The sequence below is a fragment of the Prionailurus viverrinus genome, chromosome B4 (assembly GCF_022837055.1).
Source record: "Prionailurus viverrinus isolate Anna chromosome B4, UM_Priviv_1.0, whole genome shotgun sequence".
Classification (NCBI taxonomy): domain Eukaryota; kingdom Metazoa; phylum Chordata; class Mammalia; order Carnivora; family Felidae; genus Prionailurus; species Prionailurus viverrinus.
In genome coordinates this window covers 36,258,230-36,330,318 of record NC_062567.1, presented here as the reverse complement: position 1 = coordinate 36,330,318, position 72,089 = coordinate 36,258,230, and the positions used below count along the sequence as shown (strand labels likewise).

The 72,089-nt window shown below is 42.4% G+C and overlaps 2 protein-coding genes across 2 annotated transcripts; one reads left to right on the top strand and one right to left on the bottom strand.

The window, feature by feature from the left end:
* Window positions 1–10,994: 10,994 nt before the first annotated feature.
* Window positions 10,995–18,718, top strand: FGF23 (fibroblast growth factor 23). Its single transcript, XM_047864895.1, has 3 exons — window positions 10,995–11,190; window positions 16,972–17,075; window positions 18,281–18,718. The coding sequence occupies exons 1-3, from the start codon at window positions 10,995–10,997 to the stop codon at window positions 18,716–18,718; spliced, it is 738 nt and encodes a 245-aa protein (XP_047720851.1).
* A 15,134-nt stretch (window positions 18,719–33,852) lies between these two features.
* TIGAR (TP53 induced glycolysis regulatory phosphatase) lies at window positions 33,853–58,678 on the bottom strand. The gene is made up of 6 exons (XM_047868088.1): window positions 58,429–58,678; window positions 50,755–50,792; window positions 46,262–46,383; window positions 38,878–38,955; window positions 35,637–35,747; window positions 33,853–34,782 (listed from the first exon to the last, which is right to left on the bottom strand). The coding sequence occupies exons 1-6, from the start codon at window positions 58,458–58,460 to the stop codon at window positions 34,351–34,353; spliced, it is 813 nt and encodes a 270-aa protein (XP_047724044.1). The 5' UTR covers window positions 58,461–58,678; the 3' UTR covers window positions 33,853–34,350.
* Between the last annotated feature and the right edge of the window lie 13,411 nt (window positions 58,679–72,089).

Below are 72,089 nucleotides of genomic sequence, written 5' to 3'. Positions count from 1 at the left end.
TCGTCCCAGCTGCAGCACACAGACTGGCCTGACAGGCTGGGGCTGAATTACAGCCCCTCGGCTAGAAATAGCCCTCTGAGAAGTGCGTGGTGGCTACGTGTCCACAGGGAGGGAAGGAGGCAGGGCAGGGGAGCCAAGGAGTCCCAGGATCCTGAGATAACACAGGTCCGGATGTGCAAAGTCCCAAACACGGTGGGCTGGCCTGGGTCACAGGCTCAAAAGAGGTGAGTGGGAACCAGGATGTCTGCTCCCCAACGTGGGCTGCGTGACAAGCCCCAGGCATCCTGCGAGGGTGGGCTGGGTTCCACCGGGCAGCCTTTGAGCACCAATCAAATCAGGCAGACTCTGTGTGTCTATGTGTGTGTGTGTGTGTGCATGTGGGTGCATGCAACAAATGTGCACACATGCACACACAGACACACACACACACGCACAGCTCCTCTGCAGTCCAAAGTTTCTATTGTCCCTTCCCTGGACAGAATCCTCACTTTAGAAGCATCACTGTCTTCTCTCTGGTTTTGATCAAAGGTACAAAGTGGGATGACAGAAGACAGCTACCTGGCAAAGCCCTGCAGGCAGAGTAACCAGGGGCTCTAGACATTGTCCCTTCTTCCCTCATCTAGATAAGAACAACTGTCTTCTGGTTGAATCCCTTTATTCAACGAGGAACAGAAATGAGGTCCCTAAAAGTTAAGATGAGCTTGCCAGAGGCACATTTCCCCGACGCCTGCCTCCAAGGTCCACTCTTCCCACCACATGACATGAGTCAGTAAGGATAACACCAGGGCTGGAGACAAAATAGTTGTGCAAGGAATGATTCCAAAGCCTTCACTGTTAACACTAAGAAGAATTAATGTCCCTGAGCTGGAGGAAAGTGAAACTATGGGAAACCACACTCTCCCACCACTGGGCCAGCACCAGCACTATGGAAGGAAGCGTGGATCCGTTTGCAAATGGCTCATCCAGCGACCAAATGCAATTTCCTCTATTTCCGCAGCATCCCCCGCTCTGAGGGCACACACAGCCACCACACCTTTCTCCACAGCTCCCTGTGTGGCAAGTGGCATGGACAGGGCATGAGATACCTGTGCAAAGGAGATGAAAAGAATCACCAGCTACTCATAAGGCAGCCTTGGAATCTAGATGGCCTAATCCCCTTCCAATGAATTTATTCCAATGAATAAATGTAGATGTGCTGTGGTGGAAGAGAGTCTTGCTGAGAGGGTCAGAAGCCTGATCTTAACCCTGAGCTCAGACACTAATGCAGCCATGTGACCTTGGGCAAGTCATCTCCAGGCCTCAGTTTTCCTCATTGTAGAAAAAGGCTACAGTAAGGATCTCCAAGGCTCCCAACATCCATTATGAAGTCCTATGTTTCTATGACCCACATAAAGAGGAAAGTGGGGGAAACTAGTAAGGGAGGGAGGGGAAGAAAATGATGTGGAAAAAGAATAGATTGAGAATTCACAAAACTCTTAGGCTCAGAAAACTCCAGGTGAGCTTCTGATTCAGAAAGACATGAAGAGGAAACATGTGGGGGTCCCTGGGTGGGGAGAGCTCATGGGGAGAGCTCAGTCACTAGGGCAAGAACTTCACTCCGTGACATCTGGCCAGCCAAAGAGAGACCTGCTTTCCTACTCACTTGTAGCAATAGACAAAGTAGATGTTTCTAAAAGGGACAAGTCAGATACCCATTATGAAAGTAGTTTTGAAAAGGTTTAAAGTTCTATTTAAACATGAAGCAAAAAAAAAAAAAAAAGAAAAAGAAAAAGAAAAAAGATTTTCTTGGAGGGTAAGGAGTGATAAAGAGAAAGAGAGTCGAGAAGGCCCCTGGAAGTGTGAATATATGCAGGATTTGGCAAGGGGGGGGGGTACAAATGGACAGACTTTATGCCGAGAATCCTTATTTCAAAAGCTGTGTCTCCCACGCTTCCCAGCTCCTCTGTCTGACCTAAGTCTTTGGCTTTGCCCTGAGTGGAACAAACATAACCCTGTGCTTATCACTCAAAGTGAACCTTTTTTGAAATCATTTCACACAGTCTGGGCCTCTCCCAACCCAGGACACATGATGTCTTATCTCCCACAGTGGAGGTGGAGGCCAGGAGAGGGTTTCCAGTAAGAAGAAGGGCGGTAGCGGAAAGGAGGAGGGGTGAGGAGTGGGGAGGGAAGGAAAAGGGTCTGGAAGCTGCAGCTACTGCCCCTCTGTTCCCTGGTCTCAAGCTGTTCTCCGACCTCCCGGTCACTGGGGCTCCCCGGGGAAGGCACTTTCACCTCCTCTGACCTGCCGCCTAAGCTTCTCGTTCGGGCACCAGTGGTGAGGTGGCACAGCATGGATTCAGGTCATCTTACAGAAGGCATCTGTATTTCTTTCTGGATGGAGCGTATAATGATGATTCTATTTATATATTGAGATTTACATTTGGGCACATCTGTTGCGCTGAGACTGCTGTAATAGTGACCCATGCTATAAATTATAAAATATGTATCATATTATGATATTAAATATTAGATTAAAGGCATTTGCCTCCCCTGAGTTTATACCTAATCTTTCCACCGACAGAGAATTTAAACCCCTCCCATCCCCATCCGCAGGTAGATGGTCAAGTGTAGCAGGTGACAAAGCAGACAATTTGGGGAGGGCTAGGGGCTGGAAGACAAGACCCTGTCCTTCCCCCCAGAGAAACCCCCAGACATCCCACATCCCACCTCCCCAGTTTACAGCTAGAGAAACTTAGGTGCAGAGAGAGGAAGTGATGCCCCTAAGGTCATACAGATTTAAAAAGAAATGAGTTCTAGTTTTGATAGGGAAGCTTGCTCCATGTGACAGGGATGGCTGAGAGATTTGCTTGTGTCTTATTTAAATAAATTAAAGTTAACTAGCTGGGCACAGTGAAATACTTGTTGTTTTAGCGAATTTTGTGGATCTGATCCTGGAATGAATTTTTAGTGCATTTCACCGATCTGATCCTGGAATGACTTGTTCCAGGTAGTGACTAAATTTTATCACCTGTGGAGACAAACACCATTGCTGGCCATTTTGAAATTTTTTTTTTAATTTTTTTTTAAATTTTTTTTTCAACGTTTATTTATTTTTGGGACAGAGAGAGACAGAGCATGAACGGGGGAGGGGCAGAGAGAGAGGGAGACACAGAATCGGAAACAGGCTCCAGGCTCTGAGCCATCAGCCCAGAGCCCGACGCAGGGCTCGAACTCACGGACCACGAGATCGTGACCTGGCTGAAGTCGGACGCTTAACCGACTGCGCCACCCAGGCACCCCCATTTTGAAATTTTTTAACGTTTATTTATTTTGAGGGACAGGGAGAGCAGAGCGAGAGAATCCCAAGCAGGCCTTGTGCTGTCAACGCAGAACCTGAGGCCGGGCTCCATCGCACGAACTATGAGATCATGACCTGAACTGAAATCAGGAGTCAGAGGCTTAACAAACTGAGCCACACAGGCACCCTGGTCATTTTTTAAAATATACTTTATTTTTTAGAGCAGTTATAGGTTAACAAAAAAACTGAGCAAGAAGTACAGGATTCCCCTATACTTTCTTCTCCTCTCCCCCATCTTGCACACAATTTTCCCTATCATCCTCATCTGTCATTAGGGTGCTACATCTGTTACAGTTGATGAACCAATACTGACACATGATTATAAACCCAAGTCTGTAGTTTACATTAGGGTTCCTGCTCTTTATGTTGCACATTCTATCGGTCTTGGCAAATGGTCATATCCTATGTCCACCATTATGGCATCATACAGAGGATTTTCACTACCCTAAAGATACTCTGTGCTCCAGTTCTTTGTTTTGTGTGCCCTCCCAGTGCCCAGCTCCCCTGACCGTGTAGTGGCTCACACAGGGCACCATGTGACTCCTACCCACACAACAGCACAGAGGCCCCGTTGTATGTGGTCAGCTCTGGGCCCTCGCAGCCTATGGAGCCCCATTCACCATGAAAAGCCTTGGCTCTTGAGGGATGCTCCTGGCTGTAATGGTCCTGAGGCTTTCTTGCTTCTTCTCATCCTCAGTGTATCTTCTGTCAACTGTCACTGAGCTCTGTCTTCCAATTCTTCTCTCTTTAGAATTCTGATACTCAGTATGGTTGTCGTATACTCTTGAAAAGCTTCAAACTTCTAAGTAAACAAGTGCCCATATATGCTTAATGGGAGCATATTTTTAATTAGATATATGCTTATGTTTTCATTCAATACTCTCAAGCATTTGCTATTCTTATAAAAGATTTTCATACTGGGGCACCCGTGTGAGTCAGTCGGTTGAGTGTCCAACTTTCGCTCGGGATGTGATCTCATGGTTCATGAGTTCAAGCCCCACATCAGACTCTCTGCTGTTAGTGCAGAGCCCACTTCAGGTCCTCTGTCTCCCTCTCTGTGCCCATCCCCCACTCTTGCTCCCTTTCTCAAAAATAAATAAAAACATTTAAAAACTACTTTAGGTGTAATAAGTTCAAAACAGGTGGTGAAATTTAATGTCATGCATTTGAAAATCGAGGCTTATTCTCAAAAAGGTCAAGTAAATAGCACTCAGGTGCCTATACTTCTCATCAACAGTCGCTACTGAGCCATCAATGTCAATATTTATAAATTTACAAGGTCACTGGAAGCTTGGGGGTTTCTTTGGCAAGAGTGGCAGGAGAGGAGGCCATTGCCAGCTGAAACTTCTAGAAAAGCACAACATTTTCTATGGATTTGAACTCTTTTCCAGGCCTTGATGTTTCACTCTTGAGCTCTAGGCGCCCTTGGAAAAGGGCCTGCCCTGAAGACATATCCTTCCAGGGGCCTTTGTTCTAGAGATGCTACCATGACAAAAATAAGCTGGAAATTTTGTCTTGGGGAGGAGAAACTGAAACAAGTCATCTGGAAGGGAAGAAGGGAAGGGGAGGAGATTGGCCCCATGTGGCAAACCAGTTCTGGACTCTCCTGCGGTGACCAGCTGGTCCACCTCACAGGACTGTCGTGAGTATCAAATGAGACATTAGATGTGAATGTGCAGGTTGTAGGTTGTCAAGTGCTGGAAAAATACAAACTATATTCTGCTCAGTGCGTTGTAAGCTCCTTGAAGATCAGGACTATACTTTTTCCATTCTTAGGCTCCCCTAAAGATTTTCTACATAGCACTAGCCATAAAATTGGCTTTCAAACATTTATGTGTTGACTGAATGGATACATTAGAACAAGAGAGAATCTGCACCCTCTAGATGCAAAGACTTATGCAAGGCTCTTTCTTCACCCTCTCAGGCTCCTAAGGAAGCTTCTAAGGAAGAACAAGATGCGAGAATGGTACTTTTATGAAGACTTTTATGTGGCTCCTCCCCACACAACTTTGAGAAGAAACAACCATTTGTCCAGGATGACTTGGATATCCATCTGTCCGAACCCACGGAGTGAACAAGAAGAAGATGGTGAAACCATTCCTGCAATGATGGAGACGAAGTCGTGAAGAGGGAGGAATGGTGAGGGAGCAGCAGCCTATGGTCCTACCATCTATAGATGGAGTCTTTAGACAGAGTATCAAAAAAAAAAAAAGGGAAAACACTGAGCCACCCTGAGATTACTCCTCAGCTCCTGCTCTTCCTTCACCTTGATTCCTCCAACATTTTTTCTTCATAGCCTAGTAAACAGGATAATGTTTTCTGAAAATTTTTGCCAAGTCTTCCCATTGAGAGAGATATGACCTTGGCAAGATACTCCTCTTTAGTGCCTTCTCAGAGGGCTCTGAGAAAAAGAAGTCAGAAGATACGGAATAGAATGAACTTGTGGGAGTAGAGTCCCCAATTCATATTTAAGCCTTTTCTTTTAAAGTTTATTATTTATTTTGAGAAGGGAGTCGGGGAGGGACAGAGAGAGAGGGAGACAGAGAATCCCAAGCAGGCTTCACCCTGTCAGTGCATAGCCCAATGCAGGGCAGGGTTTATGATCCCATAAACCACAAAATCATAACCAGAGCCAAAATCAAAAGTTGGACACTTAACTGACTGAGCCACCCAGGCACCCCTGTACTTAGAGCCTAGATCCTATGATTGTGAATGCAGGGACTGGGACAAAAGGCCCCCAGAAAGTTCCCAGGGCAAGTTCTACTGAAGCCAGAGCAGGGGCTTCTAGAGCGAGCCGGAGAAGAGCAGGTGTGTCCCTACCTGCTTCTTTCCAGGCAGCTACCTGGGAACCAAGGACAGTGATACTCAAAACCATAAAGCGCTGGCCTCCTCCCTGATCTCCCTGCTCCCATCTGGTATCAGTGTTTCACATTTGGCTCCCAAGGTCACAGTAGCTCTCAGATTCTCTGACCTGAGCTGTGACAGCTGAGTCCCCCTTAGGTGGAAAGAACAGGAATCAACTTACTCTGGACTCACACTTCACCCTCTGAAACTTCTAAGGAGATGTCACACATACCAGGCTCAGGAAAAAGGCTGCTCAGGGTCACAGTGTGCTAATGTGGTGTTCATTACTAAAATTTCCTAGAGAGACCCATTTACATCTCAAACTGCGCAGTTAGGCTGGAAATCCTGAAAGGAAATAAAAACTGAGCAAGCCACTGAAGGGGGCTTGGTCTCTGTGCACTAATTCCAGCGTATGGCTGGGACTCAAAGCAATGCTTTGGATGTATCAAGTATATCCAGATTTAGTACAGACCTGCCATTATTGGACTCAAACTTGGCTTCCCAAATGTTGATTCCTGAATCCTACTACATATCTTTGAGTTCTGGAACCTGCTTGCTATTTGGAGAGAACTTTGGTCCCTCGTTTCAACTCCTGCCACCATCCACTGAACACCTGAAGAGTTGTGCATGACTGGGTTTGCATGTGTATACTTGCTACAGCTTTCAAGACTTTTGATTCCACAAAGCAAGGCCACAGCAAAATTATCAATGAATTCATTACAACAATAGGGCAAATAATTATTCCTATAAGAAGTTTCCTTTCGTTGAACAGAAACTGTGATTACTCTGCACTGAATCTGCTTGCATTTTCCTGAATCCTGAGCGTAATTTCCCCATGTTCTCCTAAAATAGACCTTGTCTTTTTCAGTATGCATCCCCCCTCCCAGCCCAGCATCCCCTATACAGGTGCACGCAAAGGGACCCTCATTTGAATCATAACTAATTGATCAACTGTTTGTGGATTGTGATCCACCTTGTCACAAACCTAACCTTTAAAATCATCCCAGTAGCCTCATGTTGCCAAGAAGTTCCCAACTAGCTTGATTGCTACTGAGCAGACCTTTCAGCTCCACAGAGAGGAGTCACCAACTGATACCAAACTGGGTACCTCTGAAGCCCCTAGTAAATATGTTTGGTGCATGGGTGCATGGATGGATGGATGGTTCATGCACTTGGTCAAACCCATCAAGACAACATACCTGGGCAGTCTGTCTTTTTTTTTTTTTAAACGTTTATTTATTTTTGAGACAGAGAGAGACAGACAGAGCATGAACGGGGGAGGGTCAGAGAGAGAGGGAGACGCAGAATCTGAAACAGGCTCAGGCTCTGAGCGGTCAGCACAGAACCCAACTCGGGGCTCGAACTCACGGACCGCGAGATCGTGACCTGAGCCGAAGTCGGACGCTTAACCGACTGAGCCACCCAGGCGCCCCTGGGCAGTCTGTCTTTAATACATTTTTCTGAGAAGTTTTATAAGGCAGAATATTAGAAGCTCAGAGTTTGAAAGAGTCTCTGAGTTCATCTATTCCAATCCTCTGTCTGATATAGGAATCTTCTTGACAACCTCTTATTTCTTGAAAAGTCCTTCAGTATCATTAACATCAAGGAGGGTGGCAGGATCTCCCAGGTAGCTTTGGGGAAAAGTTCAATAGTTGGGCTTCACGTTCAGTATGTCTAAGGTTAGTGTTGGGGTAGTTATGGTGATTCTAATGGGCAAGCAGTTTTGAAACACACTGGTAGGGAATTCAGCCAGAAGCTGCCATGTGTGCACACAAATGAATAAATCCTCTCCTCCACTCTCAATGTTTCCATATCTCAATGGAAAGGATTATTATAAGATTCTTGTACCCCCCTTTGCTTTTGCCAAGTGGAGAATGCTTCTTATTCCTGCACCCCACACCCCATTCCCATCAGAAATAAACTTATCATCCTGGGCTGTCTTCTACGTTCAGATCCAGTTGGTAGGCATTCAAGGCTTCTTCTTGGAGGGAAGTATGGAAATGGATTAAGTTGGCCCATCAATTCTCTTTCCTAATAAGACAAATTGAATCAGCCAGGGAGGTGCCCCCTCTGATCACTGCAGGAGCAGAGTGAATAACCACGTACTCTTCCTGAGACACCTGCAATTGTCTTCCCACCGTGCTCTGGCAGATGTTGGCAAGTGGCCCTTCCCTGTCATCCTATCAGGCCCCCTCAAGTCTCATTTCCCTCAAAGCCCTCCTTGGCCACAGCATCCACCCACTGTGCTCTCACCGTTTTCTGAAAGTCATTAGCATTTCCTTCACATCCTGGTAATTTAGCTCTTCTCCCACAGTGCTTTGTATTGAGCAAGGTTTTCCTCTACTCGGTTATATTGTAAGCTCTTCGAGGATGTTTGTTCTGTTTTTTATTCCTGGAACTCCTTCCTTTCTTCTCTCTTGCACAGAGAAGATTCCCAGTATCTGCTGATTGTTTCACAGGTACTTTCCTTCTCTACATCTTGCAACCAGGAAAGGAAATATGGGGTTATCAATTAGCAAGTGTTCCTGAATGATCTGTATTTCAATTCTGAAACTTTACTATTTCTTCAATTCGCTAAGATGTGGTACTCTAGTTATGAATCATTCTGTCACTGTTATTAAAGAAAGCTGTCTTATATGGCCTAGATCATCTACCTAACCTGGGGAGATAGCACGCCATATCCTGGAGATACATTCTGGGTAAAGGCCTGTATTTACTAGAGAAATTGCTATTTGCACTTTCTTACCCAGTCCTGGTTCCTGTCACCTTTGCTCTAACATGTTGTGTGGGTTTGTACATCTAGCAAAGTCCTTAGGATGTCTGGGTCTGGGGACAGACTTCCCAGATTCAAATCCAATCCCTTCCACACTGGCTGTACATCTTTGGGCACGTTACTCAAACCACATGCATGAGTTTCCTCATGTGTGTAAAGGAGGTAACAGCATCTCCTCAAAGGGTTATTATGAAGACGGAATGAGTTGTTACAAGTAAAGCCCTTAGTAAGCTCTCAAGAAGTGTTGGTCATTGCTGGAGAAGCAGTCTAGGGAAACACATGGGCTTATCCTAGCTCTCCCATTTATCTGCTTTGTGACTTTGATTTTTAATTTTTTTTAAATGTTTGTTTATTTCTGAGAAAAATAGAGAAGGAGAGAGACAGAGCACAAGCAGGGGAGGGGCAGAGAGAGAGAGAGAGGGAGACACAGAATCTGAAGCAGGCTCCAGGCTCTGAGCTGTCAGCACAGAGCCCACTGCAAGGCTCAAACTCATGGACCATGAGATCATGACCTGAGCTGAAGTCAGAGACTTAACCAACTGAGCCACCCAGGCTCTCCCTTATCTGCTTTGTGACTTTGGACATATGAACCCATGATTGCCATTTCTCCATCTATACAATCAAAATATCGATAATGCCTGGTGGAACTATCTCATAGGGTTGCAGTGAGATTCAAATGAGCTAATACCTATCAAAATATCTTATAAACTATCAAAACTTACACAAACGTAGGATAACAAATGGCATCTCTTTTGCCTGCACCTGTATGATTGTACATCCTATTATGCTTTGTGTGATACCTTCTTGTTTCTGCCTCCTCCATTAGCTTGTGAGCTCCCTGAGGCAGAGACCACACCTTGCTCTCTCATCTATCAACCATGAAGTCCAGCCTGACACCAACAAACAGTGAATGGAAAATTAGAAGAAGACCAGTCTCCTTGTGGGTTTATTTTTCTGATATGTGTTCCAGAGGTTTGCTCCCCATTGGACCGCAGGTGCTGCCACTATCGCCTCACATCAAATGTAGCTTCCCAGAGGGCACACCTGTGAGCAGGGTCTGCAGGGAAGTGCCCAGTGTCCAGTGTCCAGGAGCCAGGCACCCAGGAGACACTAAGTGCAAGGACACCCTGTCCACTCTGCTCCTGATACCTTTCTGGGTTCCAATCCCCTGTGCTCAGTCCCCAGTCTTCCCAGCTTCATGAGGTCTCTGATTTAGTCTGTGTACTGTCGGAGGGAACATAATACCAGTTTAGTTGCCCTTAGGCAGTCCAAACCAGGAAAACTGAGAAATCAAACCTCAGAATTTCATAGAGTAGTGGTGACCTCAAGGCTTGGTTTCCTTTCTTCCTATTTTGAAATCTTCCCAAGGTGGCAAGTTTGGTTTTTGTACCTCTGTTCCCAGCTCCCATATCTTCATGAGGAGGGGTCTCAGAGGGTGCCCTCTGCCTGCTGGTGTCCTGTATTATTTCTGCAACTTCAAAACACCCACCTGGTGCTGTGCAGGGAGAAAGCCCAGGATACATAGCTGCTGATTGGAATTAAAAGGACGGAGAAAACCAAAATGAGTAGACTCAATGGGAGATTAATTGCATAGGAGTCTGTTGACTGCATGACTGAAGCTGGATTTTTTTCAGAACCGCTGACTGCCTTCACATTTCCTGGTGGAAGTGGGGCAGGTCAACAGACAATCCAGAGTCATAGATAACTTTTGCCCACACATCATTCACTTTTTGGAGCGTTGGCTTGAAATTGAGGGGTGTGTGTGTGTGTGTGTGTGTGGAACGACGTGCCTTCCGTGAGCCTCCAAGGTCTCTGCCTTCTCTTCCAATGGGCTGGTTACAACACAGAGGATGTGGACAGTGGAGTTTTTCCTGTTTGATGTCACACATCTACCCTTTAAAAATCCGAGGGAAAAAAGGAGGGAATCCAGCCTAGGATCCTCACGCCAGATACCCACAAAGGAGAAGAGGAGAAAAAGACCAGGGAGTCAGGGAGGCAGTGTCAGGTTTCAAACTCTAGTCAGCCATTCAGAGCTCCGTGATGTCAGGGACCCGCCTTGGGCTCCTGGTCTCTGTCCTGTGCTGGGTAGTCAGAGCCTATCCTAACACCTCCCCGCTGCTGGGCTCCAGCTGGGGTGGCCTGACCCACCTGTACACGGCCACAGCCAGGAACAGCTACCACCTGCAGATACACAAGGACGGCCATGTGGATGGCACACCCCATCAGACCATCTACAGTGAGTAGGGGCTTCATCTCTGCTGGAAAGAAGGGGGAGCTCCTCTGTCCACCCACCTCCAAGGGGCCTGGGGAGGTCTTGGGCTAGAACAGAGGACTAATCCAGCCTCCTAGCTTCTTGCCTAGAATCTACTTGTGTGTGTGTGTGTGTGTGTGTGTGTGTGTGTGTGTGTTTAAACCTGGGGAGACGATTCTGCCACCTCCCCAATTAGTGTTTACTTGTTTCTCCCAATAATTTACCTTTTTTTTTGAGAAAGAGAGAGGGTGCAAGTGAGCAAGGGGCAAGGGGGGTGGGGGGAGAGAAAATCCCATAAGGCACAAAGAGAGAGAGAGAGAGAGAGAGAGAGAGAGAGAAGAGGGGCTCATGCTCACCCAAAGTGGGACTCGAACTCACAAAACCGTGAGATCATGACCTGAGCCGAAGTCAGATGCATAACCAACTGAGGCACCCAGGCACCCATAAATAATGTCTTAACTATAATCCCTCTTCCCACAAGGGCAGCTACTCTCGCTTTGTCCTACCCAAAGAGTCCAAAAATGTACAGAAAGAAAGGCAACAAAGTGGAGAGGGAAAAAGCCAGACAGGCCATTGACATCGAGTTTGGGTCATAAACTTTGGACAGGGCTAACAACAGAGGTTGTCAAGAAGATTCTTGTATCAGACCAAGGATTGGAATAGAGGAACCCAGGGGTTCTTTCCAATTCTGAGCTTCTAATAGTCAGGCCTTATAAAACTTCTCAGAAAAATGTATTAAAGACAGACTGCCCAGGTATGTTGTCTTGGTGGGTCTGACCAAGTGCATGAACCATCCATCCATCCATGCACCCATGCACCCATGCACCAAACATATTTACTAGGGGCTTCAGAGGTACCCAGTTTGGTATCAGTTGGTGACTCCTCTCTGTGGAGCTGAAAGGTCTGCTCAGTAGCAATCAAGCTAGTTGGGAACTTCTTGGCAACATGAGGCTACTGGGATGATTTTAAAGGTTAGGTTTGTGACAAGGTGGATCACAATTCACAAACAGTTGATCAATTAGTTATGAATCAAATGAGGGTCCCTTTGCGTGCACCTATATAGGTGATGCTGGGCTGGGAAGGGGGATGCATATTGAAAAAGACAAGGTCTATTTTAGGAGAACATGGGGAAATTACGCTCAGGATTCAGGAAAATGCAAGCAGATTCAGTGCAGAGTAATCACAGTTTCTGTTCAATGAAAGGAAACTTTAAAAAAAATTTTTTAACGTTTATTTATTATTGAGAGACAGAGAGAGACAGAGCATGAGCATGGGAGAGGCAGAGAGAGGAGGAGACACAGAATCCGAAGCAGGCTCCAGGCTCTGAGCTGTCAGCACAGAGCCCAACACGGGGCTCGAACTCACAAACCGCGAGATCATGACCTGAGCCGAAGTTGGACGCTCAACCAACCAACTGAGCCACCCAGGTGCCCCAAGTGAAAGGAAACTTCTTATAGGAATAATCATTTGCCCTATTGTTGTAATGAATTCATCAATAATTTTGCTCTGACCTTGCTTTGTGGAATCAAAGGTCTTGAAAGCTGTAGCAAGATACATACACATGCAAAGCCAGCTGGGCACACCTCTTCAGGTGCTCAGTGGAGATGAAAGGAGGGACCAAAGTTCTACCAAAGTAGGATTCAGGAGTCAACATTTGGGAAGCCAAGTTTGAGTCCAATAATGGCAGAAATCTGAATAAATCTGGATACACTTGATGCATCATTTTTTTTGCTCGTTTTTTTTTCAATGGATATTTAACAGAATCTTTCACTGAAGGGAACCCCAAAAACATGTCCTTTGGAGCATGACATGGAGTAGACAGTGTTCACCGGCTGTGGTGAGCCATGTGAGGTACAGTGTGTGTTGCTCAGCCTATGTCATGAAGCAGACAGTCTGAGTTGTAGAACTCAGGCCCAGAGAAGGCACTGATACTAGTTGGGAATGAATTAAAATGACTGGGAAGAAGCAAAATGAATGGAACTGATTTCAGATTTTTTTAAAAAATAGAAATGGGTTTTTGTTCTGCTAGATGTAGATGGCGTCTAAGCATGTGTCTCTAGAAATTGACACAAAGCTGCGTGGGGGCGGGGGGTCAGGGGGGTGGGAGGGAGACTTACTTTTCCCAGTTTATATAACCCTCTGTACTATTCAAATCAGTTACTGTGTGTATTATAAAAATAAATGTAGACACTAAGATCAAAAGTAACTTAAAAAGTTAAGGGGAAACACTGAGACATGCAGATAGGTAGCACAGGTAATTCACAGACTGGTGAAGGATTTGCTTTCACCCTGCTAAGGTGTGTGGTGTTTCCCCCCTCCTAATTATTACATATTTCTGGTGAAATCTGATTCATTTGATTATTGTGCTTTGGTAAATTCCCGATTAATAGTTGAGTGTCCAACCCATCTTTGAGTTGCTGGTCATCATGAAATTACCTGCCCTATACAATTCTATAACTTCCCTTGGGACTCACAGCACTGATGTCAGGGAGACTCTCTGACCTCTATGTCTCCTGTTCCACTAAGAAGAGCGCCACCTTCTCACTCCTCACCAGGCTTGCTTCATAGAAACAGCAGAAGAGATGCTTAGTACCCCTGGTTAATATCACTCCAGAACTCCTGGTATATTTCCTTCTTCCGTCTTCCCTACTGGCACTTTTCTTTACCCAAAGCTGAATTATCCTCGGGCTCTTTAAACTTGCAAACTCTTCTCTTTCTTTTGGGGAGCTTGAAGCACTTTACATCTATCATCTCATTTATCATTTACTGGCTATGAGAATAGAACAGAGCCAATAATTTTCTACTTATAGAGCAGAGTGGAGGCAAGTGGCAGTAGTAAAATTACTAGCATTTAGAAATGTTTTTATTGTGGATAAGAATATTATCTCATGACATCCTCAAGATGACCAAATGAGATAAATGAATTCCCTACATATGAAAAACAAAGGTTAAAGAACTACATTGGCTTAAGGTCACCTTGAGGACACCTTGACCCCAACCCCATGCTTCTTCCACATGCCAGCCATTGAGCCCACCTGGCTGCAACAGGTAATGGTTCCAGTAGCCAGTGATTTGTGCCTTCCTTCTGCCAAATTCTGCTATAGAATCTGTGCAGCCTGTGAAAACCTGCTTTCTGAATGGGCAAAGGGAAGGCAATCTGTCTCTGACATTTTCTGCACTTTCTCGCTAGCTCATGTTGGTTAGATTCAAGTCTGTGCATCCTTTGTGGTGGCTGCTTGCTGTTCCCCTGCAGGCGGTTTCCTACTAGGACCAGCCCTGGAGCTCAGGAGCACAAGGGCATGCACACTGCCCCCACTGCCCCCAGCATGAGGCCCTCGTGGCTGCCAGAGCTCCCAAGTGTCATAAATGGCAGACCAGCACATGCCACGTAATGCCTGCCATTTCCTAACACTTTTTGAAGAAAGTCCCTTTTCCAACCATGATAGCATTTGATTCTGACCGGAACCCCACAAAGTAGGCAGAACCACTACTATTATTCTCTTTACCCAACTGAGCAACCCAAGGCTAGAGCAATGACTTGTCCAAGACTACAAAGTCAGTAAGTAGCATAGGTGGGACCAGAATCCAGGTACCCCCGTTCCTGGGTCAGCGACCCTGCCCGGACCCACTTAGGGGCAGCGTGACTTGGGGTTCCCATGGGTCACAGCATGTGTCTGGCACTTGGTTTCGTCTTCTCAGGCTTGTGATGATTCCTATTGGAGGCAAGCTGCAGGGTCATGGAAAGAGGATGTTAGAGTCACCATCCTGCGTTTGAATCCTGCCCTTAGTTCCCTTTTCACATAAATTGGAATGCTGCTACAACCCATGTTAATGCTAACATTAACAACATCATAGTTGTTCTGAGAATTTAAAATATGTAGAGTACCTAAAAAGTGCAACACTAAGTCTATTTTTCTCCCAAAGTGGGTGGGGCAAAAGCTTATATTTTACACATTCCTTTTGTTTCCCTCAGGGCTTGCCATAGAGTTAGCCATATATTTGAGACACATAGACAGTCCTTGTTATGGAGCAATTTAAATACCCCCGGCACTTCCCATACCCCACCCTGCTTCCAGAAACTTCCCTCAAGGCTAACCCTTAGCAAAGGTTGAAAACAAATTAACATTTCTCCTCACCCATCTTGCTTTCTCTTCTTTCTGGGCTTGCTCCTGCCCTCTTTCCTTCTGTCCCACATCATTCTAATTTCCGTCCACATGAGGCTCTATACTCAGCTAGTGTCTAAGTATTGTCTGCTACTCTCCTCAAAGGTCTCTGTATTGAGCCGACACAGGGTAAGAGGGGGAGACATAGGTGTAAGTCATCCCATGAGGCTCCACCACTTACTGGGCACAGGTGCTGGACATTTACTATCTCTCCACATGACATTTCTGAAAAAGAAACTTGAATACCTGCCTGGGGGCTGTGAGGCCAAAGGAGAACCACATGGGAATTCTGCAGTAGGCAAATGCAAGTGACCCCAAAGACTTAAAGAAATGATTTCTAAGCAGAAGATGTCAGGTAATTAAAAAGCATTTGGGGTGGAAGTCTTGTTGAATTGTACTCTTGCCACAAAACAGAAAGCTTTAGATCATACTTAACCAGTCCTTGCTACAATGCATTGCAAATGGTTAAAAGTGCAAGTCCCAATGAGGGCAGGGCGTCATCAGTTATTTAAAACATAGGTAGTACATGTGGATGTCAGGCTCTTGTTGGAGCCTGGTTGTTGAGTGGGGACATGGAAAGACCATGAGGGACAGCACTGGAGGGGACACCACCAAACAAGAAAAGGACACAGAACAGCAATGAAGATCCAAGAAGAAATCACATTCATCCGTGGTATCTATTCGACATAGAAAGATAAACCCTCGGCTCCTAAACAGCTCACTCATAGGGAGGCACTTAGTAAACGTGGCTAAGGCAAGGTGAATGAAATGCATGCTGTAATAAAGGTGTGGGCATTAGTCCTGATTAGGGAGATTAGGAAAGTCTTCATAGAAAGTGACATCTGAGCCTGGCCTTGAAGGATGAATGACTTCAATAAGCAGAGAAGGGAGGGACAGATCGGTTCTAATACAGTTCTTGACCCATAATGGGTGCTGGGTGATGTGTCACTGACTATTGTATACTTTCCTGGGTGGAGCTCAGGCTCTACATGCAAGCCAGATCCTTGAAAGACATCGCAGCATAGACTTAACAATTACAAAAGCCCAGAAGGCATGGGAGAATGTGATGACCACCACAAACATTAAGAGGTATTAGCCAGGCAATGGGGAAAATAAAGAAACATGTGTCCAGCACAGGAGTTTGGAGTGCTCCGTACAGACAAGAGGAGAAAGTAGGAGGCAAAGAGTGGGGGCGGGTAGTTTGGAGGGGAGAATCCAAAGAAATGAAGCTGAACAAGTAAGTGCAAGAGGAGTGAAGTGAAAGGAAATCATCACCACCCTTAAAATCAATCAAGGGAGGGGTCCCTGGGTGGTTCAGTTGGTTGAGCATCTGGCTGTTGGTTTTGACTCAGATCATGACCTCATGGTTCATGGGTTTGAGCTGCATTGAGCTCTATGCTGACAGTGTACAGCCTGCTTGGGATTCTCTCTCACTCGCTTCCTCTCACACACATGTGCATGTCTGCTCTCTCTCTCTCAAAATAAATTTTTAAAAAATTAAAGTCAATCAAGGGAGGTTTCATGGAGGTGGGTTTTCAAGAAGTGCCTGGAGATAGGAATTGGATGTGCAGCCAGGTTTCGACCTGGATGGTTTTCTCCACAGGTGCCCTGATGATCAGATCGGAGGATGCCGGCTTTGTGGTGATAACAGGTGTGATGAGTCAGAGGTACCTCTGTATGGACTTCAGAGGCAATATCTTCGGATCGGTGAGTTTCTTTTTGTGCTGGTCGCCATTTAGAGATAATTCATTTCTTCACCAGAACATAAAATCTTACAGCTTAAAGATTCCATTTGCAGTGCTTGGTGATAGTGCCACCGAGTGATGTAGTCAATCTAAGTAGGAGATGCTCAGGGTTTATACACGGGGGTTTGAACCCAGATAGTCTGGTTCTGGAGCCCGGGCTCTTGGCCTCTAGAGTGACTGCCTGTTGGCACCCCTTTTTGTACCTTCACAGCACCTTGTGCGTAGTGAGAAGCCTACTCTAGTGAGAAGCCATTGGCATCTTCCCGATTCTTTCACTAGACCTTCTTGACCTTAGGCTGGTCCCCTCTCTTCTCTGAATGTCAGTTTCCTCACCTGGAAAAAGTGAAGTGGGATCTCCCTGCAGTTAAAGATCTCTCATGAAGGATCTCTGTCTGCCCCAACTGTGGTTGCTGGTGGGTCAGACCGGCAAGCAAAGGATTTCCCAAACTACTGGTTGCAGGCACATTCCAAAGGGTTTTGATATCATACAATGGTAGGACCGCTCATCTCCGGAGCCTCTTACCACCAGACAGACCCGCCAGAAATACCATGATGGCAATGACTTTCTGTTGTGCTCGCTGCTATATCCCAGCACCTACAACACTATCTGACCCGGAGTAGACAACTCTCTGTGGGACAAATAGAGGCACCGACTTAAAATATCTGCTGACCACATTTAGACCTACTGATAGTCCTCATCTGGTAAAACACTCCATGGAGTTAGAGGATTCAGTGAAATCGTGTGTGAACGCCCTAGCAGGCATTCGGTGAAGGCCTGTACTAAGTTAGTGGCAGAGCCGGGGCTCAAACCTAGGTCATCGGTGGCCAGAGTTCACCCAATCTCGGATAGGAGTGCCCTCCCTTATGTTTGGCCCTACAAACTCCAGCCCCCTCCTTTCTCCAGGTAAGGAGGCAGACCCAAGCCAACTTTCAGCCGAAAGAGGGTTGAGAGGCAGAGGCCCAGGTGGCCCCCAAGTTGGCCCTGCCTCCAGAAACGGGCCCAAAGTGCTGCCCGCTGTGGCCAGCCCAGCCCCAGGGACCCCGTGCAGGCCCTGCAGACCAGGGCCACCGCTTCCCCCGCCCAAGGGAATGAGGGGTTCAAGACGCCTCCCCGACCGAGCCCCCGGGGGCCGGGCGGGCCTCACCGTTCTCGCTTTGCCCCTCCAGCACCTCTTCAGCCCCGAGAGCTGCAGGTTCCGACAGCGGACGCTGGAAAACGGCTACGACGTGTACCACTCCCCGCAGCACCGCTTCCTAGTCAGCCTGGGCCCGGCCAAGAGGGCCTTCCTGCCGGGCACCAACCCGCCGCCTTACTCCCAGTTCTTGTCGCGGAGGAACGAGATCCCCCTCGTCCACTTCAACACCCCGCGGCCGCGGCGCCACACCCGCAGCGCCGAGGACGCCGAGCGCGACCCGCTGAACGTGCTGAAGCCCAGGCCCCGCATGACCCCCGCGCCGGCCTCCTGCTCCCAGGAGCTCCCAAGCGCCGAGGACAGCGGCGTGGTGGCCAGCGACCCGTTAGGGGTGCTCAGGGGCAACAGGGTTAACGCGCACGCCGGGGGGATGGGCGTGGAGAGGTGCCGCCCCTTCCCCAAGTTCAACTAGGGAGACCAGGAGCGGAAGCCGTGGCCGAGCCGTCCTTGCGAAAGCCGCACGGCCTCCGGTGGGACCTGGGCCCTCTGCGGTCCCGGAGCGGGAGGGTGGGGGTGAGGTGTGCGGGAGCCTGTTTCTCTCTCCGTCCACCAGGAGGGCCCCGGGAATGCGCCTTTCAGGCCCGAGTGGTGGCGGTTTCACTGCCTTCCCCACCCCACCCACACCACCTTTCTGAACTTAGAAGCCCAGAAAGATAAACTAGAAGTTTCGCCCTCATGAAGGAGGGAGGGATTCATTCATTCCCACCACCCTGCCCCAACCAGGCTGGGCAGTTTCTCTCCCCTGTGCCTCTCTTCCTCGTCAGTCTAGCATTAAAAACCAAGCAATGGCTTCGTGAGCTCACTGCCGCCAAGGTGACGGGAAGAGCGAGTACCAGTAGCTTCTCCACTGCTCCTTACATTTAGGTTACCTGCCTGGGCCCTGTTGGCATTTGAGTTTGCAACGCTGACCTAGGGCATTAACGGAGGAACTGGGCAAACGACTAACAATCCTAATTTCAGGCCTTCGCCCTTCCTTAGAGCATCTCTGGAAAAGAGCTGTCAAAAAGGTTGGTAGCAGGCTGGTGAAAACGGAACTAGAATGCTCGGAGAACTGAGGCAAGAAATCCGGCTAGGAAATTCAACCTCCCTATGGGGCAGGGACCCCTTGCCACATTCTTTCCCCTTCTATGCAGCCAGAGCCTGGGGGCCCTGCCTGTCCCCAAGCGGTCTGTGATACAGCCCTATGGACCCCATCTTTGGCATTAGTGAATGTGGCCTGAGGAAGCACTTTGGCATGGGTTCCTGAAAATCTCCCCTGCTAGGAAATGAAAATAAATATTTTAAATGGAAATAAACTGAAACTCCCCTAAGAGGCATGCAATGAAGCCTACTTCCAGGTCGAGTAGTACCACATTTGGGATGACTTACAAAACTGTAACACGAGGGGGCCTTGGGATAACGGGACTGCTCTGGGTTGGGCTTTCTGTGGACTGGCAGGCTGTGTCCTTATGTCTAAGGGAAGGGGTATCAAGGGCTCAGGGGGAAAGAAGTCCAATAATCAGGGGACCCATGTGCAGGCATTCCACAAAGACCAGGCTGCCAGCTCTTCACTATACTCTCTTCACGGCTCTGCAGCAGTGGCTAGAATTAGCTAAAACTCCCGGGCTGGCAGGAGTCCACTCTGAGTCTTTGTCCACTTGCAAATCCTGGGGGCATTACCTGAAGACAGTTCTCAGTCCCGGGAAAACCAAACCTCACTTACCAAACAGCCGAGGCGCCAGACAGGTGGCCCTGACGGCTCAGCCTCCCCCTACACGGCCTTACCACCTGCTTCCGAGTCTTTCTACAAGGGGGCCCCATGTTCCTACCTCTGTTCCTCTCAACCTACAGAGCAGGATGCTAACAAGCAGAGGAGATTTAAACAAGTTTCTTCCCACTTTTTCTTTCCACTGCCATCATGCACCCAGCCTTAGAAATTGATCCGTTCTTTTACTTATGAAACATTGGACCACTGTTTTCACCTGAACTTGAAGGACTAGTGCCCATTCTAAAACACTAAAACTATATATACTACTATATAGCAGTGCATGGCAAATATTTTCTCGATAGTTTTCATTTCCTTTCATTCATATTATACTATATAAAAGCTATTGGAAGCTCCCCAATACTGACTAGATGTAAAATCCCAAAAGGACTTTGGTAGAAAATTGGTTGTGATCTTATAAACCCAATATCATTTATTAGGGGTTTTTCCTTTGGCAGGAGCCAAGGCAGTCCCCATAAATTTCTATGTTCCTTAGCATGTGGCAATATTTATTTATTTATTTGGAAAATTTGCCTATCGCTCGATATTTATAGATATTTATAAAAGTGTAACCCCACCTCTTTTCTTTCTTCTGTTTAAAAGAAAAATAAAATTTATCTCAGCTTCTCTTAGCTTTTCCTTTCTGTATTACTACATGAAAGCATGTCGGAATATGATAATGAAAGGGATTATGGGAGGGCAGCATTGTGAAAATCCAGATATAGCAATATTGAATTGGAAAAGAGTATCAGAGTTTTAAAATATTCAGTCCTTGCTACTCATAAATGGACTCGGCAGTTTTGGTTAATTCAGACAGAATTACTGAAAACAAGGAAACTTTCCTATCAATATTGAATTTCTGATCACTCTAGCTCTAAAGTGTTTTCTTTAAGGAGAGAATTTTTCATTTGGAAAATACCAACAGACGTAACCACATCAATATCCCAGTGAACCAGCTACTATGTACTTGACACAGACACAGTGTTCCTGCCCTGAGAGTCCAAGCCATGGACTCTATGTCTTCTCTTTCTGACACTGGTGCCCCCAGAATTTTCTTCTTTAGTCTCTATCTGACCAACTACCAAAACAGGAAGCAAAGATGACAATTACACATTTATATCACAATTATATACAAACACACATTTGCATTCTAATTTACCTTAGCTCAAAACTAGTTTTTCCACTGCCTGATGTTAGCCTCTCCCTTGTAACAATTAACATAGAACTTGGTATTTCTGAAATAAAAGGCAGAAGGGGTAAGAGATTCTGTTTCATTTCTGGCCTGAAGGGCTTTAAAATCTGATAACCCAATAAAATGGAACAGTACCAATATAACCATTTTGGAATAAATAGGCCTTCATTCCATTATAGGAGAATTGAACACTGTAGAGAAAAGTTAACATGTGGACATATCCCCTGCACAAGCTTGGAAGAGTTCTTTTCTGTGTCCATGAAAGCTCTCCCTAAGGAAAAGGAAATTTAAAGCTTTTAACACAACATAATTAGTGGAGTAAGGATGGGAGAAGGCAAGTGAAGAAATCTGTACATATCACTTTCGTGATACATTATATAATCTGGCTGCTAGAAGCTTCAGAGATCTAAACATAGGCAGGATGCCCAGTATTTAAAGCCCAATCTTTATCTTGTCCACAGAATTATAAATCCTTGCAGGATAAAGATAGCATCATAACCCTCATACGTATTTGTACAGATACTGTTTATACAGAACTTGTATACATCTTAACTAATTAAGATGTAACCACATCTTAACTAATTTAACATGTAACCACATAGCTGCCACTTCCAGCCATCACAGGGTAACTGGTAATGGATGTGCTGTCATGCCAAAACAACTATAAAACAAAATATATGGGGCAATTGTTTCCACATATGGAGTGGCACAAGACTCTGCTCTTTGGGAGAAAAGAAACAAGTCCCATGATCATCCCCCTTTTCTGTCCTCGGAACACATGACAGGGAGATGGAACCCAGGCAGGGTGGCACCCGCACTGATCTGAAAAAGCAGCTGGACGCTGGGGGGGGCAGGGTAGCTGACAAGAGAGAGGTCTGCATGAGCGCTCACTGCAGGTCTCTGGCCAAGGACGGGGCTGCACCTGCGGCAGGGCCAAATTCAGCAAGACCCTACAAAGACCACCTGCCACAGAACTGGGAGATAAGCAGTGAATGATACCAAAGGCCATAAAATGCTGAGAAGTATCAGAAATCCAGCTAGGCCAGGGCACAGGGGCTCACTGAGCACATCACCATTTAACTGAGATGTAGAAAGGCCATATCTTAGAAGGAGTGAGCCCCAGAGAAAAGAACGCACCCTAAAACTAAATTTAAAATGGAATGAAATAGGCCTGCTGTAACAGAGATTACACCATGCCTGACAAGGCCACAATGGTCTGCTGCTAATTTAAGTGTCTTCCTGTACAAATGAGATGCCATTTAAAGGAAGATGACATAAACCAGACTCCATGCATGGTCTCATCCACACTCTATGAGAAATAAGGGAAAATGGCCCACAGTCAAGAGAAAATGCAATCACTAGAAAGCACCCCAGATCTTGGAATTAGCAGGCAAGAGCTTTAAATAGCTATTATATATATGTTTAAGGGTTTTCAAGGAAAGTATATCAAGGAATACACAGATCAGGAATCTCAGGAAATTTTTTAAAAATCTAGAATTGAGGGTGTCTGGGTGGCTCAGTCACTCAAGGCATCCGACTCTTGATTTGGGCTCAGGTCATGATCTCATGGTTCATGAGTTTAAGCCCTGCATTGGGCTCGGTGCTGACAGCATAAAGTCTGCTTAGAATTCTTTCTCTCTCTCAAAATAAATAAACATTAAAAAGATTTTAATATCTAGAATTGAAAAATAATAACAGAAGAGAAAAATGTATTAAATGGGCTTAATAGATTGGAGATCTAAGAATAAATATCCATTTAATATAAACAATTAATATAAATTATCTAATCTGAACAAGAGAAAAAAAGTTTTAACAAATGTCCAGAGTCTCAGCAATCTGTGGGATAGTATCAAACTGTCCAAAACATGTGTAAGTGGAGTCCCAGAAGGACAGTAGCAGAAAAAGTTTAAGAAATATTTGAAGATATAATAGCCGAAATTTCCCCAAACCGGTGAAAAATGAATGTACTAATACAAGCTCAGAAAACCTCAAGCAAAATAAACACAAAACCACACTTCCGTATATCAGTCAGACTGCTGAAAAACAAAGATAAAATCTTGAAAGCTGTTGCAGATTTTACATATAGGTAAACAGCTAGAAGTATGTATATGTAAATGTATATATGGTATACTTCTTTCCCTTGGTTTCTTTACCACTTAAAGCAAAAATTACAATGTGGTGCTATGGGGTTTATGATATAGGAAGGTGGGTACATATGGCAAAATTATCACAAAATGGGAAGGGTAAACAAAATGGTTGCAGGATGATAGCACTCTATGTGAAATCATCACACAGTATGACCTGTATGGGGTAAGTTATGAATATTGCATACTGTAATTCCTAAAGTAACCACAATAATAATAACGCAAACAAGTATTGGCAAAAAGCCAACGGATATACTAAAAGCGATTACTAAAAAAATATTCAATAATTTCAAAAGGCAGAAAAGGAAGTAGGACAAAAATCATATGGAACCAAAAGAAAAATGACAGTATAAATAAATCCACTCATATCAATAATTATAGCATGTAAATAAATAAAAATACCCAACTATGTGTTGTCTATAAAGATGGATGGAAAGGTACTGTATTAGTTTGCTAGGGCCAACATAACAAAATACCACAGATTGGGTGGCTTTAAACAACAGAAATTTATGTTCTCAGAGTTCTGGAGGCCAGAAGTCTGAAATCAAGTCTGGCAGGGCCTCTCACTTTGGCTTAGAAATGGCGGTCTTCTTGCTTGTTGTCCTCACACGGTCCTCTCTCCGTGCACAGCCAACGCTTAGTGTCTCTCATTGTCCTCTTCATTTAAGGACACAAGTCAGACTGGCTTAGGGCCCACTCTAAACCAGTTGGCCTCATTTTAACTTAATCACCTCTTTCACAGGCCCTATGTCTAAATACAGTCACATTCTGAATTATGTGGGACTAGGACTTCAACTTATGAACTTGGTGGGGAGGGAAAGGGGCACAATTCTCTCAGTGAGTAAGCAAGGAGGCAAAGAAATCAGTAAGGATAGAAATATCTGAGCAACACTATTGATGAATCTCATATAATTTACATTCAAAGGCACTAAACCCAACAACTACAGAATACATACTCTTTCCAAGTACATATGAAATGTCCATCAAGATATACGCATGAAATGTCCATCAAGATATATACGCTGAGTCAATAAACAAGTCTCAACTCAAAAATTCAAAATCTTACAGAAAAAGTAAAATGATTGAATAAATTAAAAAATGAGGAAAAGTCCAGTCTCTCAGGCAAAATTCCAAAAAATTTATGTAAATACTCTGTCCTCAAGGAGGGGGGCATAAACCCCCACTGTGCACACTGACTTTCTCCCAAAGGGTACAGTATGGAAAAGGGGAAAAAAAGCACAACTTCACCATGGAGAAACCTCACAAGCACTATCTCAGCCAGGTGATAAAGGTCAACATCAAAATCAACATCAATAATCAAATGAAGTTAAGTAATGTTCATAGTATGTACTCTTGATAAGTGATAAAAATAATACCTTGCCTCTTGTGTTCCTCTCTCAAAAAACTATAACGCAACTCTAATCATGAGAAAAAAATCAAATTCCTATAGAGCTCTGACAAAACATCCAACTAGTGCTCCTCAAAACTTCCAAGGTGATCAAAAAACAAAGAAAGTCTGGGCACCTGAGTGGCTCAGTGGGTAAAGCATCCGACTCTTGGTTTTGGCTCAGGTCACAATCTCGTGGCTTCATGGGTTCAAGCTCCACATTTGGTTTTGCGCTGGAAGCTTGGGATTCTCTCCCCCTCTCTCTGCCCTTCCCCCACTCATGCTGTCTCTCTCTCAAAATGAATAAACTTAAAAAAAAAATCACTATTTAAAACAAACAAAAAAAGTTTAATAAACTGTCACAGCTAAGAGGGGCCCCTAAGGAGACATGACAACTAAATGTAACATGGTATGAAATGGGATTGGGAATTCTGGAACAGAAAAAGATACCAGGTAAAAACTAAGGAAATCGATAATGCATCAATAGTGATTCATTAATCGCAACAAGTGTACTATATTAATGTATGATATCAATAATAGAGGAAACTGGGGCGCCTGGGTGGCTTGGTCGGTTAAGCGTCCGACTTCGGCTCAGGTCCTGATCTCACGGTCTGTGAGTTCGAGCCCCGCATCGGGCTCTGTGCTGACAGCTCAGAGTCTGGAGCCTGTTTCAGATTCTGTCTCCCTCTCTCTGCGCCCCTCCCCTGTTCATGCTCTGTCTCTGTCTCAAAAATAAATAAACATTAAAAAAAAATTAAAAAAAATAATAGAGGAAACTGAGCATAACATACATGGAAACTCTTGATATTACCTTTAAATTCTTCTGTAAATCTAGGGGCACCTGGGTGGCTCAGTCGTTTAAGCATCTGACTTTGGCTCAGGTCATGATCCCACAGTTCATGTGTTCGAGCCTGTGTCGGGCTTTATGTTGACAGCTCAGAGCCTGGAGCCTACTTCGGATTCTGTGTGTGTCTCTCTCTCTGTCCCTCCCCTGCTTGTGCTCTGTCTCTCTCTCCCAAAAATAAACATTAAAAAAATGAAAATAAAAAATAAACTTTTCTGTAAATCTAAAAGTTATTTTAAAAACAAAGTCTATTCACGGGCACCTGGGTGGCTCAGTAGGTTAAGCATCTGACTTCAGCTCAGGTCATGATCTTGCAGTCAGTGAGTTCCAGCCCTGCATTGGGCTCTGTGCTGACAGCTCGGAGCCTGGAGCCTGCTTCAGATTCTGTGTCGCCCATTCTCTCTGCCCCTCCCCTGCTCCCCTTCTGTCAAAAATGAATAAACACTAAAAAAAAATTTTTTTTAAAGTCTATTCAAAACATAAGAGACCCTTAAATATGGAGAACAAACAGAGGGTTAGTGGAGGGGTTGTGGGAGGGGGGATGGTCTAAATGGGTAAAGGGCATTAAGAAATCTACTCCTGAAATCACTGTTGCACTATATGCTAACTTGGATGTAAATTTAAAAAAAATAATAAATTAAATGAATACTTCAAAAAAACAAAAAAAAAAACCCAAAGTCTGTTTAAAAATGTGTATGGAAATACAAAGGACATGAAACAGCAAAAGAAAAGGAAAATAAAGAATCCAAAAATAGACCCACATTTACACGGTCAACTGATTTTTTGACAAATGAGAGCCAAAGCGATTCAGGGAGAAAGGAAAGTCTCCAATGCTGATGGAATAACTGAATATTCGTGTCAAAAACCATCAACCTTAACCCCTTATACAAAAACTAATTCCAGAAACATAAAACAATCTCCACAAGCCAGGGTTAGGCAGAGATTTCTTAGAAAATAGGAAGCCATAACCATAAAACAAACACAATGGTAAATCAGTCTTATGAAAATTAATAATTTCTCATTAAAAATACTACTTAGGAAAAAAATATTATGTGACAAATATAAAAAAGAGTATTATGGATACACAAAAGTATATGCTCACACATGCACACATATAGCTGACAAAGAACTTGTATCTCTACAATATATAAAGAGCTCAATATCAAAAACACAATTTTAAAAAAACATTTTGCAAAGGAAGCTAGCTATACAGATGGGTAATGAGTATGTGACAAAATGCTCCATATCATTAGTGAACAAGAAAATGAAAAATTACCACCTCTGCAAGGTATTACTACATATCCACCATCATGGCTAAAATTGAAGACTGAGGATATCAATGTTGGTGATAATGTAAAGCACCCAGAACTCTCACACTTCACTGGTGAGCATTAAATAATACAACCACCCTGGAGAAAGGTCAAATTTTTTGTATATTAAGCATACACCCACAACTACCCTCCTAAATGGTTACCCAAAAGGAACGAAGTCATATGTTCACAAAAGACATGGTAAAAAAAAAAAAAAAAAAAAAAAAGTATTCTTAGCAGCTTTCTCATAATGGCCCACAAAGTAGAAGTAATCCAAGTGCTCAACAACAGAATAGACTGTGTATATTCGCTGGAATTTAATGCAACAATAACAAGGAAGACAAGATTAGCAATGAGCACACCTGGCATCCAGATTTTGGTTTCTAAATGCCATTTCCACTAAAAGGAACGAGGCTCTTTGGAGAAGTGGATTCCCAGGACAGGGGCTGGGAAAGAATAATCTGAGTAGAGAGCACCTTGTTATGCCGGAAAGTAAAGACGTGCTTAAAGAATGATGGGAACAGATTAACAGAACACAAGAAGCATCCTGAAAGGATTCCCACAGGACACCTCTGGGACAATCCTGAGCACAAAATAACAACAGGGCTGGATTCTGAGTCACTGAATATCCCTGAGTTTATAGTGATATAAATAAATAGGTAGGGAAGATGGGAAAGTTCTTTCTTTACTTAAAATACCAACTAGTAAATACAGAATCAAAAATGGAGTTAGAAAATAATCAGGTGGAGGGGCGCCTGGGTGACTCAGTCAGTTAAGCATCCGACTCTTGATTTCAGCTCAGATCATGATCTCACAGTTTGTAAACTGAGCCCCATATCCAGCTCTGTGCTGACAGCACAGAGCCTCCTTAGGATTCTCTCTCCCTCTCCCTCTCTCTGCCCCTCCCCTGCTGGTATATGTGTGTACACATTTTCTCTCTGTCTCTCAAAATAAATAAATAAAGATTTAAAAAAATAACCAGTGGAGACTAACAGAGAGGGCAGAAACTCACGAGGAATCACATAAATAGCAACTTTATGGTGGACAGACTTGGTGATACATCACATATGTCCTGATGAGACTCATCAAGGACACTTCCTCTCTAGGGTAATTCCAACAAAAAGCACAACCTGAATCTAATAATGAGAAGTATCAGGAAAAAAACATTTTTTTGTGTACACACACACACACTTTTTTTTTTTTAATAACAAAGTCAAGAAAGACAAAGAAAGACAAAGAAATGGCTCCAGACCAGAGAGGAATGAAGAGACCTGACAGCTAAATGCAGTACATGGTCCTGGACTGGATGCTGAACTGGGGAAAAATTAGCCATAAGGAACATCAATGGAATAATTAGAAAACTTTAGATATGGTCTGTGGACTAGATAAGACTGTATCCACATCAAATCTCTGTGACTTTATATGAGAACATCCTTGACCCAGGGAAACACAAGAGCCTGAGGTCTCCACCTTACTCTCAGGTGTCAGGGGGGAAACACACACACACACACACACACACACACACACACACACACACAGAATGACAAAGCAAATGTGGCAAAATGTAAGCAAGTGGGGAATCTTGGTAAAGGGTATACAGGAATTCCCTGTATTATTCTTGTTACTTTTCTGTAGGTTTGACATATCAAAACCAAAAGGCTACCAAAGCAGATACACATGTACATACATTACTACAATTATTCTCCATTTAGTATAAGGAAACAGCAGCTCAGGCTATTAAGAGACTTGTTCATCCACAAAACTACTATGAGCCAGGACTAGAACTTGCACACAGGTCTTCTGACCACATACCTTTCCTGTGTCACTGACTGCTCCCATCAGATATTAATCAATCAACAAATGCTCTCCATAATCCTGAGCATAGGCCACAGGGTCACACCACCTCCCCATCCCATTAGTCCTCCCCTGCCACCACTCTCCCAACTCCCCCTGCAGGTCAAACACGCAAAGCAAGATCCCTCCTCAGGGTCTCTGCATTCTCAACTCCCTGCCTAGGGTGCTCTTCTCCTGGAGACCAGCAGAGCTCACTCACGCCCTTCACAACTCTTGAAAACACCTTAGAAAGCCCCCTCGCACTTACCCTTAATAAAGCAGCATCCTCCCTCCCATCTTGATCCCCTTACCTTGCTCCATTTCTCTCTCCCATTGACCACACTCTGACATGTTACGTATTTATCTGTCTTCCCTGAAAGACTATACACTCCTCAAGGATGGAGTCTACTTTTTGTCCATTTCTAGATATTTGCAGCTCTTGTAACAGTTCTAATAGTTCTTATAACACCTGGCACGTGTGTGCCATGCTTGAAAAATATGTATTGAGGGACCAGATAAATGAACAAATGCATGGGATTCCAAATAAATGTGCAACTGAATTTTTCTGGAAATTGATTCTTAAGTGTATATGGAAGAATACAGGTGCACAAATAGCTAGGACAACTATAAAAATGAAACAAGAAAAATGGCACAAAAATAGCCACATATAGCAACACAACAGGAAAGAGTCCAGAAATCAACCCATACATATATGGTCAATTAACCTATGACAAAGGAGTCAAGAACACGAATGGGGAAAAGATGGTCTCTTCGGCAAACAGTGACGGGAAAACTGCACAGGTATGTGCAAAAGAATGAAACTGGACCAGTTTCTTACACCATACACAAAAATAAACCCCAAATGGATTGAAGTACTCAAAGTGAGACCTGAAGCCATAGAATTCCTACAAGAAAATACAGGCAGTAGTTTCTTTGACATAAGCCATAGAAACATTTTTCTATGTGTTTCCTCAAGCGAGAGAAACAAAAGCAAAACATAGTATCTTGCTGGACTACAGCAAAATAAAAGGTTTTTGCACAGCAAAGAAACCACCAACAAAATGACAAGGCATCCTCTCCCGAGTGGGAGAGGATATCTGCAAAAGATAATCTGATTGGAGGTTAATATCCAAAATATATAAAGAATATATACGACCCAACACTAAAATAATGAATAATCCAATTAAAAATTGGGCAGAAAACCTGAAGAGACATTTTTCCAAGAAGACATACAAATGGCCAACGGATACATGAAAAGATGTCCAACATCACTCATCATCAGGTAAATACAAATCAAAACTACAATGATGGGAAATGCAAGCTGGTGCAGCCACTCTGGAAAAAAGTATGTAGGTTCCTCAAGAAACCAAAAATAGAACTAGCCTACGACCCAGCAATTGCACTACTAGGCATTTATCCACGGGATACAGGTGTGCTGTTTCAAAGGGACACGTGCACCCCCATGTTTATAGCAGCACTATCAACAATAGCCAAAGTATGGAAAGAGCCCAAATGTCCATTGATGGATGAATGGATAAAGAAGATGTGATATGTATACACACACACACACTGGAGTATTACTCGGCAATCAAAAAGAATGAAATCTTGCCATTTGCAACTACACAGATGGAACTGGAGGGTATTATGCTAAGTGAAATTACTCAGTCACTGCAAGACAAATATCATATGATTTCACTCATATGAGGACTTTAAGAGACAAAATGTGACAATAAGGGAAGGGAAACAAAAATAATATAAAAACAGGGAGGGGGACAAAACAGAAGAGACCCATAAATATGGAGAACAAACTGAGGGTTACGGGAGGGGTTGTGGGAGGGGGGATGGGCTAAATGGGTAAGGGGCACTAAGGAATCTACTCCTGAAATCATTGTTGCACTATATGCTAATTTGGATGTAAACTTAAAAAAATTAAAATTAAAATTAAAAAAAAAAAACACATGGCTGGGATAAAAAAACAACAAAAAAAACCCAGGTCCTTCTAAATATTTAAGAAATGCTGAATACATGAATTATATAGTAAGCTCTTTTATAAAGAGAACTGCTTTTTTTGTTCATATTAAATTCTCAAGATGTAAAAAAAAAAAATTACAATGAGATACCACCTCACACCTATCAGAATGGTTAAAATAAAAAGCACAAGAAACAACAAGTGTTGGCAAGGATGTGGAGGAACAGGAATGCACTGCTGGTGGGACTGCAAACTGGCACAGCCACTGTGGAAGACATTATGGAGGTTCCTCAAAAAATTAAAAATGTAATTACCATGTGATCCAGTAATTCCACTACTGGGTATTTACTCAAAGAATATGAAAACACTAATTCAAAAAGATATCTGCACCCCCATGTTCATTGCAGCATTATTTACACTAGCCAAGACATGGAAGCAACCCAAGTGTCCATCAACAGATGACTGGATGAAGATGTGGTGTACATATGCAATGGAATATTACTCAGCCATAAAAAAAGAGATCTGGTCATTTGCAACAACATGGACGGAACTAGAGTGTATTATGCTAAGTGAAATAAGTCAGAGAAAGACAAATACCATATGATTTCACTCATGTAAAAATTAAGAAACAAATGAACGAAGGGAAAAAGAGACAAAAAAGCCAATACTTAAATACAGAGAACTGGTGGTTACCAGAGTGGGGGGAGGGGATAGGTGAAACAGGTGAAGGGGATTAAGGGTACACTTATCATGATGAGCACTGAGTAATGTAATAGCATTGTTGAGTCACTATATGGTACATCTGAAACTAATAAAACACTGTATTACACTTTAATTAAAAAAAAAAAAAAAAAAAAAGGAAAAAGAAACCAGAGGAGTTATTCACCCTACAAGAGATCCAGTTGCAAAGCTACAGTAACTATGATACTGTTATGGGAATACATAGCTCACTAAGAACCAAGTCCACAGACTCCAGCAAATATGGGCCCATGGGGGTATGAACAGAGTAGAATCACAAATCATTTGGAAAGTAGAGACACCTAATAATGATGATGGGGTAACTTTTTCACCACCCGGAAAAATAATACAAAACTGAATTCTTACCTTATGCCATACAAAAATAACCTCCAGATAATCTAAAGATTTAGCATTCAAATAATCATCTAAAGCTGTAAGAAAGCAGGAGGCCTACCTTTAAGAAGTAGGAAAGGCTTCTTAAAGACGAACCATAACGAAACAGGATACAGGGATCTGACTTAATAACGAAAAAACACTGACATGAAAAAAAGCTTGACAAACATATGTAAAAGGCAAGTAAATTGTAAGATGTTACAATGTTACCTCTGCAGCTCACTAAGAAAAAGCCAAATTGTCCAACAAAGAAACCAAGCAAAGAACATATATACACCAGTGATTCATTAGTGTGGGGATCCTGTCAATACACACAAGAAAAAACACCCAGAGTCATCAGCAATCACACAAAAGCTCATTAAAACAGTGACATTATACTCTTCACTCATCAGAGTCACAGGATTTCACTAGACAATATCAAGTGCTAACAGAAATGAGGAAAATAGGAACTTTCGAGTATTGCCAGTAAGACTGAAAATCAGGACAGCTAGTGTGAAAACCCATTTGACTCTTGTCAAATTGGAGACGCACCATTTTTTATGACAGTGCAAAGAGAGATGCAGAAGGCTGTTTCTAGAAGGACATAGTGAACACACCCAAATGTCCACTCGTAGGAGGCAAAATGAGCATGTGCCACATTTATTTAATAGAATACAGTGATAATAAGTGGATCCACACATACCAACATAGATAGAACCCCATGATATAGTAAGTGAAAATACAGAATACAGACTGGTGACATTTATGTACATTTTAAAAAACTCTGAGGCAACACCATTTCCTTACAATCGTGGGTAAAAACGTAAAGAATGGATGCACATACACAGTCGCATTGCGGTGGTGGCCTCTGCAAGGTACAAGGGGGCACTGAGGCAACTGGTTAAAGAATTTCACTTACATCTCAGTGCGTTACTTCTTTAAAAAAAACGGAAGAGGGTAGTTACTACTTCTGGATGGTGAGAATGTGGACATTTACTATTGCTCGTCCTTTTTAATTCCCTTCCCATGTTTTCCCTTGTGGAGTACTCCCTCTAGTGCTCAACCACATGCTCTCTTGCAGGCAAGGGGCAGGGGTGGGCATGCTGAGAACACTCTAACACTGGATCCTGACGAGAGACTTAAGTGCTGTCCAAGGTGAATTTTGACTATATGTGATTTTAGCCTTAACTGACAAACTTGACTATTAATACTCTTGTAAGTTTAGAATCACAGCATTCATGAGCATGATAACTTAAAAAAAAAAAGTGTAAAACACTTCAATTTAGGTAAGGACTTTTGAGGGGCCAATCTTATGTACAAAATTCAGTTAAATAAACTCCCGCTTCTCCAGTGCCCTCTGGTGGAAAAAAGAGGCAACTGTACCTTACACAAAAACCCACAATTGTGGTTATCAGAGCAAGAGCAACATTCTTTCCAAGGAAGAGTCTTTTCCTTCTGAGGTTACTGTGTACGACACTAGTAACCATGTACGTTCTTCAGAGCCTTCCTCAAACTAAATTCTTCAGCCTGTAAGTTAGATAAGAAAAGGCTGTTCTTCTATCTTCTTTTGCTCAGATTCCTTCTTTAATGTGTCTTAGTCAAATGATGTTTTAAATTCTTCCTCACCAGACCAATCTGCAATCATAATCTTTATTCATCCGCGTTTCATACCCTCCAGGGTAAAAAATTCCAACAGCTGATTTCTAGATTAAAAATTTTAGTGTCATTCTGCTTTATATAAACTGAGGGTGGTTAAGAATTTTTTTTTTTTTTTTTTTTTTTTAAATTTTTTTTTTTTTTTTTTCAACGTTTATTTATTTTTGGGACAGAGAGAGACAGAGCATGAATGGGGGAAGGGCAGAGAGAGACGGAGACACAGAATCGGAAACAGGCTCCAGGCTCTGAGCCATCAGCCCAGAGCCCGACGCGGGGCTCGAACTCACGGACCGCGAGATCGTGACCTGGCTGAAGTCGGACGCTTAACCGACTGCGCCACCCAGGCGCCCCAAGAATTTTTAATTTAAAGACTTAAAATACAGTGTGTTCTCACTATAAATATGCAGTGGGAATTATAAATAGTTCCTTCTTTCAAGCAGTGAACGAGATAGTAAAAAACATACAGTATCTTACCAAGAGCCAACAAAACAGGCTAGATTTTTTCAGATATCAAAAAAATCAACATAAAACAAAAACAAAAAACCATAGTAACAAGGTCATTAATACCTCAATTTGCAATACCGAATTGGTTGATCCATAAACAATCCAGAGACGTAACTGAACAGGGTGGTAAAATTACTTTGGAAAATGACGACTGTACTCAAGACAAAATAAGTCAGTCCTAAATGGTTTCTTCCCTTAGTGTTCTCTGTGGCCACGATTCCAGTCAAACTTCATAACCTGCGGTCATAGCTTTTTAACGGTTTCCAAATCAGCACTAGCAGAGGATGGAAATAAAGCCAAAGGCACTCCCTCAGAGGTTCAAAACTGCTCGATTTTGATGTAGACTTAAATTTAGCAAGTTTCAGTCATTCCACTGAGATGATCCTGTAGGTACATGCAAACACACTGAACTGTTGGCTTCCCTTCTTGTCCCTTCTCAAAGTTTATGATAAAGAGACTAATCCCTGTATTGGGACTGACTGACATAAATTCGGATTTGTTCAGACTTGTGGGTAAGGAACACTTAAGGTCAGTCAGAAAATAATTAAACAGGCTTTTCATGTAAGCACCATGACTCACAACTAAGACACTGGCGACTAATCCTGGAGCACTGCTGTCTGAATTAGATTCAGAGGGACAGTTTTTTCCTAAGGGAAATATCTCTGCCAGAGAAGTTTCCAGACAGTTGCTTGGAGCTCCTCGGGAAAACTGTTCATTTTCACCTGCCTCCTGCAGAATCAGCTGACAAAGAATATCAAAAAAGTCTTTTCCACGCATTTTTACCTACAAGAAAAGAAAATACAAATTAAAATAAAGTGCCACTAATGATAGTCTAAAACATACACATAAAACATAACTGACTGGATTTTCTAATATGTCAATGTAAGTACTACATAAGCAGATGAAATTCTGTTTCTATGCATTCAATCAGTAGTAAATGCCCAGGTATGTCTGGAACTATGGAAGCACATCTAGGGGCAAAGATGAGTAAAATACCATTTCTAATTCTTTCCTTCAGAGAGAGCACTTACAATCTAATTAGGGAAATTTACAAGTAAAAAGAAGCCCATAAAAGAGCGTGTCTAGGAAAGGGCACCTAGAGCAACCAAAACAAGGACAAAAGCTCTTCTTGCCTTTACTAAACAGAAAGTCTTTAGGAGAAAATTATGAAAATAAAAAATGGTGGTGGGGGGGTGGGGATCACCAATATTGCAGTTTAAAAGCAGGACACTTCAAAGAAATTCAAGCACAGTGATGATGTCACTTAGGGAGCACTGAAGATTTTGAGACCGCAATTACTTTGCCTGCCGCTCTCATTGAACGGCACTGCACTCACCTCCTTCCTGCTAGTACCACTGCGGGAGTTACTGCTTCATATTCAAAGAGTTTTCTTCAAGTATCACCTTAACACACATCCTTTAAATCCATTATTGGCAATGACTGCCAACTTAATAAATAAGAAAGACAGCTTAAAAAGGAAAAATAAACACACCATATAGAACTGGTTTATGAACCAAACAACTTTCAAACCACTCAGCTGAGATTTAGAAACATCTCATTTATAGAACAAACTCAGTATTAGGTACTCTGACCTTGGGAGGTTCATGCACGTGACAACCTGCACCAGGGCTACGTACCTGGTCTAATGTCTCTCCTCCAGGTGGTGTAAACACAGGGCATTCTTCCCCAGCTGCTTTGGCCATCGCCCTTAGCTCACTTAGTGCCCTGCCTTCTGCAACCCCGTATTTCTGCAATGGTCCAACAGACAAAAGTGCCTCAAATCAATTTGCAATACAACAAGTAAATACATGCTTATGACAAACTTGGAATAATCATTCTGGCAAGAAGCCTGGCTTCCTTTCACTGACTTCATTCTATCTTTTAAACCAATAATGAGAATATACTCAGTAGAGGGCCGTGAACCCTAGAAAATACAGTTGACACCTTGAACTAGACACTGTGTCTAGATGCGTTATAGGGAACAACACACTCAACTAGACAGTGTGGCTTTATTGGACAAATAGATCTGCAAATTCCAGGACCAGAGACTAATGTATGCAGCAACCAAGTCAGCCACCTCACATGCCGTCTCATCTGGTCCTAATAATAGCACTCTGAGATGGGCATTTTCATCACCATATTTATGAATGGGAGAGCAGAATTTCAGAGAACTTAAGCAACTAGCCTATATTCCTATATCTAATAATCAGCAAATTTGAAATTCAAACCCCGATCTGTGTGATTTCAAAGGTCATTAACTTTTTAGATTCATAAAGAATGAGCCATAGCAAAGGACACAGAAGTCACAAACGAAATACAAACGGCCAAGAAACTCCTCAGGAATCCATAACGTGAAAATTAAAATGGCACCTTTCGGAAGCTATTAAATTGGAAGACCAAACAGACTACCAATAGCTACTGTTTATGTGAGGAAAAACTCTCCCTTATCATTCGTGGAAGTACAAACTGGCACAGCTTTTCTGGAAGGAAATTCAGCAGTGTGTGTAACAGGCTTTTCAAAAAGTACACCCTCAACAATTTCATCTGTAGGAAATCTATTAGGCATGTGTATAAAGAATCAACTACAAAAAGATGTTTATTTTAACATTATTTACACCAGTGGAAAATCGAGTCACAACCTAGGTGTGCACCAGTAGTGGCAGCCACGCAACATCCATTTACGGGAATAATACAGTCACTAATCAGGCGGTCGTATCCATATGCGTGTTTGGGCACTGATAAACACAGGGAGAAAATCCAGTTAAAAACCAACATATAGAAGGGGTACACTTAGAAAAATACATACACAACCAGACAGATAGACAGACTGACAAACATGAAAAAAGCCAAGAGCACACATACCAAAATGTTCACCATATTTGGCATGGTAGAAATTTTAGCTGTATTTTTTCCCAAACTATTCTTTTAGTTTGTTTACAGAATACACAATGATAACAGATTGATAACAGATTGCTTACAGAATAAAATATTTAAAGATAAATCATTATTTATGGTTTATACTGATGATGCCTCAAAATTCTACCGCCACCAGACAGAAGTTCAACAATTAATTAAATGTTATTTATAGGAGCATATGCACATTTGTCAGGTGCTCTTCCAATTCTTAAGTTCAAATTCTTTTTCTTTAAGTGTATTTATTTATTTTGAGAGAGAGAGAGAGTACAAGCAGGGGAGGGGCAGAGAGAGAGGGAGAGAGAATCCCAAGCAGGCTCTGCACTGCCAGTACAGAGCCCAATGCGGGGCTTGAACTCATGAACCATGAGATCATGAACCGAGCCAAAATCAACAGTCAGATGCTTAACTGACTGAGCCACCCAGGTGCCACTCAAGTTCAATTCTTATATCTTTAATTATAACTGGAACAACCTCTTTTATAAAGGAGAACATTAAAAATCATTAGCTCTATGACCATGGACTTGACCTCTGTGTGCCTTGGTTTCTGCAACTGTAAAAATGAGGTTTTAAATCTTAGGGGTATTGTGAAGATTAACAAACCTGCAGTTCTGAGACCCTTGCCAGAGTGTGGTGGGCACTGTGCAGATGCTCACTAATACTACTAAGGCTGGGCAGTAAGCACAAGGAAGGAGAAGGCAGATGGAGAAAACAGATCATATCCTACACTATGCTGACAGCCAGGCTGGAGCTTGGATGGGCTCCGAAGGTAAAAGAGAAACAGTGAATTGTTTTATACAGGAATGCAGCAACCAAGTTTTCCAAAGATTACTCTGGCTGCAGTGTGGAGATTAGATCAGAAAGCGAGAGCAAGGCAGAAGACAGGAGAACCACTGTTCCAGGTGATCCAGGTGACAGGGGACACTGAATACAGTAGGATGGCAGCAGTGGGTTTGCAGAGGGATGAACGATTCAAGAACTATTACACAGTGGCCAAATTGACAAGATGATGGTAGGACGTGCAAGTAGGAAGCAAGGAAGTCAAGAATGCGTAGTTTGAGTGACTGGGTAAAGCAGGAGCTACGTGGAGAAAAGATGGTGTGCTCCACTGAGCTAGAAGTAGATGTGGGGCACACACACAGACATCAAAAGTAGGCAGTTTGATATGTGAGCTCAGGCAAGAGATCTAAGCTAAAAATATATATTTGGAAATCAACTGAAATCACAGGAAAGGATGCAGTGATTCAGGGAGAGAGCACACAGAAGAATGGCCCGGAGAAGGAGACCGTCTCCTTGTGCGATCGCAGGCCTCGTCCAGTGTTCCACTGAACTTGTAATGCTTGTATTAACACTGGAGCACTAGTTCTCAGGCACAGAGTGAGCCTTTCCAAGCAGCACCTCTGCGGGAACTCTGGTATGTATTTTGGACAAAAACAGAGAACACAGGAAAATTATGAAGAGCAATTCTCAAAGATGCCCTAGCCATCGACACATCTAACCAGGTACAAAAGAAATCACAGGGCTGATGGGGACATTAGCCAGCTCATGGGCCCATAGTGAAGAGCAAAATTACTGCTCTGGGAGGACAAGCTCAAATCTGAAATTGAGATGTGGCTTTAGCTAAGTCACTGTCTCAGCAAGTTTCATTTCTGGTATATAAAATGGACATAAGACAGTCTATTCAAGCTTAAAATTGGGAAGTAGGATGGGGAGGCCAAGAAGAGAATTTTGCACTTTACCTCACACTCTTCTGTACTAGTTCTTATGAGGAGACCTTGCTTTTATAATTTGGGAATTTAATAATTAAATATGATACTATCAGTGAGAGTCTGTAACAGCCACTGACACATAGCAGGTTCTTAACATGTTAGCTGATTCCACATCCCTATCAGGAACGCGTCTGATAAACTGAGCTGGTTTACTGATGACTTATTGTGAAGAACAATATGTAAGTACGTTACTTACTCTTTCTCGAAGCCTTGAATCATACTTTACTGTCATATCTTTGCAAACTTTGCTCTTCTCCAATATCCCATGCACAGTCTGAAAATGGAAAGACAATGGTTTCTTTTCTCACAAAAAGAGTCATTCTAGCCAAAATGTCAAAATACATCATAGTATATAAAAAAAGAACTAGAAATAATTTTCCTTTGTGAAAGTTGCCTCTCTTCACACAGCTCTGGGTACTTCCTTGTGACCGATCTTTTAGTTTGCAGGTCAGCAAATTAGAGCCCAAATCTAGACCACGGCTTGTTGTCATAAATGAAGATTTATTAGAACACAGCTATTTATGTATTGTTTGTGGCTGCTTTCACAGTACAACAGCAGAGTTGAACAGTTGTGACAGAGACCATACAGCCCATAAAACTTAAAAAAACTTACTATTTGGCCCTTTACAGAAAAGGTTCCGGTTCATTAATTCTCCATTCAGGTATTGCTACACTGCTGTGAAACCCATCTATTGAGTCTTAATTTCAGTTATATTTTCAGTTCTAGAATTCACACTTAGCTCTTGTGCATAATTTCCAGTTCTCTGTTGTAATTCCATATGTCATTATTTAATCTGTGCATTCAATAGTTATTTTAAAGTCCGTGTCTGGTAACCAGCTATCAAATAAGTCCTGAGGCTTGTTTCTGTCATCTTTTGTTTGGGCTCACTTTTGTTCATGTTTCCTTCTCTCCTGGTGTGCCTGGTTATTTTTGATTAACAAGAAACACTGTATTTGCAAAACTAGAAATAATTTAAGCCCACAATCTGACTTGTTTTTTAACCCTCTCCCCACAAATTAAACATCATCATCATTATGGTTCTATATTGTCACTATATGTTTACATTTACCCTTACTTTTACCAATATCTTTGCTCACCCATCTTTTCTGAAACTCAGACTTCCCTTCTGGAATTATTTTCCTTCTTCAATTATCCTTTGAAAGTTCCTTTACAGCCTGTTTGTCTGAAATGTGTTCATTTCACCTACTCCCTAGAAAATGTTTTCCTGGGTATAAAACTCTAGGTTAGTCTTTATTATCTCTTCAGTGCATTAAAAAAAATTATTACTGACACTGACAAATTTGTTGATAGTCTAATACTGGACATTAGTGGATGACGTTTGTCCTTAATCTTTGGACTTTGCAATTTTGTTATTGTAAGTGTAGATATGGCTTTCTTTTTATTTATCTCCACTGGGATTTGTCACACTTTTTAGATCTGATAATGTGTTATCTTTCAAAAGTTCTGTAAAATTATCAACTGTGACTTCTTTGACCCCTTTCTCATTCTAACATCTCCTTCTGAAAGACACCAGACCTCATATCATGTTCATTTTTTTTAAACTCTCAAATGTTTAATCTATTTATCACATTGTGCTACATTTCAGTTATTATTTTACATTTACCTATGAGCTAATGATCATTTCAACTATGTTTAATCTGTAATTTAGTAAATCCACTGAGGTTTTCATTTTTGGTTCATCAACTTGTTCTGTGTTTTTAAATCAATTTCATTGAGGTATAATTTACAACAAAAAAAACATACCTATTGCTAAGTGTACAGTTCATGGAGTTTGGAAAAATGTATACGACTATCTACGTACCACCAAAATCAAGACATGGAAGAATTCTATCACTCTAAAAGATTCCTTTGTGTCCTTTCTAGTCAATCCCTCTCACTCCTGGCCCCTGACAACCATGGACCTGCTCTACATAACTGAAGATTAAATTTATCCCTTCTGGAGTCTCATATAAACGGAACCATACAATATGTACTCTTTGTGCCCGGCTTCTTTTGTTCAGCATGTTTTTGAGACTCCTCCACTCCTCCTCACGTTGTTGCTGAGCTGTATTCCACACCATGAATGTATCACAGCTCATTTATCCATTCACCTACTGATGAACACGGGTGATTCTGCTCTTTGAACAGAAGCTGTTCAAATGAACAAAGCTATTATGAACAAAGCTGTTAATTATGTGTACAAGTCTTTGTGTAAACATATGTTATTTTTCTTGGATAAATTCTTAGGACCGAGATTGCTGGATCATATGATTAGTGTATACTAAAGTTTCACTGTTTTCCAAAGTAGTTGTTCCACTTTACATTCTCACGAGCAAAGTAGGAGTCCTAGTTGTTCCACATTCTTGTGCATTTTCAAATGTTCATGTAATACAATCTCACTATGGTTTTAATTTGCATTTCTGTCAAGATCAATTATGCTACACATCTTTCAATCTGCTTATTGACCTTCCATATTCTCTTCTTTGTGAAGTGCCTGGTCAAATTCAAATCTTTTGCTCATTTTAAAGTGTTATCACTAAGCTGAAAAAAATTTATAAATATGGCTATATACGTATTTATCTAGATAGATAGATTTGTCAGATACATATATGTTATATATAAAATAAGATCCTTGCACTAAGAACCTTTATAAAGATTTTTCTCTTGTGTTTTCTTATAGAAGATATATAGATTTAGCTTTTAGATTTGTGCTGAGATCAAGTGTAAGTTAATTTTTGTGTGTTATATGCAGTAAAGGTCAAAGTTCATGTTTTTCTATATGGATAGTCCATTGTTTCAACAGCTTTTATTGAAAAGAATCCCTGTCAAGTGCTGTATTACCTTGGCACCTCTGTCAAAACCCAATTGACAAAAAAAGATTCTGACTTCCAGGGAAGATGATGGAGTAGGAGGACCCTAAATTCACTTCCTCCCAGGAGTACTACTAGATAACATTCACATCAGTATAAATAACCCAGAAAATGACCCAAAGACTGGCAGAACAAATGCCACAAGTAAAGGTAGATAAGAGGCCACAATGAAGAGGGTAGGAAGGGCAAAGACACAATGGGGAATTAAACAGACCCATGGGCCAGCCATGCGCAGGAGGGAGGGAGCGGAAGGACTGGAAAAGGAAGAGAAACACACAACAGTAAGCCCATGTGGGGAAGACAAATCCCCATTACTTTTGGCTTTGAAAACTAGAGGGGTTGAATTTTCTGAGTTCTTAGAATCAGCGGGACTTAAAACTTGGAATTTTAAAAACCAGGGGGTGTGGCTCTGGGAGAGCCTGGAGGACAGAGGACGTAGAGCCCAAACTCTTAAAGAGACAGCACAACCAACAGCCCAAGATACAGCATAGAAGCAGCAGTTTGAAAACTGCCTGGGGTATACAGGAGAGAAAGTTATTTACTAATCTCAGAACATGTCCAGAGGCGCAGCAGTCACAGGGACACTCCCTCAGGAAGAAAGAAGCTGGCATGCAACATTTCCCTCCCCTGCCCCACAGAGTACACACATGGCCAGCTGTGAGAACCAGTGTGGCAGACATTCACTATCTAACTTGCTAACACTGCCACCCACCCCCCAGCACCTTGCAGATTCACCTCCAATACACTCCTGGCCCGAGCCCATCCAGGGCACTGCCACAAGCCTGGCAGTGTGCAAGTAGCTCCTACAGTGGCCAGCACCACTCCGAAGTGACCCTGGCCCTAGGGAGAGAGAAAATACCACCAGCACCACCACCCCCACGCCCCCCCACCCCCCCACCAGACTGTGGCCCTAGCAGTGGGCTGGAGGCAGACAACTAGTCTGACCGCAGGTCCTGTCCACCAATAAAAGCTTCTCAGGGGACAACACAGGGAAAGTGCCCTGCAGTTTGGTGCTACCACACCTCTGGAAAATGCCTGGTCTGACTCAACTCAGGCCCAAGGCAGCCCCAAACTGGCCCACTAGCAATAAAGGGACCGACCAAACCCTGCCCACAACAGACAAAGAGAACCTCTGCAGATGACTGGACCGGCTCAGCCATAACAGCCAGGTGCACATAGCACACATAGTAGACACCCCTGCAGTGTCAGGTTCTAGTAAACAGGGGACACTGCACTGCAGGGCACTACAAGACCTCTTCTTCACAAGGCCACTACCTTCGAGAGCAGGAGACACAGCTGACTTTCCTAATACACAGAAACAGACACGAGTTACACACAAATGAAGAGTCAGAGAAATATGTCCCAAATGAAAGAACAAGACATAATCACAGCAAGAGATCAAAACAAAATGGAGATAAGTAATATGCCTGGTAGAGAATTTAAAATAATGCTCATAAAGATACTCACTGAACTTGAGAAAAGAGTGGAGGACATCAATGAAACCCTTAATAGAGATAAAAAAGAACCAATCCAAGATGAAGAACGCAAGAAATGAAATTTAAAATACACTAGATGGAATAAATAGGCTAGAGAAAGCAGAACGAAATCAGTGGCCTGAAGACAGAGTAATGGAAAATAATCAACCTGAGTAGGTGAAAGATAAAAAAAATTATGCAAAATGAGAATAGATTTAGGGAACTCAGGGACACCATCAAGCATAATGGTCTCATTAATGGTCATCAAGCATAATGGAGGTCTGACTCCTTTAGACCTAAAGACACATGCACACTGAAAGTGAGGCAATAGAGAAACATTTATCATGCAAATGCATGTCAAAAGAAAGCTGGGGTTTCAATACTTATATTGGACAAAACAGACTTTGAAACAAAAACTGTAACAAGAGACAAAGAAGGACACTACATAATAAAGGGGATAATCCAACAAGAAGATACAACTATTATAAATATTTATGCACCCCACATGGGAGTAGCCAAATACATAAAGCAGTTTATAACAAACATGAAGTAATCGATAGTAATACAATAATAGTAGGGTACTTCAACACCCCACTTACATCAATGGACAGATCATCTGAAAAAAAAATTAACAAGGAAACAGTGGCTTTGAATGACACACTGGACCAGGTGGGTGTACCAATACAGAAACAACATTTCATCCTAAAAGAACAGAACACACATCCTTTTCAAGTGCACATGGAACATTCTCCAGAACAGATCACATATTACATCACTAAACAAGTCTCAAAAATTCAAAAAGATCAAAGTCCTACCAAGCATCTTTTCTGACCACAACAGTATGAAACTAAAAATCAACCACGAGAAAAAATCTGAGAACACAAATATATGGAAGTTGAATTACATGCTATTAAATAATGAATGAGTCAACAACAACAACAACAAAAAATCAAAGAGGAAACTAAAAAATACATGGAGACAAATTAAAATGAAACACAATGGTCCAACATCTTTGGGATGCAGCAAAAGCTGTTCTAAGAGGGAAGTTTATAGCAATACAAACCTACCTCAAGCAAGAAAAATCTCAAATAAACCACTAAACTTACACCTAAAGGAGCCAGAAAAAGAACCACCAGGAGCTTAAAAACAGCAGAAGGAAGAAAGTTATAATAAAGAGGGGAAATAAATAAAACAGAAACTGAAAAAAAATGAGAGAATAAAACAGATCAATAAAACCAAGAGCTGATTCTTTAAAAAATCAACAAAACTGATAAACCTTTAGCCAAACTCATTTTTAAAAAATAATAATAAAATAAAGAGAGGACTTAGTAAGACCAACTGACAAAAAACAATTGAGAGGAAAAAAACCCAAAACCCACAACAACAAAAACAACCTGGCCATGTAGGTGCGGGTCAATTTTAGACCCCTCAATTGAGACTCCTTTTTTCCTTTTTTTAGTCTTCTTTCTTCCTTAATTTTGGAATGTTCTGTTTCTATAACTTCATGTTCACTGCTCTTCTACAGTGTCTAACCTGCTAATAATCCCCTACTATGTAATTTTCATTTCAGAATACTGTTATTTTTTATCTCTAGAAGATGAATTTGATTTTTTATTTCTTCTATTTCTTTCCTCATTATGTTCCTTGAGCACAGATGAGCTTCACTGTTTTATTTTTAATGTTTATTAATTTATTTTGAGAGAGACACAGAGAGCGTGAACCAGAGAGGGCCAGAGAGAGAATTCTAAGCAGGCCCCACACTCAGCACGGAACCCAATCAGGGTTCAATCCCATGACTATGAGATCATGACCTGAGCCAAAGTCAAGAGTCAGATGTTTAACTGACTGAGCCTCCCAGGCACCCCATTAATTAATTAATTCATTTTTTAAGAAGGCTCAATGCCCAACATGGGGCTTGAACTCACAACCTGGAAATCAAGAGTTGCATGCTCTACTGACTGAGCCAGCCAGGCATCCCAGCTTCACTATTAAGGTGTGATCTTTCTGAAGTGTCCACTGTATGCTTGATGTACTTAACAAAGTCTCTCCACTTTGGGTGGAAGGAACACAAATGATTCCCAACCTGTGTGAACACTTGAAATTGTCGGGCTTCTGGTTCCCCAGGGATTGTTCTCTCCTGGCCTCATGAGGTTTCACCTACGCATGTGCAGACTGTAATCTACCAAGAATTTAAAGGGCTTCCTATACATACTTCTAGAGTTCTTTCTCTGTGTTGCTCCCTCTTCCAGCACTCTGCCCCATGATCTTTATTTAACCTCCCCAAATTCCAAGCTTTGTCTCCTCAACTCCCTGAGACCACTAGCTCTATCTGGCCTTTCCTGCCAGCATTGGGAAATTACTTCAGGTGGAACACCAGGACAATCCAAGGGTTGATGTTACTTGTCTCACTTCATTTGGGGACCACAGGCCCACACTATCTGAAGTCCAATGTCTATAAACAGTTGTTTCACAAATTTTGCCCTGTTTCTCTAGTTGCTTTTGCAGGAAGACTATATCCTAACCCTGTTATTCCCTCATGGTTGACACAAAGTCCCCTTCCATTGAGTTTTTAGATATTTATTTGGTTCCTTTTTAATTCCCCGGGGTCATTTTTATAGTACTCTGATCCCTAAAGATATTTCAAACGTGTCATTTATTTCTCTACAGTAACATAGTTCTTTTTTAACCATGTCTGGATTCTACTATTTGATGTCTTTGTGAGTTAAATTCTCCTACCTGGTGTTCCTGCTGGCTCTCTCATAAACCTTCTTTGTCTTTTTAAAGATATTTCATTAGGTATTTTTCCCACGCTACTCTAATTTAAAAATTACCAAGGGGCACCTGGGTGCTCAGTCGGTTAAGCATCCAACTTCAGCTGAGGTCATGATCTCACGGTTCGTGAGCTCGAGCCCTGACAGCTGACAGCTCAGGGCCTGGAGCCTGCTTTAGATTCTGTGTCTCCCCCTCTCTCTTCCCCTCCCCCACTCAGGCTCTGTCTCTCTCTCTCTCTCAAAAATAAATAAAAACATTTAAAAAAATAAAAATAAAATTACTAAATCAAAATAAAGTACAAAAGTAAAATGAAAAGAAAGAAGTTCTGTTGGTGGGGGAAGGAGAGGATTGGGGGTGTTATCTGCATGTGATTTAATTTCCTACGATTCTGGTAGCAGTTTTCAAGGTTATGACTGTTGATACTCTTGACTCATCAGTCTAAACCTTGACTGTAGAACTTACCTGCCTTGTCCTTGTGAGGTCACTGGAGAAAACATGAGTAAATTTCACATTATTAAGAAATATGCCAGCAGCAGCTGCTTGTTTAAATCCAGTTTCCGAAAGAGGCTCGTCTACTCCTTGTCCTGTAATAGTAAGAGAAGGAACAATAACATTCAACTATATATACATAAGGGATGCAAATAAAATCACATGTAAGAGAATATAATTTATCTACACTTTATTTAAAATATTTCTTTGGAGGGGCAAGTGCATGGCTCAGTCAGTTAGGCCTCAGACACTTGATTTCGGTTCCGGTCATGATCTCATGGTTCATGACACTGAGCCCTGTGCTGAGATTCTCTCTCTCCCTTTCTCTCTGCCCCTCCCCTGCTTGCACTTGCTCTCTCCCTCTCAAAATAAATAAATAAACATTAAAAAAATATATTTCCTTGGTTATTTTTCTACATAACTTTTCAGAGAACTGGAAACAAGTAAATTTAAGCTATAATCCTATAAAGACTCAGGTATTCAAATGTTTCCCAAAAGAATGTCTGCCTAATGGGAATAAGATGATGAGAATTCAGTTGTCTCCAGCTCTCCCCTCTCTTGTGTGTGTCTGCCCACCCCTTCGTTACCTGTATCTTATTAATGCTGGCTCTAATCTTATGTTCTCTCCATGCAGGTGCTTCATTTGAATGGTAGGATCATAACCTAAAAAGTTTCCTTTCTTAATCTCCATTGCCCAAATGTCCAATATTGTATTATTCCCTCTCTTCCTTCTTCCCTTTAAAAAAAAGGTTGGAACCTCCATTTCCAGGAGAAAGGCTGATTAAACACTCTGAAGGGTCCTCCCATAACAAAAGAACCAAATAGGTGCGCTGTGTGTGCACGCGTGCGTGCGCCCCGCCCCCCCTCAGGATATAAGGAAACTCTCCAAGAGGAGATGCAAAGCAACCAAAATACTCTGAGTTGAAAGCTAAATATAAACATTAGAAAACAGAGATGACTTGGTAATCAGCACAAGCAAGGGAGTGTTTGGGGGAGGGAGACTGCTACATGGAACAGCGAGGTAGGAGAACTGAAACTCCACATTCCTGGATGCCAGAGATCCTATAAGGAAGCTAGTATAGTTTCAGGTCCGTAGTAAAATCAAATGCAAATTCTCTTCAGAGCAAATCTGACTTAACAAAGGCTAAGAAGTTTTCTACTAATTTATACTTAATAATAATTCAGCCAATGGAGGTGCCTGGGTTAAGCATCTGACTTTGGCTCAAGTCATGATCTCCAGGTCCATGAGTTCAAGTCTCTCATTGGGCTCTGTGCTGACAGTTCTGAGCCTGAATCCTGCTTCGGATTCTGTGTCCCCCCTCTCTCTCTGCCCCTCCCCCACTCGTGATCTGTCTCTCTCAAAAATAAATAAATAAATGTTAAAAAAAATTTTAATAATTCAGCCAATGACTTAACATACAAGGAAACAATCCTCCATGAACAAAAGTCACCAGAAACAACAAATAACAGATTCAGAATAATTAATACTTTAGACATTGAAATCAGCATATAAAGACTATAAACTGTGACTAAAACATAAAGACAGAGTAACAAAAATAAGCAAGTAACAAGAAGCCATATAAAACAACCAGACCGCTTTCTCAAAGAATCAGACAGATCTTCCAATAACGAAAAATAGAATTGCTGAGGAGGGAAACAATCCTTCAGTGGATGAAAGGAGATTCAGTAACAGAAAGGCTTAATGAACTCAAAGACAGGGCTCAGGTTTTTACTCCAGATGCAGCACAGATAAAGGAGATGAAACACATCTCAGATATATTAGAGACACGAAGGAGAGAATGATATTCCTTAACATATTTCTGACTGGAACTCCAGAAAGAAGAAAATGAAGGAGAAAAAATATGATGAGATAATGGCTGAGAATTTCCCAGAAATGACAGAAGATATAAATCTACAGATGAAGAAAACACCAAGCAGGATAAATTAAAAGGGAAAAAAAAAAAAAAATCCCCCCTAGGTATAAGAAACTGCAGAATACCAAAATCAAATAAAAGATTTTAAAAGCAGTTACAGAGAGAGACAGATCGCCTACCATGGAACATGATTTGGCTGAGAGGAGACTTCTTAACAGGAGCAATGGAAGCCAAAAAAAACCAGCACACTAATATCTCCCAAGTGCTAGGAGTTCTGTCAGTCTAAACTGTCTAGGCTAAAAAAGGTTGAATAGAATTAAAATAAAATTGTCTGGAATGGAAACAATTAAAACTCTCTTTACCACCAACCAATCTGCACCATGGGACCTTTTATTTATTTTTTTTTTCAACGTTTATTTTTTTGGGGGGACAGAGAGAGACAGAGCATGAACGGGGGAGGGGCAGAGAGAGAGGGAGACACAGAATCGGAAACAGGCTCCAGGCTCTGAGCCATCAGCCCAGAGCCTGACGCGGGGCTCGAACTCACGGACCGCGAGATCGTGACCTGGCTGAAGTCGGACGCTTAACCGACTGCGCCACCCAGGCGCCCCGCACCATGGGACCTTTTAAAGAAGATACTTCAGGAATGCAGGTCTGAGATGCAAAAGAAACTATGAGAGAAACTGGTAAATATATATGTAAATCTAAACAAACATTAACTAAATAACAAATTAAATAATACCTATGTCATGTGGTTAAAAAAGGATAGGACTAAGATACTAAGCGATAATCATACAAGTTCTTTGTACTTGGGGGGGGAAAGAGGTATAGATATTATACTTCATTAGATATGAATGGTAAAAATTTAAAGGTAACCATTGAAAGAATAGGTGGGGGTTGAGAGAGGGGAAGGAGGAAGAGGAAGAGGAAAATCAACTATGTAGTATCTATGAAGTAACACTTAAGGCAGCACAGAAAGGTTAAAAGGAAAGCAATGGAAAAACATATACCAGGCAAATTCCAACCCCCAAACAGCTGGAGAAGCTATATTATACTCAGAAATGCAGGACTTTACGACAAAACGATTGTGAGGATTACTATAAATAATCAGTGATCTAATTCACTGGAAAACAGAATGATTTTTAAACCTGTATGTACCTAATAAAATAGTCTGTAACTATACAGGAGCAGAACACATAAAGCACAAATTGATAGAATTTCTGGTATTAAAGGATAAATTGGCCATCACAGTGGGATATTCCACATCTCAACCATAAAATCATATTTAGGTCATGCAGGCGAATCTGTAAATTGACAAAATTAGCAAAGCACACAAGATTTGAACAATAAAACAGAGGTTGCTTATTTGACACCTAACTCCAAACCCAACAATTAGAAAATACAGATTTTTGTCAAGCATAGAATGGTAGATTTATAAACAGTGACCATGTTCACTGATTTCAAAGAGATATCAAATAAACCATCTTGTCAGAAAGAATACAAAATATAATTGGAAGTCAACCAAAAAAGATGAACAAAAAAAAAAAAGCTTAGCCATTTGGAAATTTAAAAGATAGTTCTAAATAATTCATGGGTCACCGAAGACAATTTAAGACACCTGATGCCGATACTTACAAAATTACTACATTATCAAAACTGTAGGTATGCAACAAAAATTGTACTTGGAAATACATGTCTTGAATGCTGTAACTTAAAGAACTAAGCATTTAACTGACAAAGTTAGGAAAAGAACACAAATGTGGAAACAGGTGTGACCACAAACACTTTAATTCCGGCTCCATTGTCAGCGTGGGATGAAATGAGACAAGTACTAAAGAACCAGGTGTTAAATCCAAAGGCGAATTTGGGTGGGGCACGTGTCACCAGAAAACAAAGGTTCATTTAATTATCAGACTAGTTTTCAGAAGCGGGAGTCAGGCACACTGGGTATGAAAATCAGTTTCTGCAAACTCCAGATGTCCCTAACCAAAAAAATAAAATGAAATGCTTTTGTAATCACCGCACAGAAATAGTACGTCTGACTGAGAGTTCACCCAAGATATACACTCGAGACTTGCTGGATCACAGGGAGATTAAGATCTGAACCCAAATTAGCAGAAAAAGGGAGGAAGAATCTGTTCGGAATAAAGCAGCAATCCTGTATGAGAACAGGAATTCGCTTTTTAAAACCTCTTCTTTGTTACTACTAAAAATAATATAACCACCTTAAGCAGAAAAATACCATTAACTAGCCAGCAAACTTCATGTTTCCAAATATGAAATCATTTTAAATCACAGCAGGTACATTTTAAGACCACTAGACCCAACATAACTCTTTAATCAGCTGACTGGGCCACTTTGAAGCTACCCATAAGCAACCTGGAATCCGGTTCTTTACATCCAGTTCCCTTAAGAAACTTATTCCTCCTAGTTACCATCTGCTCTGATCCTATTTCTGTAACTATGATGCTTTAATTCTTTAATACTGCTCACAATACAGAGCTGTCCCCAGGCCCCCCTCCCCCACCAACTCTGATTTGCTTACATATCACATTAACACTAGAGGAGACAGCTAAAATAAAGTATACTAACCTTGAATTATTTTCTCCTTGTTAAATCTTGTTTCTCCACTAAAATAGAGAGAGGGGGAAAAAACCTTTATTACCAAATAGGTTATTTTTGAAATCAGAAAAAAAAAATCATCAATGAAAGGTAATGATATTCACAAAGGGAGCATATGAACCTTGTAGCATACTTCACAATCTAACCTATAAACATAAAATTTGTTCTAAATTGATATTTACAAGCATCCACTCTAATGTACTTAGTTGATTTGGGCTAAGAATTTCATACTGACCCAAATTAAAATGTATAAATCATGAATCAATCATAATTGTAAGTAGAATATTCTATTAATATGTATACATAATTTTCATTAAATAATCTTGTTAAAATAAATGTTAACTAAAACTCCTTTCACAAGCAGCAGGAGGAAACCATGAGAGTTGGTTTGTTGCTGGATTGAAGGAGCAAGTGCAAATGAACCCGAATGTGGTGGGAAAGAAGTGGACAACCTTTCAGAGGCCCTGGCTTCTTCCGGTTCCTAGATCTCCACCTGTTCCTTTTTGTAATGCTGACAACTATCTCGGAGAGGACACTAAAAACTGAGGTTGGGGTACTATGCTTTTAAGAATTAAAAAACCAAACCAATTTCAAAGCAACTGTTAAGAGTGAAGGACTGGAAACTTTGTCACAAAATAACCATCAACTGAGGCTGGAGGGAACACAAAGTGGAAGGGGATGGGGATGTGCTATCTGGACAGACCAGACAACAGTAAAAGCAATCAAATACCTGAAAAGCTATCAAGAACTGAGTTCAAAATTCTTTGAGCTCTTTTTATGTGCTAAGTACAGTGCTAGGCACTGGAAAACAGAGATGGGAAAGACTGGTGGCTGCCCCGGGGGAAAAAGGAGTTGGCTTGTTCTGTGTAGACACTGGACACAGAACTGGAAGGGTGGGTAAAAATAGTAAATAGGTTTCTTTGGATCAAGTTGTTTCCTCATTTGGTACCAAATGTCTACAGCTCATATTGATATATTTCTATGTCAAGGGGAGATGAAAATCCTTTGAAGTAAATTTCACTGCCATATAGCAGCCTGAAGAACAAAAACTGCTTTGGCTATATTCTTAGGAACTTGGTTAAGCTTGAGTGCCTCTATTCTTTGTAAAACGGGGATGATAACAGCCCCCATTTCACAGGACTCTTGGGGTAATTGAATGAATATAGATAAAGTGTTTAAACACTGTTCAGCTTTTAGTAAGCACTCAATAGTTCTGTTTATAGGTCATTTTTGGACAGAGCTATACACAAATCGAAGATTCAACATAATGCATTTAAAATCTTGTAAAAATCATGAAATAAACAATGTAAACAAATAATATACCATAAAGTCAACACCCTGGTGACCCCACCCAAGTTAACAGATCACCACTACCAGCCGCCTAGAGCGGGTCTCTTTCCAACCACAATGTCCTCCCACCCCCAGTGGATCCACTACCTGGCATTTATTTAGATGTTCATTTGCTTTGCCTTTCTTCATAGGTTTCCCATCCAAGTACAGCATAGGATTAGCTTGCCTGTTGTTGAACTTTATAATGAGTTGCTTCTTGCTGTATGCAGTCCTGTGTTGCTACCATTCCTCAACATTGTTTGGGAGATACACCACTGTTGTGACCGGTGGCATACTCTTACACTCTCATTACTGTGTAATACTCCAGAATTTCCCAGTGTTATTTATATTGTTGATATATTTACATTGTTTCCAGTTTGGAGCTAAGCTGCTGTGAATAAACATGTTTGTATAGAGCACATCAGATTCTCTAGGGCAGTGGGTGGCAAAGTGGGGCCTCTGAACCAGCATCACTGACACTGCCTGGGGCCTTTTGGAAATGCAAATTCTCAGGCCCCACTTCAGACTCCCAAATCAGAAGCTCAGAGGTTGTGGCCCAGTTCATCTGTTTTAATAAACCCACCAAGTGATTCTGATGCACATTCATGTTTGAGAACTACTCAAAGACCGGCACACGATCTTGGTAGAGTTGTACTGGAATACAATCATACCCATTTGTTTACATGTTGTTTATGGCCACTTTCACACTATAATAATGGAACTGAGCGGTCCAGACAGAGTGCATGGCTTGTAAAGCCTAAGCTACTTCCTACCCCTTAATTAAAAGTTTGCAAAGCCATACCTAGTGATCTAGGCCTAGCACTAGAATTGCTAAGCCACAGAGTATGCAAACATTTAGATTTATCAGACAATAGCGAAGTGGTCACAGCAATTTACAACCCCCAGCAGTGTTCCACATCCTCTCCAACATTCAGTAATGTCAGAGTTTCCCATTTGTGCCAATTTGGCACAGAACAGTTCATCTCAGTTTTATCTGACTATATTTCCCTGATTACTGTGAAGGCTCAGGCTCAGGCTCATCACCCCTGCTTTGTTTTAAACAAAGCACTAGTTTAAAAAAAAAAAAAAGCCTTCACATGGATTGATTTACACAGTCTAGAAAGGAACTCCATCAAATCTTAAGAGTCAGAATCACAAACCCAGGCCTCTGCCTGGAACCTTGTCCCTCATTTACAAAAATAGTTGTCTGCCAACCTCTGCCTAGAACAGTGTTTCTCAAACTTGAGAGTGTATCTGAATCCCCTGGAGAGCTTATGAAAACAGAGACCACTGGACCTGACCAGTATGTTCTCACTCTTCCAGACCCAACACACACAAACAGCCTGCTCCCTGAGGAAGCATTCCCTCCCAGGCACCATTCCCCACCAACCTATCCCGTTTAAACACACCCAGGCTACACTCCCATTTCCCACCCCCCCACCCCCCCCCCCCCAGTACTGTCAGTTACCACCCATATGCTAATTAATCTTTTTAGATGTGTGTCTAACCAGGTTCCAGCTCCTTAAAGGCACAGCCAGAGGTTGCCTTGCCCTAACATACTCATTGCCTAGAGAAAACCCAGGGAAAGAACAGAACCTCAGTGTGTGTACTCTGCCAATGGAAGGTCATCTGGAAATATCAATCAAAATAATAAATCCGTTTGCCCTTTAATACAGCAACCATAATACTGGGAATACTTGCATTCAACCTTATTTAAAACAGTATCTGCCACAATATTTTTTCTAGTAGCAAAAGCTGGTAAATAACCTAAATATCCACTAACAGAGAACTGGTTACATTAAATAAATGGTGGCATATATACATAGTGGAATACTAGGTAATTGTGTCCCCTAAAAAAGAGAATGATTTATGGAAAGGTTTGGAAAAATTACCAAAATATATTAAAGAGCAAAAGCAAAGTGCAGAATAATCTAAAAAGAATGCTTTTTAGAAAGGTGGAAAATAAACATTCAGACCTGCGTGCACATGTGCACACAAACACCGGAAAGATACATAAGAATTGTTCTGATTTCTAAACATGTGGATGTAACTTTAAAAAAAAGTATGACAAATATATGAAGATTTTCATAACTATTTACCACTGATCTGCCATTGTTATCATTGCAGTTAATATTAATAAAATATGTCCTTTACTCCAAAATACATTCGGAATCATACACAATGGATGTGAAAGAGGGTATTAATCTCTACCATTCAGACAGATAAAGTATCCATGGTGATGATAGAGAAACTGCCGTTTAAAAAAAAATTGTTTGTTTATTTTTGAGAGAAAGAGAGAGAGGGACAGCACAAGAAGGGGAGGTGCAGAGAAATGGGGAGAGAGAGAGAGAGGGAGACACAGAATCTGAAGCAGGCAGAGCAGGAATCTAGAAAGAGAATTTTTTCCCAAAAACTTTCATAAATATTTAGTTTTACAGCTACCAGCTTTATCAAGAGGTTTGTATAAATCCTTAAGGCAACTGTTTAAAGTTTGTTTTGGGAGTGGGAAAGAAAATTAGGTGGCTAAAATAGTTTTACTATTAATCTACTTCCCTTAACCAAAGTGTGGCTTGTGATAGTGGCAGAGAAGGTGGAAGGAGCTGAAAGGTCAGAGGAATATATTTTGAAAGAGTCAGGAATAACACTACTCATTTTCAAAATCTCCAGTGTGATCCATTTCCAAAACAGAACACCCGACTCTGCAAGAATCCAAATGCTTATGCCAAGAAGTTAAGTCTTATGACCAGCCATTTATAGGCCCCACAAATATGCATCATTCATTTTGTAGGTTATTACACTATTCTTCACTTTAAAAGATTTTATTTTGTTAGTTCTCATTTATATTCTATGGCATTTCTTTAGAGGTCATTTAGAAAGCTAAATTTCCCGATCATATTCTTTTAAAGAATTCAAATTCAATAGATGAGTACTGTTTGCCACAAGACCAAGGCAAATCATGGGAAATTAGTACAGATTTGGGGCATGTTTTCAAAATAGATACGCTTCAGTGTACATGGAAATGCAAAGCCTCACCTGATATTTAATCAAGAATACAGCTTTAGGGGCACCTGGGTGGCTCAGTCGGTTAAGCGTCTTACTTCGGCTCAGGTCATGATCTCGCGGTCCGTGAGTTCAAGCCCCGCGTCGGGCCCTGGGCTGACAGCTTAGAGCCTGGAGCCTGTTTCAGATTCAGTGTCTCCCTCTCTCTCTGCCCCTCCCCCGTTCATGCTCTGTCTCTCCCTGTCTCAAAAATAAATAAACGTTAAAAAAATTAAAAAAAAAAAAAAAAGAATACAGCTTTATCTTAATTCCTCTCTACCAATTAATTCACTTGAAAATATAGAAGATTTCGAGGGCTAGTAACATGGAAACCGTCACTAGATGGTCCGGGTGGGGGTGGGGGACGTAACACACCCAACTCATGATATATTTTTATTTATATGTCAGTCCTAGTTGTAAATCCTCTCCCAATTGATCAATCCTATTCTCAGAAAACAAGTATCACAGTAACATAACAACTAACATGTATCTTTATAAAAATTCACGGGTGCCCTAACACTTACTTTGCTTGCTTTATTTATGACCAGAACAATTATTGGCATTCAACAAAAAAGTAACTGCCAATAGAGGTAGCATAAGAAAAGCAAGTCAGTTTTGCTATCATTAACTTTACTAATTTATCGTCTTTAGGTCATTAAAAGCGAATTAAATGAGGTTTGTAAAATTTTTTGTTTTAAGAGCTAGTTAAAAATGGAAGTGAAATGGGATGGTTTTCCAGGCAACTAATTGCCAACAGACACAAATAATATTTCAAGGAACTGGGGCCTTCAATGGGTTATGTAGGTGATGGAATTCCCAATCTACATATATTGGGGTTTTCAACAATGCTGGACTAGAAGATCAGAAGTCATAGTTTAATAATACTAAAAGACTTGAAATTTGCAATCTTGGATATTCTATTCCAAAATGATACTTGTGAGCACAAGTATGTCGAAGATAAACGCACAGGTAGTTACAGCATAAGATTCATAAAGGATTTGGTTGAACTTATAGAAACTGCATCTTAAAAGCTTTCTGGAATTACCTGAAGAGGCACTGTTCACTAAAATTATTCATCTCTTTAAAAATACCGATCATGCTATCAGTTTCAAAGCACTGGACTATCTTAGTTATACAGAATCAGATAATAGAAAAGTCAAGTGCTATTCCCAATATTATGCTAAATGACCCAATCCTGTGGATTCATTATATTTAACTATAGTGATTATTAATCAAGTTTGCAATCGTTTCGTTTCCTGAAAGCGTCATTAATTCTTAGCTTGGAGAATTTGGAAGAGGAAAGAGGGATGATCCAGGCAGGAAAGGCAGCTCACCATAACCCTATCAATTATTTCAACACTTTAACTCCACTTTCCCATGAATAAAACAGAACAAAGCAAACTATTCTTAACACTCTTCACAATTATATTAGCAGAAATAAAAAGTGGCCACTAAAATGGCTGGTGATATTCAAGCAATCTACAAACAGTAGGTTTTAACTCAATAAAAAAGGAGGCAGAGAGGACAGTGATTAAGAGGATGGGATGGGCTGTAGAGTCAAGCTCCTTTGCTTCAATTCCACCACCCCACCAGCCACGTGACTTCAAGCAAGTTACAGGACTTCTGCATCTGTTTCCTCACCTGCAAACTGAGAAGCAGTCCTCACCTCACTGCACTGTCAGAACTTAATTACAACAGTGCCTGGCACATAATAATGTATACTTACTTTTAAATTGATTCCTCAAAGGATTTCTATAAGGAATCAGTTTTTTAAACCAAGCCCTTTTTTAAGAAGCATGGAGGAGACAAAATCCAAATTCATGTAACTACTGTCCATAAGAATCTAAATAGAAATCACCTTACTATCAAGGGATGGTTCAATCCAGATTTCCTGCGACTTGTGAACTTCAATTATATGTCAGACACAGTACTGGCTGAGTTCAGGCATCCATAAGGTGCTCAAACACTGGAAAAAGAAGGGCTCTACTTCCTGCTCTGCTACCAATGAGCTATACATGACCTTAAGTAGGTCATCAAATGGTCATAAAGCAGTCTATAAAATGGAAGGGTGGGGAAGAGACAGAGAGGAACTCAATTTCTAGTTTAGTCATCAAAATCCTGTGAGTCTTACAGGGATAATTCTGATGATTCCTAAGATTATCCTCCCATAAAGGAAGAACAGGACAAAAAAAAAAAAAAAGATACCAATTAAAGTCAGCTCGACAAGGTTAAGTCCTATTACTGTTCCTTGTGAACTCTGGAAGTCAAAAACGGTATCTTATTTACCTGTATAATCCAGTCCACGGGCACCTAGCACATATTCAAAATGCGGGTCTGATAAAATTATACATACATCTTGAGGACTGACTACATTTTTATTACAGATGCTCTTACAGAATTAGAAGTTATTTAGTTCTTGAGACACATTTCTTCCCCTCCGTTGCACTATACACTCTGCCTCACACTAGTGAGGCAGGTATTTTCACTATCCCCATTTTATGTATTAGCACACTGACGTCGTAAAGATTACGTTAACGGAAGCCGCGGTTACAAGGTTCCTCCTAACCAGAGCCCGGATTCTAACCCAGGTCTATCCTGCTTGGAAAATCTGTGGTCTTAACCACCCTGCACTGCACTTCCATTAACAGTCGGCAAATAAGCGTTACGAAGGAAAAAAGATAAGAGACATGAAGACGTAGCAGCCTTCAGCTCCACGGTGGAATGTTATGATAAAAATATTTGTTCGGGGTGATGCGGGTTGCAGAGACGAGGGTGGAGGCCCTCCGCCACCGCCAGCAGTGTGATCTCGGGAGGGAAGAACTAAATCTCAGGTCCACGCCTGCGGCTGCCCTGGAAAGCGAGGGGCGGGGGTGCAGCACAGACGGAGGCACAGCGGCGGAAGGCAGCCAATACCTGCCTGGGACGAGCTATCCCGCAAACTCTTTAGGATCCGCTGGGGGGGGGGGGGGGGGGCAACCAGCGGCGCACGAAGTACGGAGCCAAGGCTGGCTTTTTTCAGCTTTAACTCCGCCAAGCGGCTGCGAACCTCGGCCATTTACTCCTCCGGACCTCAGCGTGCTCATCTGTAACGCCGGACTCCAGATATTTACGACCCGCCTTCCCGGCTCAGGGGCGCCGGGGAAAGAGGGGTCCAACCCTCCGAAGGGCGAGCAAGCAGGGAAGAGGAGGGGTGACAGGTCAACGGTCTCTTCACCCACTCCTCAACAACTCCCTGACGAGAAGGCGACAAGGGCACCCTGCGACAGCAATACTCACTGCCGCACAACGGTCAGCGCGAAGCGGGTCATCTTCCGGGCGCCCGGAGGGAGGGGAAGTGATGGCCCCAGCGCAGCTCGCGTGCCCAGCACCCTCCGGCGCGAGGCTTCTCCGCACTGCGGGACACCTCGCCCACACCACTTCCGCCAAACCCGGCCGGCCGGCCGGCTCCGCCACCATAGGACTAGGCGGCCGTCTACGTCATTCCAGGAGCGCCAATCAGGGCGGCGAGAGGCCGACAGGGCGGCGGAGAATGGTAAGCAACGAAGCCCCGCCCAGGGCCGTGGCGCTTGCGCCCCTGCGCGCAGGCCTGTGATTGGCGCGCGGCAGGTGCTTGCGGCGCCCGCCCTGGAGTCCGCAGTGGAGGCGGTTCTTGCCCGGGCAAGTTTGTATCCTGGAGACTCCGGATAGAGGAGTGAGCTGGGGCACGGATGTGGAGTTGATTTCATTTGAAGCAGGAATGCAGCTAGTAGTCTTACTTCCGGAGTGTACAGCGCCAGACACATTGGGTCGTATGAGGTTTTACTGTTAACCCGTAATACTGGGGATGTAGGGTCAGCAAGTTCTGCGGATTTAGATCCACCTAGTTCCTCTCCCCGCCTCGACGGGCACAGTCCTGCAGCAAACTGAAGTCAGATTTTTTTTCTGAGTGCTCTTCCAGACTGGGCCTCATTCTTGGCCTGCTGAGCCCGGTTTTACCAAAGACTTCTGCGAAGCCAGTTTATCAAGAATCCCCTTACCTTTAGTATCTAATCAAGCTCCTCTTCCTCCACCCTCATTGATATTTAATGGAGCTCCTCTTCCCCCTCAACCTTGATATCTAACCAACTTCCTGTTAATAAGTTTCCATTCCCTCCCTCGCCCTGACCCCTGGCAATAAACCCTATTGGTGCCTGTTGTACTTGGAGTTGAATTCAGTCTCTCTGACACATTGCAATAGTCTTGATCCCAGTTGCAATGGTCTTAAGGTTCCCCTGTCATTTTTGAAGAGCATCTGGTGAATAATGTTTCTTTTACAGCTTTCAGGGTCTTGAGAGAGCTACTTAACCTCTCTCTCGGTTATATGATAAGTAAAATGGGTTAACAGGTAAAGCTTACTCGTGTTAGCTTTACAATGACAAAGTTTAATGATGTTAACTTTTACATTGTTTTCCATGCATTTTTACTTAACTTCTCATATATGATAATGCATTTCTCCCCAATTATATATGAAAAGTTGGGTTTAAAGAACTTAAGTGATGCATGGGATTTATAGGCACACATTTCAAATGTTTTACATGTGTGATCACGTTTGTCTCTCAGAACAACTCTGAGGTAAACAGGGTATCTTCACTTAAGATACAAGGAATCTGGCCTAGAGAGAAACTAAGCAATTATTCTAGGCTTACAGTTGGTCAGTGGTGACACAGGACTGATTCGGAGATTTTCAAACCTGCCTACACATTGGAATCATCTAGCACCTTTTGAGTGCCGCGCCCCAGAAAATTAAATCTGAATTTCTGCAGGAAGGATCCAGGCATCGGTAATTTTTTTTTTTAATCCCCAAATGTTTCCACTGTACAGCCAGCTTTGAGAACTAGAACTTTAAAACAGTGCTTCTCGAACTTGAATGGGCATACAAATAACCTGGGGATCATCTTAAAATAAGATTCTGATTTAGTAGATTGGGAATGGAGGCCAAATTCAGCATCCCTAGCAAGATCCCAGGGAACAGTCAGTTTTGGAATGAGAGAGGAAGGATAATTCAGAGTTCTAAAAGGGGGCCCAAATTACCATAGGGATACATTGCCTACACATAGTAGGTATTTCATATAAATGTTCTGAATGCCTGAATGAATGAAGCAGTCCAACAGATTCTCCTGGAAGTTTGAACTAGAAAAAGGAAATTAATTAGGTAGAGAAACCATAAGATTGAACGATAAGGGAGCATGCAGATTGAAGCTATGAAGAAACAAACCACAAATAATACAAGCTTGAGAACAGATTTACAGAGTAGGGAGTAAGAACAGGCAAAGGTAATGGAAGAAATCAGAAAGAGAAAAAAAAAAAAAAAAAGAAGCAGACATAAGTGTGTAACACAGAGACTACCTGGCCCCTAGTCCTGCAGGCTGCCATAATACCAGATACTTTGAAGGTTCTATTTTTACAATAAAATCTTTCTCTTTAAGGTAGTCTGAGTACATTTCTTTTTTTTTTTTTTTAACATTTATTTTTGAGAGACAGAGAGAGCACGAGCAGGGAAGGGGCAGAGAAAGAGAGAGAGACAGAATCTGAAGCAGGCTCCAGGCTCTGAGCTATCAGCACAGAGCCGAACACGGAGCTCAAACCCACAAACTGTGAGATCGTGACATAAAGTAAGTACTGACCATGTTTCATTCTCTCCCTGGCTCCTATCAAAATGTTTAAAAGACAATAGAGACTAAATTAAAATTTATTAAATGAATGAATGAGGTATATTTGTTATGATCAATTTGTCAAATGAATCATACATCTAAAAATTAGCTGATGAATGGGAGAGTATTAATCTAGGAGAAATTTAGAAAATTATAAAGCACCAATATTAACATAAAGAATTTTCCAAGAAATGTGCATAAAAAGAATGTTTCATAAACTTTAAGAATCAGAAAAAGAAAACAGGTGAGAGATGAGGATCTTGGAAAGAATGGACATAATCTTGCATTATTCACTCAACAGTTCTGAAATTGCTCTTCAGCTTCTAAAATGAACAAGGAATTTGTTTAAACTTTGTTTTGCTAGAAGTTTTAAATAACCACTGATATACTTTTGTTGGCAACCTATCAAATCACATATCGCCCCCCCCCCTTTTTTAATGAAAAATAGTGCTTTGTTATGGTATGGCATATGACGGAATTCTGAATTAGGATCGGCCAAGGTATGCTGAGGTAACAAATTAACCCTGAAGTTTGCCATGGCTTAACACATAATAGTTTCTCTGTCATGTAACATGTCTAACATGGATCAGAAAGGGGCTTTGTTCCACGTAGTTACTCAGGGATTATGGCTGACAGACATCAGTTGCAACACATAGATTCATGATTCCTGGGGCAGGAGAGGAGAACAACTGAAGGTCTTGAACCAGTTCTTAGATGCTTCCTCCATGCATTGTCCAGAGCTATTGACATGGCCCTATTTAACTGCAAATGTGACAGGAAATGTGGGGAACACATAAAGGCCTGCAAGTGGACAATGCCATAAATACTGTGCATGTTGGCATATCCCAGAATTCTGCCCTTAGCTCTCTTTTTCTCCTTAACTATGCAGTCTCCTAGGTGATCCTATCCAGTGTATAGATGTTATTTATTTCTCTAGCCTGCAAGCTCCCCCAATCTCCACCTACATTTGTCCAGTTACCCACCCAGCATCTTCACTTGGAGCTCCAACAGGCCTCTGGGGCTAACTTTTCCCACACAGAATCTTTAATGTTTACCTCCTAAGACCGCTCACTCCTCAAGTTTTTCTCATCTCATGGCAGTACCCAGTTGCCCATGTAATCCTTGATTCTATACCTTAACCTAACACTCCCTATCAAATTCACCACAAATTCCTGTAGCCTCTGTAATGCAGGGAGTGCTGGACTTTTAGTCATGTTTTCAAATAAAGATTTAATTATAGTCTTCACTGAAGATGTGCCAAGTGTGAAAGGGCTTGATCTACTCAGAATGTAAGATCAGGGAGGAAAGACAGCATGGGTTTCCCAGGCACTTAAATACTTTCAACAATAGCATTAAGGGTGAAATTAATTATATTGGTACCAAATGCTGGCCTGTTGGTTAATAGGAGTCATGAAATTTCTATTCTTCTTGTTTATAAGTTTTTTAACTAAAGGGTTTTTCTTTTCTTATTCTGAGATTAACACTAAAAGTAATAGACTTATATCTACAGTACTTCAAAGATCTTTGAAGATGCACATCTTTGAAACTTTAGAGATTCATTTTTGTCATCTAGTCCGTGGTCGTTTTGTGTAAATGTCTCATGTGTGCTCATGAAGAATATGGGTTCACTCGTCGTTGGATGCAGAGCTCTTTGCATGTCTAATTAAGTTTATTTATTGTGTTGTTCAAATCTTCATAAGTCAATACATAAATCTAAAACTTAAAAAAAATTTCTATGGGGTTTATCACCAAGTTATGTGTTGAGTCCATCACTCTTCCCTCTTCCTTGTGACCTTACTACATCCTGTCCTGAGCTTCGTTGTCCCTTGCCTGGATGATTGTGAGAGCTTGTTAACACAGCTCTGCTGCCTGTGCTCTTGTATACCATACACCATCTCCTACTCAGCTGCCAAAGTGATGTCTTTATAATCACATCGTGCCAGCCCCTTGCTGGAAAATTCTCTAATGGAGTCTTATCGCCACTAGAATAAAGTCCCACCTCCTTATCCAACCTCCCACAAGGCCAAGGTGACTTGGATCCCCTCTAGATCTCTAAACTCATTTCCCTATTCACTCCCCCTCCCCACCAAGCTCCAGCTATAATGCTTCTCTCTGCTCCTAGACCCTGACATGCTCACTCATGTCTCAGGGTCCTTGCATTTTTTGTTACTTCTGCTTACAAAGTTCTTTCCCAAGACATTGAGTGCTTTTCTCCTTCTCAGCTTCCCAATCCTAACTCAAGTCACCTCATCAAGAGGGCTTCCCTCAAGCAAAGTAGCCTGCCAGTCACCATCTATCATCCTATTTTATCTGGAACTATATCACTTATTCACTGTTTTTACAGGTTTATCACCTGTCTCTGCTAGAATATAAATTCCTTGAGGCTAGGGACTATCATGTTCTTTTTCATGTCTTCAGTGCCTAGAACAGTGCCAGACACAATTTACAAACTCAATCAATATTTGCCATCATTGGAAATCATGTTCCTAAAGAATATCTAATAATATGGTAACATTCCCCTGATAGGTGAATAAATGGGAGGTGGGGGCGGTGGCGGGAAGGGTAAGATAGAAAACTATTCACTGTGAGACTGATTTTATAAGAAAAAATTCAGGCATTTAAAAAAAGACAAGAAGAAACATGTTATTTGTGTCAAAGATTTCTCTAGGCAATATTTATAATGTTAAAAACTCTTGTGCTCTTTTATTACTAAAGGATTTTTTCCATAAATATATGTGAGAGGTCTTTCACAAAGAAAATTATTCAGAGGGCGGATGAGAGAGAATGTATATATTGTTCTTTGTATGTAGCCACTCACATGCTAAGGCAAGCCAACTTAGTATTATTACCATTTAATAGAGTAGAGCTGAATATTCAAAAAGAAATCTGAGTTGATGGTTATGTGTATTCTTGATTTATTCTGTTTACTTTTACAGACTTTGGCTCTGATTATGTCACTTTATGATTCTAAGATCAAGTTCTTTAAGACTAGAATAGAGACAAGAAAATTTTAAGACTAAAACTGGACAGACAAAACTGACATCAGATATCAGTACAAACCGAGAGACTCCAGGACCAACTGAGAATTGTGGTTTTGCAATTACCCAAGTTATTTCTAACAACACTACTTTGCTTTGTCCCACTATTGCTTTCAAGTTGGAAATTATAGTGGTTTATGCAAATTTAATAAAAGAGAAAGTCTTCGACTTTTACTGGCAGGGATTTTCTTGCACCACCCACTGTCATAATTGATTACATGCTGTACCCTGATGGAAACACAGAATTTCTAGGCCAACACAAAATCACAAATACATGGTAAACCATCTGCTTTGTCCAGTGACTGAGAAATAATAATGTGGCCGATGATCCGAGTGAGAAGGGGCTGCCAGTCCAACTGTGCCCAGTCCTCCATCAGCTTGATGTCTGAAGGTGGAGGGAGATTTGTTTTGGCAGCCGCTCTGCCAGCATCTGACATCTGTCACCCATAGTTCTCCATTATCGCTCGTTCCAAAAAATCATATCTGTCAGTCAAATAGCTTTTCTACTGATGGACAGTCGAAGGATGCCTTCTCAGCCTGACGTGCTTCTGGGGAACTCCCCTTTATTTGAATACATGTATCCACTAATCCCTTTTCATGCCTTGCCTTTGAGCCTGTCACTTAGTGGGGAAAAGAACTCTCCCCAAGCCCAAGTTCATTGCTATTTGGAAGAATGGTAGCAGCACGGAGGGGATACAATGAAGGTTATAAATGCTTACAGTTTCACTGTTATGGTATCAAGAGTACTCTCCTCTAGCAGGATCCACAGAAAAACAACATTCCCCCCTCCACCGCTGGCCTTTTGGAAAATTAACATATGCATATATAACACCTTTAAAAACAATTCACACAGTATTGATGTGTTTGCATGTATCGGACTGGCCCATTCTTGTTCTTGCTGTGTAGTACACTTTACATAGACTGCCTCACTTAATCCTCTTAATCCAGCGAGGTCTCCTGTTTTATAAAAGAACAGTCTCAGAGCTCATACAGTGGCAGCCTTGGGATTCAAAGGCAGATCTTCTTGCTTAAGTGAGACTCTTTCCACTATGGCACCCTGACTCTCCCCATCACAATACACATGGCAGTCTGTATGAAACATACAAATGTATGGTACAGTCAGTAGTACTCCAGGCAAATAGGAAGTACTAGGGAGGTGGCGAGTGGGAAGGTCAAGGCTCTTGCTTTTGCCACAGCCTGGACAAAATGCTAAGAAAAAGAGAAGACTTAGGACCCTAAAATCTTGGTCTCTTGGTCCTAGCATCTAGAAAGATGTAGAGTGTGAAGCAAGTAAGGCAGTAGAAAATGCCATAGCAAAGCAAATTTTCCATAGTGTCTTCATTTTGATTTTACAGAGACATATGGAAAATGTAAGTTATGATTGCTTTTTCTTTTCCTTTATTATTATTATTATTTTTTTTAGTAATCTCCATGCCCAACATGGGGCTCAAACTCATGACCCCAAGATCAAGAGTCACACACTCTTCCAGCTGAACAAGCCAGGTGCCCCTGAATGATTGCTTATACAATATCTAAGGCATCAAGGCCTTCCAGGAAAGTATTGACCAAAATGCCCAGAGGCTCATTGAACTGAGCCATGAATATAAAGTTGCAGAAGCCTGAGTTCTCGGACCACTTCAATGCCTCCCCTGCTGGGCAACCCTAACCTAAGAGTGTCATGGACCCATGAGGGTCCCCAGCTCCTGCATCCCTGGTAGGATGGTATTTTTTGAAACAGTACTCAGTGTTTTTCCTCCAGTATTTGTCCCCTGCATTTTTTGGTACTTTATCCTGTGTCCCCTTTTTCAGGAAAGGGAAAGTGACAATAAAGAGCCTAGGAAAAGAATCTCTCCCCCAAGGATAATGAAATAATCTTGACAGAAACAAAGGCTTACACAAAGGTGATGAGAAGGCTCCCTTCCCTGAATGAACTAGGATTCTCCATATTGGTGGGTCCCTGAGAAATAGGGACAAACTAGTGACGTGATTTTTTTAATTCATTAATTTTTATTTTTAAGAGAGAGAGCAAGGGAGGAATGAGGGAGGCGGCGAGGGGCGGGGAGGGGGGGGACAGAAGACCCGAAGCAGGCTCTGCATTCATGTCAACAAGCCCGATGCAGGGCTCAAACTCAAGAGCCGTGGGATCATGACCTGAGTCAAAGTCAGACACTTAACTGACTGAGCCACCCAGGCACTCCATGGTGATGTGATTTGTAAATGACATAAGTTTTCGGGCTTGGGGGGAAAAGACCCCATGCTCCTTTCCCAGGAAGAGCTCCCCGGGTCAGGGGGAGAGACCCCCAGAGAAGCGGTAGCTGTGCAGTGCCCTGGACAGAGCCCACAATAATCTTTTAGTTCCAAGCCCCAGCATCATGTGGGAAGAGCAGAGTATTTCTTTTACATCCAAGAGCAGCAAAACGTCACCAAGAAAGGCCCATTTGCAATGTCTGCAGTTTTCTTTAAACATTATAGAATATATGGCCTGTATGGGTGATTCAGGTAAGCTATAACCCAGATACCACAAGCATTCTGTCTTGGTTGGCTCCAGCTGCTGTACCAGAACACCACTGACAGGGTGGCTTAAACAGCAGATGTTGTTGATCTCTCACCATTCTGGAGGCTGGACATCCCGGGCTGGGTACTAGTACAGTCAGGTTCTGGAGAGAGCCCTCTTCTGGGCTGCAGACCACCTGCTTCTCTTTGTATCCTCACAAGATGGAGAGAGAGCTAGCTAGCCCTCTGGCTTCTTCTTTCAAGGGCCCTAATCCCATCTGTGATCCAATCACCTCCCAAAGGCCTCACCTGCAATACCATTACACTGGTGATAAAGAGTCAACACATGAATTTGGGGGTGAGGGGGGACACAAACATTTAGTTCATAACACATCCTAATCAAGGATGTACAATCTAGGGGTGGTCCACAGCTATCCTTTTTTTTTGTTTAATGTTCATTTATTTATTTTTCAAAAAGAGCAGAGGAGGGGCAGACAGAGAGGGAGACAGAGAGTCCCAAGCAGGCTCCAGGCTGTCAGTGCAGAGCCCCATGTGTGGCTCGAACCCACAAACCATGAGATCATGACTTGAGCCAAAATCAAGAGGCAGACACTTAACCGACCGAGCCAACCAGATGCCCCTGATCCACAGGTATCCTAATCAGAAGAATCATAGTCCACAAGAACTTCAGTTATCTGAGTCTTGATTTATAATGGATACTTTAATTAATATCCTGAATTTCAGAAATGAGGTTGTATTGGTGAAAATAGCAGCCTGTCAACTCTAACAGTGTGAGTTAGTTATGGGCCTCACTGAAATTCAAATAGGTATATTAGACACTCCTCACCTCCGAATAAACAGAATGAGGGATCTAGGGGGACTGGCCTAAACCCTCAGGATGTCATGGAACCTCATACGTTAAACAGCCCTCTGTCCAGCCATAGGATCAGGAGGCCTTCTGGTTCCTTTTGCTGACTCTAAAGGTCAGATAATCCTACCTTTGGAACGTTTACCTAGAGGAATGAAACCTTCATGCAAGGTAGTGGTAGAGACAGAGCCCTGTGCTGTTACAGCACTGGAGGACAGACGGTGTGAAGCATTTAGGGCCTTCTGTGTGTCTGCTAAATGTCTGCATGGATGTGCTGCAAAATTTAGTCCAAGGTTTGCTTGTAAGTGGATAGCAAGGTTGCAAGGGAGTGGCCAATACTCACACACTTAAAATTGTTTAATGGCTACAAATATCAACCAAGACTTCGAGAATCTACTTACGTCTGTATGCAGTCATTGATCCCGAAGGGGCTCTGCAGGCTTGAACTGGAGGCCTCAGGATCACTTCCACCCCACCCCTCCACCCCACCCTGAGTGCTGGGGCTAGGCAAACCCAAACAAGAATGCAAACCTGGGAAGACAGAAAGCACACTAAGAATGGCCCGAGAGGCAGAGTCTTCCGGTCAAAACTAGTTTTAGGGGAAAACTATTGCACCCCTGCTCTTGTGAGCTCTGGTTAACAATCACAGTGGCTACACTTGTATAAACCACATGTACTGAGAGGAACCTGAACAGAATCACTGTGAAGAATAACTAAGAAGCAAGGCAAAATGCTGGGAAAGAAAATGCTACTTCCAGGATATAAATCCACCAAAACTTCTCCTTAGACCGTAAGGCCCTTTTCTTTCTTTTTGGACCTTGTCTTCACTGAAGGTGACATTCCACCTGGCGATTTCAACAAGCAGTATCATCCAATCCACCCCACCTTGGCTGAAAGTCTCACTCTCTCAGCTCAATCCTCAGTAAGCAAAATACAAATAAGTCAAGCAGCCCGGCGTGGCAGGAGATATGTGGTATCTAAGTGAGCCACATCCAGGTTCTGGTCCTACTCTGATTCCTTATTGTGAGCTGTGTGACCCTCAAGTCACTTAGCTACAAAATGAAGTATCAGATGCATAGCAGGTTGTGAGGATTACATAGGATGCTCATGAAAAGCTCTTTTAAAATCTCACAAAAAGCACTTAGCTGCTAGTTATCTAAAAGTCTCCCGCATCTCAGTGCCTATGTTGGCCGTGTTGAGTAGCTAAACAATTGGTACCTGTGACATTAATTTTTCAAAAGACCGAATTAGGTGCCTGTCTCATGTGCCACTTTAGCCTGGGGACTGCTACCGTTCATCAAGCTCTGGCTGTGTGCCAGGCAGGAGGAAGTGCTACAATGAGTTAACTCACGAGGTACTGTTATTATTTCACCCCATTTCACAGATGAGGGAACAGACTCACTGAGGGGAAAAGTGACATGCCCAAGGCTACAAAGCTAGTGGGTAGACCAATGGGGATTCCAGAGCAGGCAGCCCATGAGATCACCCTCTTCTTTGCCACCACGCTCAAGTAGCAGCCGTTGTATGACTTCTCTGTTTCTGCCATTAACCACCAAGACCAAGCAGTGCAGGGACGTCGTTCCTGGAAAAGCAGGTACTGAAGAAACATCTGTTGAATGAAGTGTTTGGTGCAGAATGCCTGGCATCTAACCAGCCCCGTGCAGTCTGTTGGAGGAATGAGCAGTGTCCAGGAGCCCCATATGTGAAAGGAGGGGATAAAAAGTCATCATTTTAAGGGACAGGATACTGAAACAGCCATGGTATTTGTGCTTTTCCTTTTTGTAAAAAATTAATTTATTCAAGTAAATTTATTTATGCCCCACACCCAACGTGGGGCTCAAACTTATGACCCTAAGATCAAGAGTCGCATGCTCCTCTGAGCCCCTGTACTATTTCAACGGATTGAAAAATCTTACAGGTGCATCTTCTCATGGGGTCATTGAGGTACCACGAGAATGAAAAGAGCCTACAAAACAAACAGAGAAAAAGCTGATCTTGAACCCTGTCCACCTGGCCCACCTGCAGACCTCAGTGTGGACTGAGCACAGGGGTCTCAAAGGAATTTCAAAATCTGGCCCAGCCCCTGGTTATCTGATCTAAAAACCCATAAAGAGAGAAAAGCAATTCTGAAGGCTCATGGGGAGTAGAGGTCTTTATTTGGGGCAGAAAAGTGGACTAAGGATCCCAGGCCTGTTCCACCTGGGACTTACGGGGGTCCTACATCATAGCAGAGAGGTTAAGACTGACATATTTTAGGCTGCAGAGTGGCAAACACAGTAGGGGACAGGCGGGTGACATCAATGAGTGAGTCAGGCTCAGTGGATGCTAGGGGGCAGAAAACGGGTCAGACCATCATCAGCTGCAGCCCTTATTGTCCCTTGGGCCTGTCGTTGCCAGGATGTGTATTTAGCAAGAGTAGTTAAAATCCCGACTTTTATGTGGAAGCTCTCATCTTACATTGGCAAGTAAGTCCAAGGCAATTTAAATCATGGTGAGAGTCAAACTAAATGTGTCTGCAGGCTGCCAGTTTGCCAATCACTGAAGAGAGTCAGAAGTCATGAATCACACCAGCCCCTGCCAGATGGGAGTCAGAATGTAGTAGTAACAGAGAGAAGCAGGTGAGGGAATTGCTGGTCCCTCTGGTGGCCGGAAAGAGGGGTTCCTTCTGGGCAGTCATCCTACACCTGTTCACACAAACATTTTTTTCTAAGTTGTTCCTGTCTGTGGTATTAGTGCCACCTTGTGGATTTCCCAGGAAGCACCGCATGTTTAGACCTGTATGTTGACTCCTACAGAGGCCGGAGGGTAGTCAGGGATGGGGGTGACCAGTTGAAGCCAGAGCCAAAGCAAATCACCACACATGAAACGGAAGCCATGTTTTGGATAAGCAGAAACTCAAGGCTCTAGTGGGAATACTGAGGTGGGGCCAGAGGGGCCAGCGGAATTCTGTCTTGCTGTTTTTTCAGGCAACTTAGTTCTGCTGGACTGAGCCTTGGGTCAGAGCTGATAGACTCTGCCCCTCCTCCGTGTTGGGGAGGCCCTCAGAGCCCAGAGCATGAAACCCTGCAGTCCATCATCTTCAAAGTGCCAGCCTTAGTTCTTTAAGCCTAGGAGAAATTGGGTAGGTAGGACTCAAAAATGAGTGTCTGTTGCCATGTTCATCCTGTTTCGTGAGGACAACGTCTGTTTACGGCATTTCAAATTCATTATATGTGTTCTTAAGCTTTTTGAATATTTTCTCTTCATATTTTAATGTGCGTTACCCATTCTCTTCCCATCCCCTTATTTTTTGGAAAAGGCCAAACTGTTGTTTCTACTTTTTTCCAAACTATGCTGCGTCTTACCAAAACTGTTTTCCTAAACCTCATTTGTTTGAGGAAACCTGTCCCATCTCAGAAAGTGTCCCCTCCCACACTTGGGGCGCCCTGGCCTTTGCTGTTAGAGCTCCACGCAGTCTTATCGGCTATGTGTTTTGTTTCCCCATTGAAAGCTCCTTAGCCGCAGGGCACAGGTTTTTTTCTCTGCTCTTCCTTAAAGGCTCAACATAGGCCCTGCACACATGTTGGCTACGGATAGGCTGGACCTTCACATTCATGGTCACCAGTTGTTTTGCTGTCGTTACTGCTGTAAGGGCAGGGGAGAAACAGTCTGGTGCAATATTCAGTTTTGAATACTCGCTTCATGACAGTGTGTTGAGAAGATTACTAAGCCAACTGGAACATTTTATTCTGGTGTTACCTCTGTGTCCTGCATAAAACTTCCACATCTTTGGAAAGTCATAATAAATACAACAGTAGTCACCAGAGCACAAAAGACCTGGGATTTCTGGTTCTTCACTCCATCACAAACTCCCACTTTCACAAAGGGCACTTGTGTCTCAGGTTAGAGATTTTTCAAGTGTAGGATGAAATGGCTCTGAAAGAACCTGTAAAGGGGACCTTAGAGTTATCAATAGCCAGCTGTGTGGAATGTAGCACTTGCCTTGTCTTCTTCCCACACTTAGACATCCACAGTTCTGAATGGGAGAAGCCCTCGGGGTTACTGGAAGGCATTTGGAAGGAGTGGTGTTGTCCTGTAACAGACAGGCACCGAGACACTGCAGGACAAACAGATGGGGGAGGGGTGGGAGGGAGGGACCTGGCTGTACAACGGGTCTTGCAGAAGAGAATTCCAAGGATGGTTAGGAGTGGCAACTGGGGTCCTTGGAAACTCCCAAGAGGCCTTACGGACTCCACTAGGCAGAAACCCAAGAACAAAGTTATCCCTGCTTGTCTCCAAGAATGGTGGGTATCAGTGGGGGAATGGAGACAAAGGGAATTTTCTAGGGTCCTTGTAAGACTAGAAATCCTGTTAAGTGGTGCTGGTGGAGAATAACTGGCAATCTTAATCTGGACTTTCCCAATGACCAGTTGCAACTCAGGTCAGAATTAAACGGGAAAACAGCCTCTAGTCACTTTGAAAGAGACAGGGATCTATAGAGAGCATGAGTGTTTATAGCAACATCAAAATGGCCATGAAGCCATTGCCTTTTGCATTAGCCTCAGAAGCTGGTCTGAGGAGCTGTGGTCCAGGAGCAGCTAGGAACAGAGCCTGGCAATTCATCAAAGTGTGGACTCTCTCACCCCCTTCCTAGGCTCTGCCATACCACCGCCCCCCCCCCCAAAGGGTAGCTATGGCCCAATCCTCCTGGGAGAGTTATCAGTGGGGCACCACGAAGAGTAGCAGAATGGAGTCAAGAAAGCTACAGAGGTGGAGTTCTTCACATCCCCCCTAGAATAGAATCTGGAGATGGCACTCAGGGCCTCTGGTGCCTCCCAAGGCAGGGATGCTCACTCACAACAGGAGTGAACAGCTGACAGAAGTCAGGGA

Bases quoted from the DNA above. Each gene is read 5' to 3' on its own strand.
- FGF23 (XM_047864895.1), top strand. From the start codon at position 10,995: ATGTCAGGGACCCGCCTTGGGCTCCTGGTCTCTGTCCTGTGCTGGGTA. The intron at 11,191-16,971 runs GTGAGTAGGGGC...TTTTCTCCACAG, and splicing joins ACCCCATCAGACCATCTACA to GTGCCCTGATGATCAGATCG. The intron at 17,076-18,280 runs GTGAGTTTCTTT...TTGCCCCTCCAG, and splicing joins GAGGCAATATCTTCGGATCG to CACCTCTTCAGCCCCGAGAG.
- TIGAR (XM_047868088.1), bottom strand. From the start codon at position 58,460: ATGACCCGCTTCGCGCTGACCGTTGTGCGGCA. The intron at 38,956-46,261 runs GTAAGTTCTACA...TTCCATTTTCAG, and splicing joins ACCTCACAAGGACAAGGCAG to ACTGTGCATGGGATATTGGA. The intron at 34,783-35,636 runs GTACGTAGCCCT...CTTTTCTTGTAG, and splicing joins GAGGAGAGACATTAGACCAG to GTAAAAATGCGTGGAAAAGA.